Source organism: Caloenas nicobarica, chromosome 18, assembly GCF_036013445.1.
Source record: "Caloenas nicobarica isolate bCalNic1 chromosome 18, bCalNic1.hap1, whole genome shotgun sequence".
Lineage (NCBI taxonomy): Eukaryota > Metazoa > Chordata > Aves > Columbiformes > Columbidae > Caloenas > Caloenas nicobarica.
In genome coordinates, this window is record NC_088262.1 from 9,685,461 (window position 1) to 9,755,586 (window position 70,126).

The following is a 70,126-nucleotide window of genomic DNA, read 5'->3' on the forward strand; positions in this document are numbered from 1 at the left end:
GCCCTCAGGGCCAACAATTTCTTCCTCATGTCCAGCCTGAATCTCCTCTCCTTTAGTTTAAACCATCACCCCTTGTCCTATCACAGCAGGCCCTGCTGAAAAGTCTGCGCCCATCTTTCTTATCGGCCCCTTAAGGAGGGAAAGGCCGCAATAAGGTCTCCCCGGAGCTTCTCTTCTCCAGGCTGAACACCCCCAGCTCTCTCAGCCTGTGCTCCCAGCAGCGGCTGAGGCTTGTTGCTATTCTGACCATGGATTTATCTGACCGAGGTTGGGAAGGGAAGGACCAGCAGTCCCTGGAGGCCACCGCTGTGCAAGACAGGCCGGGGACTCAGATGGCAGATGTCTCCCTGGCTCACACAGGCCTTGTCCTTCTCTGCCTTTATTTTGTCTCTGCTATCAACCCAGCCAGAAGCTGTGGCCGGCCGTGCTGCTGCTCAGAAGAGAATTCCAGATTTCATTCATTCAAGCCAAATCTCAACCTGGCTAAGAAAACACAGAGCAATGCCTATCAATCACTTGCATTGGCTTTCACGTTTCATGTAAGCAGCAAAAGCTTTAATAAATATAAACTGCTGGAGACTTCTGACACTGCTGGAGAAGTTTTCCAGGTTGTTGGTGGAGCAGAAGTTAACTAGAACCTGGTGCATATGCTGGAGCCCCAAGGCTGAGGAACAGAGAGGACCACAGGGATCTGAGCTGCAGCCAAATGTGCATAAACCACCCAGAGGCTTCTGGTGTGCAGGAAGGGAGAGGAAGGCAAATAGCTGAAAAGGCTGGAAAAAGCAGCCCAAGGAACTGCATGGTGGAACTGGAGGACAATAAAACCCCAAATGTGCTGTTCAGCTTCAAGTTAACTCTTCATTGCAAAGGAGATGGAATCAAACTTCTCCTTCCTTCAAGAGGAATTTGTCCCTTAACCCTGAGCCTCTGAATGGTGAATTTAAGCTTCTGCAAGCAGTGAACCACCCCAGAAGCAGCTCAGTGGACTCATGCACAGACCCAAAGCACACATCTATGTGCTTGGCCACAACAGATTTTATGGCAAGATGGTTCAATCTGAAGCACGTTGGCTGAAAACCAAGTGGGACCTCAGGTACACCTGTAATGTTGCCAAAACTCAAAGACATGCATGGCCAAGAGCTGTGCCCAGAAAATCGGGGCTGGAAGAGCTTCTGCTGAAGTAGCCCCCTGCCACCTCTAGCATCTCCCTCCTCTTGGTTCACACACACGTCGTAACACGGCTGTGTGTGCCCAGATATTTCCTTTAGCATTACCAGGCAGGAAATCTGCCTATATTAGTGACGCAAGCTCATGTTGCAGACCTTTGCCCCGACGGTGTGAACATTGCACTTTCCTCGTCGCTAGCTCCGCTCCGTATGTGAGTCGGTGCAAGACGCTTATTCTTTTCTGGCTTGTTTCAGACCAAGACTCATTTGCAAGAGCCCAACTGTCATCACATTTATTTTTCTTCCTCGTGCTTTTCTTGGCCTGGCGTGCTGGGCAGTGATGGTATGTGGACCCAAGGGACCCCAGATGTGCTATGAAATGACGCAGAAGCATCAATATTTTCACTTTGAACGGATGGGGTTTTCTGCCGATCGCCAACTTGTTGCAGTCAAGGTTGTTTAAGGGCTTGGGTGAGAAGAAAAGCACTGATGGAAACAAAGGAGGGAAGAAATGCTTGAGTGCAATGGTCTGGAGGAGATGACTTGTTTTTAACAGGGCTGATTATGATGCAGAAATGGAGTTGCTGAAAACCAGCTCCCCTGACTTCACTGCTGATAAATCTCTGTGCTTCACTATGAATGACTCAGGCAGGAAATCTGACAGAGGCACATTCTTTGCAGCTTTATTTTAAAGGCATTGTTCCTACAAAGTGCACTCTGAAGGCTCCGAGAAGATGGGGCCTGATCCTGCCAAAACAGATTCCTGTGCCTGGTCCCACGGGGGATGCAGAGGAGTGTTTTCTGGTACAGAGCCAGAGGATGTACATTAAAGTGGAGAGAAGGGTGGGAGGCTCGAGGACAGATTTGGAGCTCAGGTAGCCCAGTGGTGCAAAGACCGATGGCAGCAGCTGCTCAGACTTTATAAAGAAGATAAAAATCATTCCCTCTCACAATATTGATGGATTGACCAGAATAAAAGCAGAGTAAGCAAGTCCTGAAAGTCCCTCAGTTACAGTCACGCTAACCGCCTTGTTTATGAGAAGACCAGCTTGGTTCAGCTAAGGTAACCTCAGCCATGATAGGTCCTGTGCAGACACCCCAACACCCATCCTGCCCCAGACAGTTTATACCATCAAGACAAAAACAAGGTGGGAGAGGAGCACACTTACCCTCCCAGATGACTCAGAGGCATCCCAAGTCTTTCCCATGCCTCAGTTTCCCATTTCGAAAATGAAGAGAGCAATACCCACCATTATTTTAGCAGATGCCAAAAAGCACTGTGTCATATTCCTGTGTTTTAATCGTTAATGCAATATTAGCATACGCTGGTTCAAACTGCAGGAAAATAGCTATGTAATAATTAATTATAGCAAACCCTTGTGATCAAATATACCTTTCATATTGCCATATAAGATATAGACATTCTTGAAAGAGGAATTGATGTTCATGTAACGTAGCCTTGATCTTCCAGGAGCTCTCAGCAGTGCAGGGCACCTCAGAGCCAGCCAGGTGATTGTTTCCATCTCCAGCATCCCTGGATTTTAAACCGAACACCCTTGGTGTGACTTCTTTTGATTTACTTCTTATAGAAGTCTTTTTTAAAAGCATCTGATCGTCTGGATTTTGTATATTGTGTGACACTGGAGAAGAGAAATTGGGGCTGTGCAGCCTGCTTCTAGTGCAGTTCCAGGATACATTAACAGCAGAGGCGGGAAAGCATTCCTAAGTAGTAATAATCATTAAATAAAAAGGAGAGAAATGCACGCCAGAAAGTGGAGAAACAGAAAGCTATCAAAAATGTCATTAATAAAGGAGAACAAATACACCAAACAGACTCTCTCAAATGGAAAACCACCGACACTGTAGGGCGCTTTGCCTGCTCGCAATAAATGGGAGGTATCAGGAATTGCTACATGCCATCAAGGGGAGAAGGGCAGCATGAAACCACCGGAGTACACTGAAAGAAGGCTTATGCCCAGAGCCAGGTGCTTTTGGCAAACCTTTATAATTTCTTATTCATCGTCAAACTTTGCCATTTCTTGCTGCGCTGGCGGACTCAAACAGCTATAGGAAGGGACCAGACTTCACCCACTTCACAGATGGTCTCTGAAGGAAATTTCCCCTTCCCAATCAGGAGCTTTAAAAAAAAAAAAAAAATAAAATACAACATTCTCGTTGAGAAGAAAAAGGTGTTTTAAGATTCCTCCCGCAGACAGGAGACCTGCAGTCCTGCAAACAGCAGAGTGAACATACTCTGTTTTCCTACGGATACGTGTCTCTCTCTCAACTGATTTCATAACTGAATTAGGCTGAGATTGCTGTCATCTCTGCCCATGCCTATAAAATTCCTTGTACAACCCCCCTCCCAGGAAAGCTTGGCCGGGACACGTCAGCTGCGGGAACGGGGCCAAAGTGATCAGAGCAAACTTGAGGCTGCCCAAACCTCAGAGGGGTTTGGGGCTTTTCCCCCGCTTCAGCAGCCAGTTTCCCATATAGGTACACAAATTCGTTATTTAGATATTTACGTTCCTGTCAAACTCCGCTGAACTCAGGCAGCATGTTCCAGTGTGAGAAGGGACATGAGGACAGAGAATACACATCCCACAACCAGCTGGCTGCCCAGACGCCTTTTCCCTTCCCCAGGCAGACTCAAAACTTGATTTTCTCCTGATATGGGGAGAAAGGTTTGCAGGAAGATCTCTGGTCTCACAAACAAAGCTCTGACAACCGTACGCATCCCTCCTGGAGCTGCTAGGGCTGCTCTCTTGCTTCCCAGTGCCAGCAACATCCTCAAGCATTGAGGTAAAATGCTCTTTATCTGCAAACAGCATTGCCCAGAGCAGAGAGAGTTTCAAAAACCTTACTTTTTCCCCAGATGCTGAGAATTTGGAACTGGGACTGTTCAGCCTGGAGAACAGGAGCTGAGGGGAGACCTTCTGATCTCTGAACTGCCTGAAAGGAGCTTGGAGCCAGGGGGGTCGGGCTCTGCTCCCCAGGAACAAGCGCCGGGATGAGAGGAAACGGCCCCAAGTCGCCCCAGGGGAGGTTGAGGCTGGATCTGGGGAACAATTTCTTCAACTTAGGGATATTGTTCATCAAGCATTTTAAACCAAATGTTCATGTCACTTCTGTGAGAATAAAATAAACTATTGACCACTTGATGGCTCCTCTTTATAATCAACTCAGAATTAAACCTTGAATATTTCTTTGTTATTTCTGCTCCCCACATTTCCCTTGCTTGGATGGAAATGCTTAGAGAGCATTTCTGTGTTGATTTGCAATCCCTTCACACAGCACCTCCTGAAACCCTATGATCAGCAGGTAACCAGGGATCACCAGACCAAACCAGTCTTTTCTCCCTGGTCCCAGTCCAGAATTGACTTAATGTAACCTTTTCCTGGGGAAAAAAAAAAAAAAAAAATTCCCCCAATGCCAGTTGCTGGTGGGTGTGTGAAACTTCTTGTTACCCAGCTGTTCATCCAAACATCCCTTTCTGTAGTCTCAGGCTGGAACATGTCCCGAGCAGCCAGTTTCTTCTTTTTGTGCGGCAAGAAGAACCATCATTTTTTATATCATGCAAATGAGGAACAAGATCCATGTCTAAAATAAACAGACAACCCGTTTTTCACCTATAACTTTTTCTTTGCCACATTAATAAAAATATGGTGTGTATTATGGCTAATGAATATGTAAATGAGAGGTGATTAATAACTCATTTGCAGAGAAATGGGAAGATTCATTTACCTTCTGTAATTCCTCTGTGCTTCACATCCTCTGTTCGATGTTCTTCCAGCTCCCGTCTCCTAAAGCCTGAACCATGTCCCTTTGACGCAAGAAACAGCAGAACCAATATTGCTCATATTAAACCCAAGATCATGCCCAAATCATCTGGGGTTTTTTTCCATCTCTTGAGGGCATCTATACCCTGCATGGAATAAATCTTCAGTCACCCAAAAGCACTTGGGCTAAATAACCTGGCCTGGACATAAGGGTTTAGGATCTGCATTCCAGCTGGATAAATAAACCCCCTTGCCAAGGTGTGCTCCCATGGGGGGACCATGGGCTGGGAAAAGGCTTTTCACTGAAAAGCTGCTTTGATAGGTGCCTTTTTCATCCTTTATGAGATCCACATCTATGAGCAATACCTCTTTTTGTGACAAGGTTATGGGATTTTGGCTTTAATCTGGAAGCTTTCTTTAGAAAATGTCTGATGGTGAAATATTTCTCTCTCCCCCACCCCATTTTTGTATAAAGTACCTCCTGTCTGTGCTGCCAGTCCTGCACAGACCCTTTCCATCCTTGTTCCACACCCTCTGGCACTGCAACCACAATATGGAACCCACCAAAATCCTCAGCCTTTTCCATGAAAACTCTAATTTCCTGAGAGCTGGGGTGAGATCTGTGTGACCCCCCCAGCACACAGGTTGCTTCCCTGCAGCAGCAAGTCACATTTATTGGGCAGCTGAAAGCTCAAAGGGGTGTCTAACTTGGGGAGACCCCTCTCCTGTCAATTATAATCTCATACATGAGGGTCTTTGGGCTGGAGTCCACTCACAGAGGGTGTCCCACATCCTCCCAGCATCGTTTCATTACCCTTTATTTCATAGACAAAAGTCCATTTACTTGCTCCGGCAAGAACAAACAAGGCAACTTGGCAGGGAAACCAGGCTCCTGAGTTTTCAGGAGGCATCTCTCATCAGCTGGTGGTCAGGAACACGATGTGGTCACATCTGCTCCCAGAACATCTTCAAGCCAGCGAGGCTGTGCAAGAGGAGGCCCCTGGAGCCCGTGCAATGGAAAAAATGCAAACCACTTTTCAGGGAAAACACTGGGGATTTTTTTAAAAGCCAAATGCTTCTTCTCTTTCTTCTTCCTAAATTTCCTTGCTTTCCAGGCTGCGTTTTAAAGGAAAAGTTGAATGATCAGGAAAAAGTGCTGCTTGCTGCTCAGAGGAGCGCTTGCAGCTCGTGACCATGCACGACATGCAGGGCAACTTCCAGGACTGCAGCAGCTCACCTACCCCAGGAAACGTCCCTTCTCTCTGCATTTAAACAGAGCTATTATGAAAAGCCACTAGTCTTCCTTGTCCCCTGAATTACTAGGATTACACCTGAGCTGTAGATTAGCCCCGAGGTTTTACCAGGTCAGGGTGTGCTGGGTCCATTGCAGCCCACCCAGGTTTTGACTCTGGAGCCATCAGTGAGCTGGAATCACACAAACCCGTGCCTCCCAACAAAGGCTGGTTTTTGGGCCATGATGTTGAGTTGGGATGTAGCAGAAGTGGGCGCGGGCCTGTTTGCAAAGCCCTTTAGCAATGCCCAAGGTCGGCACAGAGAAGCCGAACCCCTCTGAGCACCAGCACATGCTACGAGTTTGCCGTTCTCAGTGGGTCTCGTGCACCAGCGCACGTCCCGCAGTGCCACGCGGGGTGGAAGTAACAGCCCCTCCACACTGTGGCAGGACAGGACTTTCTACCCCAGCATTCCTGCCTATTCAGTATTTGCATCATTTAGCAGCAGGTGCCACTCACTGCATTAACATGTTTATTTTTTGCAATAAAATATCCACAGACTCCTGTGAACTGCTTGGTACACACCACTCAAGTACAGGTGCTGGGGACAAAGAATTTTTCCTTTGCTTTCACTACAGTTTGGGGGGTTAAACTGGGCTGAAACCAGCACTTGGCAGGGATTTTTTTTTTTTTTTTTTTTTTTTTTTGCACATTAACTGACTGACTCTGCAGAGTGCCAAGAGGCAGCAGAGCTTTAATTTCCCCCAGCCCCTCAGGACACGGACCTGGCCGTGCTGCATTTCCGAGGAGCTGGCACTAATTCCTTTGAGCTCAATTTCTGTACCCTGTAGCTCAACTACAAGGACACATGCACCCTCTCGTGGTTGCATTTTAACCTTCAGAGTCCAGGCTCTGCTGCTGCACTGGCTTCGGTGTCCCCTTGATGCTACAATTCCAAGTGAGGAGAGGGACCAGCATGGGACAGACCTGCTGCATCTGTCACACCCACCCTCCCTGGTGACCCCACAGACCCTTTGCAAAATTAGGAAAGGTTTCCTGCAGCTTTAGGTTTATTCTGTATCAGTCCACAGAGTTATTTTGGAAATAAACCTTGCAGTATGTGTTTGCTTCTACCCCTCTCCTAATGCCAAGACAGTTGTTCCTCCCTACAGAGCCTTCAGCCTTTCCCCAGCCTTCTCCCGCTTCTCCTATATCCAACACTTATCACAGCATTTTGTTCAGCTTCCAGAAACAGGTAACTCTGCGAACCTCAGCTTTCCAGAAACACAAAACTCACGTTTAGCCTCCCCAGTTATTGGAAAACACAATCCAAAAGGAAGGTCCCAAATGTCACTGGGATAACTGCTGTTTGCCCGCGCACAGGTGATGAAGCCAGCCCTCCCTGCAGCTCCTGGGCTTGCTGTGGTGTCCCCAGCCTGGGGACAGCAGGACATGCCTGAGGTGACAGGGGAAGACTCAAAATGTCAACCTCAAGCTCTCACAGGGCACTTGTTCCTCTGTCCCATCACCCTTCCCCGCTGACACATCCCCCTTTGCCCCTGGGAGGGCAGGAGGTGGGACCGTCACCCCACTATTGCAACCAAAGGGTCCCCGAAAAAAGAAAAAAAAGTGACAGGAGACAAAAAGCATAAGACTTCCCATCGCATCTATTTATCTGAAACTTGATTTAAGGTTCTCAGAGATACACACAGATACAGACCCACATCAGGGCTTGTTCACAGAGCTTTTGCCCATTCTCTTTCCAGGGGGTTTCCCTTTAAGGAGAAAAAAAAATATAATTATAATAAATGAGTAAATGGATTTCTCAGTTGCAGCCTGGTTCAGCACTGTGCTGACTCGTCCGCATGTGCTTTCCCCAGCAAGCTGGCTGGAGCACGCTGCACGGGATGGCCAGGGATATTTAATTGGAGCAAGCAGGAGCAGGCTCTCCCCTGTGTAATTGCTTCCACCCCACCGAGCTGAGCAACCTGCAGCATCACAGATTGAACCCAGATACTGCCCAATTTCCTGGGTGAGCCCAGGCAGGCAGAAACTCAGCGGCAGAGCTGGCTGCACGCTCACCCTCAAAATGGAAATTTGGCTGGAGACCTGTCACTGGAAATTAAAATTTTTGCAGGGGGGAAAAAAAAAAAAAAAAAAAAAGAGAAAAACCATGATTCATCATTTGTTCCAATTTTTCATTAAAAGCAAGAATTTTCCTTGAAGTAAATGTTGGTTACAGAAAAGCAGCTGTTTGTTTTGTTTTCTGTAACCAAAACCAGAAGATTGGTCCTGAAGAACTTTTTGAAAAGCAGCTGCTTTGGTCAGTAAAGCAAAAACAAAAGGAAACCGTTGCAATGACTAAAATAAATGTTTTTCTCTGAACTTCCAAGAACATAAAGAAGAGACATGATTCAATGGGTTGTAGTCAGTATTTGAGTCCCCTGACACTGCTGCAGACGATGAGTATTTGCTGCCCACAGCATCCCAGACCCCGCAGCCTCTTCCCGCTCCGGCTGTGCTGGGCTCTCAGCAGGACAGGATCACAGCTCTTCATTCGCAAAAAAACATTCCTGTGCCCAGGCTCTCAAGGATCAAACCTACTTTGAACAAGGCTCTGTATTCCCAAGGCTGATGGAGTTCAGCAGATCACTCCGGTAGACTTGTCTCTGGCTTACTCGGAGCATTTCAGCCACTAGGAAAAGAAAATATAATAATTAAAAAAAAAAAAAAAATAAAGGTCTCTCTTTGGATCTTAGGTTATTCATTGATTTTTCAATTTGAACAACCAAACTGTAATTCAAATCCAAACTCTTCCTCATTAATGCACCTTTTGTGAACAGAGTTCTATAGCAATCACTTAACACGTAAATAATTAAAACAACATTTTAGAATAAAATGTTCTGTCCATAAAAAGGCCTGCAATGTGTGAATTACAGGGCATTAATTCAAACCTAGTTTTCTTAATGGACCTTGACCTTCGGCCTCATGTCTAGCAACAATGAAGTGGGAATTAATCCATCGTATTTCATGCGCTGTCAACTCATCCCATTTAAATGGAGTGCAGCCCCCGAAAAGGTCACCCGAATCTGTGGGGAGAGCAGATGTGGATGGTGTTGGATTTACTGCAGCCCTTGGAAGGGCTCAGGGTTGCCCACATGGAGCACCCCCAGGCTCTGGTGGCACCAGGCACAGCCAGGACCATCTCCCCTGCACAGCCCTGGGCATTATTTAACCCAACGCTGGGAAAAATGAGCTTGGGGTCACCTTGCAGGGTAAAAATGTCACCAACCCAACTTGGCCTGGCCTCTCCGAAGCCCAGCAGGATCCAGGCACAGGCTGCTCCTTGGAGGTCCCCACCCCACGCCAGCCCCACCAACCCGGGCTTCACAGCCTGGAGGGACAGGTGAGAATCATAGAATCATTTGTTTGGAAAAGACTCTCAAGGTCATCAAGTCCAACCATCAACCCACCCCTGGCACTACCCCATGTCCCTGAGAACCTCATCTCTGCATCTTTCAAACCCCTCCAGGGATGGGGACTCCACCACTGCCCTGGGCAGCCTGTTCCAGTGCCCCACAGCCCTTTGGGGAAGAAATTGTTCCCCAGATCCAGCCTCAACCTCCCCTGCCGCAACTTGGGGCCGTTTCCTCTGGTCCTGGCGCTTGTTCCTGGGGAGCAGAGCCCGACCCCCCTGGCTCCAAGCTCCTTTCGGGCAGTTCAGAGATCAGAAGGTCTCCCCTCAGCTCCCTCAGCCACTCCCATCACACTTGTGCTCAAAGCAGGGACCCTTCTGCTCTGCACCCCATGTGCTGGGTCCATGGCCATCGCAGGAGGCCCAGAGCTCAGACCTCCAGGCCCTACAAAGCTGACGCCTCAGAGGACACTGGCCCCATGGTCCTCTCCAGGCAGTAGGTTCACTTGGACTTGTCGGAGAGATGCTTCAAAGGAAAGGATGCAAATTCTATTACCCACCCTTCAAGGTTTCCTCTGTTAAAATCAAATCTGGGCTGGGAACATGTCTGTGCTCCTGCACTTGGAGAGATGAGCTTTAATTAAGAGCTAAAATTATTAAAGCTGCAAGTTATTATAGCCTCAGGACCTCAGCCCAGTGATATGAAGCAGATGGTCCAGGGGCAAGCAAAAGCCCTTTAATAAAGAAGCGTTTGCAATTCATGAGCATTAATTATGTCCACTTCTCTCGTTTTTAAAATGTTATGCTTGTCAGCCCTGGTATTGTGTGGAAAGCAAGCATGATGAATTAGGCAAACCCCTTCTGGTTCAGGACATATTCTTTGTGTGACGAAAATTAAAAGTATTATCTCCCAGAAGATAGAGCCATTAGAATATTTAAGCAGCCAGGGTTCCCCACCCTTCCTCAGGCTTTCTCCCCACTGCCTTAACATCCCTCTTCGGGTTTCAGAAGGCACTGCTGGGACCTGGACATGCCCAGGAAGCAGCAAAGGATGCACCACCCTGGTCCCTGGGATGCTGACCAAGGACACCAGGATGCTCCAAACAGAAGTTTAATGAGGAGCCGGTGCCACCCTGGGCAAGTCATTTATCCCCTGGCCTTGCCCTCCTGCCTGCCCCATCTATTAGCATGGAGGGTGTTAATCTCTTCTCCCAAGGAACAAGCAACAGGATGAGAAGAAACAGCCTCAAGTTGCACCAGGGGAGGTTGAGGTTGGATCTTGGGAACAATTTCTTCCCCAAAGGACTGTCGGGCACTGGAACAGGCTGCCCAGGGCAGTGGTGGAGTCACCATCCCTGGAGGGGTTGAATAGACGCGGAGATGAGGTTCTCAGGGACATGAGTTAGTGCCAGGGCTGGGTTAATGGTTGGACTTGATCTTGAGGGTCTCTTCCAACCAAAATGATTCTATTATTCTATTATTTATAAGAAGGCTGTAGTCCATAAAACAAAGAACAAGTGAGAGGGCTGATCCTGCTGAACTCCCCGTTCTGCTGTAGTTTGCCATCATCACCAACATGCTTCCTTACCCAAATTCCACACTATGATACCTGCTTGCTGGATGCTCTGTCCTGCCACCACATCCCTGGCCAGAGCTGCAGTGTTTGGACCGTGCCCAGCTGGGGAGAGCCCTGTCTGCCCAGACAGTGCTGGGCTGGGGAAACAGAGGTGACAGCACAAGGTAGAGCAGAGATGAGGCTGAGATCCCAGCCTTGCCCTCCTAAATCCCCACCCACCCAGGTGCTACAACAACCCCAGGGCTCCAGGCAAAGCACCTAGGGGCTGGTAGGAGGGGGCAGCACCCAGGATCCACATGCATGGGCAACCCTGGGGAAGAGCAGCTCTGCAGCAATTGCGGTCACTCTGCTTTTTCCAGTGAGAGCCATACCTTACGCTTGTGCTGGTCCAGGGGCAGGACATGCTCTAACATCCCAGCAACAGCATCAGAGTCTCCAGATCCCACCATGGGAGAGGAGGGCAGAGGTTTGCACAGTGCTGCCTGGGGCAGCTCAACTCCCTTTTGCTGCCAGCACGGCCTCCAGAGATTGCATAATCCCAGACTTTGCCTCTCCAAAAGGGAAGAAATATTTAATCTTCACTGCTCTTTTCAGAGAACAGTCATGGCTGTTTGGGTTCAGGTAAATGCATACATGAGACTCCCATTGGGGATGTAATGGGTAGAAGAATCTTGCTGTCTTGGTGGGATGGAGCTCTGGCTGAATGCCTGGACCTGGGCTAGGTGGGCTCTGGTTGCTCATCACAGTTATTGATAGACTGAAAAAGTTGAATCTACTTGTCTTGGTGGTAGGAGGTGAGTTTGAGAGTGGTTTGTGCTGGAAGAGATGGATCGGGAAGGTGTGGGAAGCACAAGGAGAGCTTTGGAAAAACAAGGACGATGCTCAGCCACCACCAGCACTGCCCATCCGCACGTGAAGCTTGAGAGCATGACATGAATAAGTGGTTACGCTGGACATCGGAAACCCCGCAAAGCACATGAAAATAATGGTCTTCCCTATTCTTGTCCTTGGCTTTCTCCCCTCACCTCTTTTTCCTCTGAGCACTTGAAGCATTCAGACCACTTAAAACATAACAGCAAATCATTCCTCCTGCCACTCCCAGCAATAAGAATTTCCTTTTCATTGCTCTGATTCATAGGAGAGAGAGAAAAAAAAGCGCCACTTCTTGTGTTTCCCCAGGTACAAACTCAGGTTTTCTGTGTGGGGGAGGTCTCACATCATGCCTGATGTTACAAGGCTGGTAAGAAAGGACAAGGGACATGAACTTGCTCCAACTGCTCCCCAGCCCCAGAGGGCACCAGACAACCCAGCCTGACCTTACAGCGTGAAGCCACTTGCCCTCCCCATAACAGCATCACCCTCTACACAGCCTCATTTAAAGATGACATCGTTTACATTCATAGAGATTTATTGGCTCTTCTTTTTGCCCTGAATTAAGCCCCATTGTGCAACCATTTGATTTTTCCTGGCACTAGTCAGAGAAGCCCAGGACTGGAAGAAATCGCCTGTGCAATTCCCCCACATAGCACCAACAAGAGCTGAGCACCAGGTTTTTGGGAGGGCACAAATCCAATCTGAAAATGGACCAATTCAGCCCAAAACAACAGTCCCGCACCCTGTGCTGACCACTGCTAAACGCCAGTCTGAGCTGGTCTGTGTTAAAGTGAATCCACAGCTGGGAAGTTGTTGCTTCAAAGTAAAATTGGTCCTGTCTATAAATCCTTACACATAATAAGCAAAACCAAATGCTTGAGCTTGGCTTTGTTCAGCCAGCCCAGAGGAGGAGGATGCCATGGGTGCTTGCTCAATGCAGTGACGGCGCAATGCAAAGGGTGACTTGTACCTCGGTGCCTCTGCACGGTGCCAGAGCCCAGATCATGACACAATTTGCATCCCTCCATGCAGAGATCCTGGAGGACAGTCCCAGTCTCCCACGTACAACGCAGGCTGGCAGGGACACACTGCTCCTACCTGTGCTTTGCAGGTGGGGAAACTGAGGCAGCACTGGCTTGCCCACAGAACTGCATTGCACAGCCCTGTTTTTGCTATGACTTAGTCAAACCAATCCACAAGACCATGGGGCTCAGCTCCACTCCAGGATGAGCTCCACAGGACCCTGAACCCAGCAGCTGCTGCAGGTGCTGTAGGAACTTGCTGCCCTCTCCTGCATGTTTCCAGGAATCACGGATTTTGTCTGTTTGCCTGTCAGCTTCACGAGGTTTTATTTTTGCTTCATGATTTAATTTGGCTGTGATTTATTTATGGCCATGCTTATAAAATATGCAACCTCTTCTGAGACCTCTGTCCACATGAATGCTTGCAGGGACTGAAATAATTGCCAGATACTCTGCCAGGCAAGAACAGCCCCAGTGGTAATGCTCCCAGGCTGCTGCAGGACTGGGAAGCATCTTCTCCTAGACCAAGACATTCAGTCTTGCAGCCCATTGGTATTAACATAAAATTTCATGCTTGTGTTCCTATCCCTTCACTGGCCATGTCCAGGCACTTCTGGTCACTTCCCGCTAAAAGAAACAACTGGTGCTACCATCTGAGCTCAAAACTCTCTGAAGCAATGATCATTGTCCCAAGGTTTGCTCTGAGACCTCTCAGGAAAAGGGTTGGTTGGCCCTGCTGATGGTTTATCTAGTGAACCCCAAAACCTAGTCAGTGGCTCAGGAACATCCAAACAGGCCCTTGGGGTGAGTATGGGCAGCACCTAACACAGTGAAACCTCCTCTCTGGCACAGATCCTGCCCAAAAGACCATGAGCATTTTTGGAGTAGCACATGAAGGTCCCGGGGTGGCTGGAGCCAGCCCACAACACATTTCCAACACCAAACCTCTTCAGCTGCTGAAGGATAAATCAAACATATAGATACCTCCTGCCACCGGTGGGTTATTTGCATATGCAATGCTTTCCTTGCACATGCACGTATATAGTTTGCATATGCAATTATCCCTTGACACAGGTATCTCTCCATTGCCTTGCTGTGAGCCTGCCCAGCTTTCGAGGCAGGACACACAGGCCAAAGGAGGCTCAAATCTATCCCCCAGCACTAATTTTCCCCTTCACACATGCAAAACAACAAACACACACACCCCCCACCACCACCAAACCACCACACCTTTTTTTGACTAAGTTCAACACCAGCATACCTCATCCCAGTTCATGGCCAAATTCAATGGGTTCCTCCCAGGTCAGGCACACAAAGGGCTGCGTGGGGCATGGGGACAGCAAACCCTGCAGAGCTGTGACAACCACCGGGGCTCAGGATCCTCCTGCTCCACCTGCTCCTCAGCTGCAAAGGGCCAGGTGCAGCCACACCTCCACATCTGGGGGCACCAGGGCAATGCTGGGGTGCCCCTGGGCTCAGGGGGTGTCTCATTAGAGGGGAATAATAGAGGAGAAAAAAAAAATCAGATACAGAACACAGGGATAGAGAAGTAGAATGCATTATCCCAGCTTGCTCCCAGGCCTATTAAATACTCCCCATCCCCTTGGTGTGGGCGGTAGGAAATCCTGCCTGGCACGGGGGCAGCTGGAATCGCCTCCAAATCACCCCCAGGTGCTTCACGGTCAATTAGAGGCGAGTGGGGAGCAAGGGAGAGGGGTTAAAGATTACACAAAGGGCCAAGCCAGTGACACAGCAGGGAGCTCCTCTGCTCATCTATATCATAGACACTAATTTGGTTTAATTTACTTCAAAGACTTTCCTGTAGGCTGTGGGGTAGGCAGGGTTGGGATGTATTTCTCTCAAAAGAGGTTTAAAAGGGGGTGGGGGCCTTTCTCTTGAGAGCATCCCAGGGAGAGTGCTTTGGGTTTTGATTTTCTTTCTTTTTTTATTTTTTTTTTTTTTTTTTACAAGGGCTGTCTCCAAAGGCAGATAAGAGGGAGCCCTGGGAAACAAAAACCAAAAAAAGTATATATAAAAGGAAACACAACTGACAAAGAGTGAAGTGAAGTAGTTAAAGCACTTTAAAATAAAGCCTCTCCCCACCCAGTGCCTGCAGAGGGGCAATAAAACCATCTTGCAAAGTGCTAGCGTAGGATTCCCCCAGGAAAGTGTGCCCTTTGGGGAAAGTTAAAGATCTTGAATTATCCCCCAAGCAGAGCATAAACCAGGGACAACTGGGTGCTTTTATCCTTTCATCATTCAGGGAGAAGTGGCTTGTTAATGCTGGGAGGCTTAAGGAGAATGTAAACCCAAGGTAACAGACACAGGGAGCAGGAGGAGAGGAAAGTGGGGGACAGGGTCCCAGACTGCAGCCCTGGACCTGAGCCTTTTGTGTCGTGGATGGGGCAGAGATCAGAGCCCGGGAGCTCCACCAGCTCCCAGCCCAGCTCTGAGCATCTTGCTGCAGCTTTGGGCAATTATAGAATCACAGAATCATTTTGGGGGCAAGATCACTGAGTCCAACCATTAACCCACCCCTGGCACTGCCCCATGTCCCTGAGAACCTCATCTCTGCATCTTTCAAACCCCTCCAGGGATGGTGACTCCAGCACTGCCCTGGGCAGCCTGTTCCAGTGCCCCACAGCCCTTTGGGGAAGAAATTGTTCCCCAGATCCAACCTCAAGCTCCCCTGCCGCAACTTGGGGCCGTTTCCTCTCATCCCGGCGCTTGTTCCTGGGGAGCAGAGCCCGACCCCCCTGGCTCCAAGCTCCTTTCAGGCAGGTCAGAGATCAGAAGGTCTCCCCTCAGCTCCTGTTCTCCAGCTGAACCCCCAGCTCCCTCAGCCGCTCCCATCACACTTGTGCTCCAGCCCCTCACCAGCTCCGTTCCCTTCTCTCAACTCGCTCCAGCACCTCAAGGCCTTTCTTGGCGTGAGGGGCCCCAAACTGACCCCAGGATTTGACATGCGGCCTCACCAGTGCCCAGGACAGGGGGACGGTCATCACCCTGGTCCTGCTGGCCACACCGGAGCTGGTACAATTGCAGTTGCCCCTTCTGCTCCTGGGAAGGGGCAGCACCTCCTTGGATGGAGGCAATGCCAGGCCCGGTGAGGGCTAAAGGTGCAAAACCACGCCAGGGCGCAGCCCCCGAGCCGTCCACTTTCAGCCCCAGCACAGATCGCCCTTGGCTGCAATCAGGGTTAGACCCACTAAACGCACTCTGGGTTTCTCTGCAACATCTCAGACACCTCCTGACTCCAAAGCAGGGGACATCAGTGCTTGGACACACCAACTCGGTGCTCAGCACCTGGGCTAAAGCGGCACCTCCCACCTGCAGCCCCTGATCAGCCGGTCCCTGCGGGGGGACAGGGGAGCTGCGGCAGAGGAAGCGCTCCATAAATCACTGCACAAAGAGGCTGTGTTCAGGGAAGCATCAATAATCATGTTAAATAATTACAGGGAAAAAAGTTGACCGAGTGAGAATAGGAGGGCTGCGGGGTCAGCGCCGGAGGGCAGGGCCGGGAGGGAGAGGTCTGAGGGCGGGCTGGAGGATGAGCATGGCGGAGGGACGGGAGGGCTCAGGGGATGGGGAATGGATGCAAAAGAAAAAGTCTTGGTAGATTCTGAAAGCAGGCTGAGACTGCTCCAGCCGAGTCCTGAATGGATCTAAACACGCGTTCACTAACCATATCTCAGCTCCAATACTTTTGGGGAAAATCCAACCCTCAGCACTTCCGTGCTTTGGACAATTTGGCAGGAGAGGTCTGTAGTGGATGGTTTTATTCAAAGCCCTGTGGTGGTGATGGTGGTATTAAAACATTTGTTTTAACTAACCTGATTACAAGGTGGTGATAAAACCTGCCCAAATCACTTATGATTTATCTTCTGCTAGTCCTGAAGAGGGTTGCAGTGGGCAGCACGAGTGCCCTCCCATCCAGGACAGGTTTTCCGACATTATTCATGCCACATAAACACAATGGAAAAGAAATGACCACCCATCTCAGCTCTTGCTGAATGGCAGCAATAAAATGAACGTGGATGCCATTATTTATTAATGAACATGGATCTTATTTAGTTCATAAAAACAGACTAAGCAGCCGAGGTGGAAGAGAAAATTAAAATGATGATTTGTGTAAGGGTTGTTTGATTTACAGTGCCAGGGTCACTGGCCTGTACTGCTTCCCCCTCACAGATTGTGTAGGATAATTAATTGCATGTTGCTAACAAACTTTGCCACTTTGCTAATTGCCTTCAGTTTGTTGTCAGGACGTCTGACACTCTCTGCAAGATATCCTATAACTTGTTACCTGGGAGAAGAGACCAACCCTCTCCATGCTCCAAGCTCCTTTCGGGCAGGTCAGAGATCAGAAGGTCTCCCCTCAGCTCCTGTTCTCCAGCTGAACCCCCAGCTCCCTCAGCCGCTCCCATCACCCTTGTGCTCCAGCCCCTCACCAGCTCCGTTCCCTTCTCTCAACTCGCTCCAGCACCCCAAGGCCTTTCTTGCAGCATGCCAGCACCTGCCCTATCTATATGTGCAAAGATCATGTTGGTGCCAGAAGAAAGAAGGTTTCAGAGCTGCAGCCAAAGAGCAGCGATGGCCAACGTGCCCCAGGGGATGCCCGGGAGGGGAGCACGGCTCCAAGCTTTGTAAGGAGACCTGGCTGACACCCCGGCCAGGGAAAGCTTGGTCACCACCAAGGACAGCTGGTTGACACCCCAGCCATTCCCACCTGATCTTCAGCCCAGTCCGAACCCTTTCTGGCTGCTCAGGGAACCCCAGCAGCTCCGGGAAACGCGGGTCGGAGCTGCCACCGCCCGGCTGTGGTGGGAGCCACAGCGGGGAAAGGGGCTGCAAATGAAACAGCTGCTCCCGAGCACCGGGCAGGGGTTATTCTACCATAATTTTTCAATTTACAAGGCAGTGAATGCAAGAGGAAGATGAGATTTGCTCAGCACATTTTTTCAAAAGTACTAGGTGCTGAAAGCACTAAAAAACCATTTAAACAATTGCTTTTATGATACAACACACATTAAAGAAACTTCCCTAATATTTTTTTCACCCCTTTGTCACTTCCTACCACACTGCTGCTGTTTTGTTCAGCTAGCTGCTTTATGGGCTGCCTTGATTGTAATTGGGTTGTAGCCCCAGGGGGCACTAAAATTTTTGAGTTTGATTTAGCTCAAAGTGTGCTTACAGCTGATGGCACAGAAATGCTGCATCCTGCATTAATGTCTTAATGCAAGTTGGAAGAGCCGAGTGTGGGGAACGGAGCGGCTGATGTGGGTGATGTCCCTGCAGCCCAAGTGCTGGTGGCGCCCACATCCCTGGTGGAGCTGGGTGTCTTGGCTGGGGTTTGGAGGACAGTCACTGCGGCTGTTTGATGTAACAAGGAGCAGACTGAGGCCTGAGATGTTCAGGCTGGTGTTTAGGGAAGGCTTTTTCACTAGGAAGGGAGTGTCAGGGATTATCCACACCTGGAGGTTTTCAAGGCTTGCCTAAACAAAGTCTGGCGCTGGTGATGGTCCCACTCCAAGCAGGAGACAGGACTTGAGACCTCTGGAGCTCTCTGCTTTTGTAATGTTAATTATTTGCACCTTAACCCAGCCCTTCCCAGTGGGAGGGGGGGGTGGGGACAGCTGTCCGTACTGCTAAGGTAAGTGATAGCAGCTGTGTCCCATCACCCACTGGCCACACAAGGGGATGGATGATGCCGCCACCTCAGGGGCATCACTTCAGCCCTGTCCCAAATCGCAGCCCCCCCTCAGGCGGGGAGCGGACCAGGGCTGCCGGGGTGCCCAGGGGTGCTCAGAGGCGGCTGCCCCGCCCGTGTCCCGCCGCGTCCCCGCCCGGTCCCGCGTGTCCTGCGATGCCACCGGCGGCCACCAGGCGGCGGGCGCGGAGCGCGATCGGGCCGGAGCCGCAGCCCGGCCCCCCCCCGCCTCCCGTGGGCATCGCAGAGACCCGGGTTCAACGAATTAAGGCAAAAAAAGGTCACAGAACCACAGAACTACAGACTGGCTGGGGCTGAAGGGCCCTCTGGAGATCCCCCAGCCCAGCCCCCCTGCTCACGCAGGGTCACCAGAGCAGATCACACAGGTCGGTCCAGGCGGGTTTGAATGTCTCCAGAGAAGGAGACTCCACACCCGCTCTGGGCAGCCTGGTCCAGGCTCTGGCACCTCCCAGCAAAGAAGTTTCTCCTCATGTTCAGCTGGAACCTCCTGTGTTTCAGTCTGTGCCCGTTGCCCCTCACCCTGGCGTTGGGCACCACTGAACAGAGTCTGGTCCATCCTCTGACACCCACCCTGAGATATTGATCACATTGATCAGATCCCTCTCAGCTTTTCTGCTCCAGCTCAACAGCCCCAGCTCTCTCAGCCTTTCCTCACAAGAAAGATGCTCCAGACCCCTCAGCATCTGTGTAGCCCAGTGCTGGACTCTCTCCAGTAATTCCCTGTCCTTCCTAATCTGGGAAGCCCAGAACTGGACACAGAACTCCGAAAGGGCCTGTTCAAAGCCAGCATGGTGCTGCGAAAGGGACCTTGGCAGCGGAACCAGAGGCAGCTGACAGGTCTTGCCCAGCAGCTACCGTCCCCAAGGGCCACTGAGGTGTGGGACACATCTGCAACCACGGTTGAGAGCCGGAGTAACAGGATTTGGCATTTTCCAACCTAGATGAGAGAGTTTGGTGGGGAGGGGACATCACCTCTGGTGCACATTGGTGGCAGTTCCCCTTTGGACCCTTTCCGAAAGGGATTCAAACCTTCGCGCTGTTTTCACTTCAAAAGTCATCTTGCTCTACCTGCTTCCAAAAATGCATCCTTGAGATGTCGTAGCCATGCAACACTGGCCTGTTGATATGACTTGGTGCTGCTCACTTGTTTACACCTTGAACAGAGAGCACCGCACAGAGATGTAAAACAAAGCAGTCAGCTTTTTTTGTGCCTTCCGAGCACTGAGCCAAAGTGAAAAAGAACATCTTTAATTTTCCAGTCTGCGGGGGGGACTACCTGTGTTCCTACCTGCTTGTCAGAAGGGAATTTTGTGTTCCCTTTGCCAGGCAGGACCAAGGATGATGACGTGTCCCAGCTCTGCAACTTGCAGGGACACAAATGCTGCCTCAGCAAGTGAGCTACCCTCCTGGGCTTAGTCGGAGCTCAATAAAATGAGCACCCAGGGAAGCTCTCCCAGCTGGAAGAGCACGACCAGGAGCCTCAGGCATCAAGCAGAACGCTGGGATGGTCCCACTGCTGCTCAGGCTCTGCACTGAGCGGCCGAGGAGGTGCAGGGCAGCTCCTGCCCTTTGGGATGTGGCTGGGCCGAGGGACTTCGGGATCTGGCCTGATGTTAATAACTGGCATCAACTGGCCTTGCAAGAGCCATTGTTTTTCTGCCAGCACCAGTTGCTACCTCAGCTCGGATATTTGATAGCGGAATGAACGAGTGAACGGAAGTGTGAGCGCTTCCATGCCAGCCATTAATGCTGCACACACTGCGCACAATGTGCTAATTCCCCCGGCCATCATTGCACCCCCAGGCTCTGGGTGTTTTGGTGCAGGAGACTGAAAGGTTCTGCTGTTTGTGGCGGGTGGCAGAGCCAGCTGGATTCCCTGGGGCAGCCGATGCTGACCCAAACCATCCCTGCTCAGGAGACCGGGAGCGGACAAGTGCGGTCCTGCCAGCTGCTGTCTTTGGGACTTGGTCACATCACAGGAGCATCTTAGGAGCCAGGCAGACAGACAAGCACACACCAGCACTATGACACAGGGCTATAACCTCCGTTCATGGCCCCAGCACTAAGTCTGGTGCAGCCTTACCCCTCCACGCAGACAGCCCAGCGAGCTCAGAGCTTCTCTCAGCAGCATGAATTAGCCCACAGATCTGCTACACAGCATCACGGAGACCTCCCGTGGGATGGCCGTGCAAGCAGCCCACCTGCAACCTGCAAAAACGCCAAAAAGCAGAAGCAACGGAGTTATTCTGACTTTTATTTCATTGCTTCTTAGTCCACACAGTCGGTATAAAATCAGAAAAGCAAAGCAAAAAAAAAAAAAAAAAAAAAGAAACAAAAAAAACCAACCCAAAATGAAACAAAACCAACAAAAGCAACACAGTGTCTGGAGTCGTCGGAAGGCAGCCTGGGCTCTGTACAGGTGCCTGCTCAATTCATGGCCAGACACATCGCGGACACACAGACAGAGGACAGACATCATGCTCCGGCACCAAAGACCAACAGGGCTCCACCCAGAGCTGTTTCTGTTCCTCTTGACCACGAGAGGGGAAAAAAGGAACCTCGGTTATAAATGCTTTATTAAAAATAATAGTAAGAGCAAGTCTAAGTACAAAAGCTGTTATAGCTCATTTATATTACACAGAATTATTTCTCATTTCTAGCTTTGTCGTTTACCTCAAATCGTTAACTGAATTTCCAGTGAAGAAGGTTAAATGGCTAGCAATATAAGGAATGGTAAATAGATAGCACCATTTCATATATCTGGTATTTGATTTCATAGATATACTGGGTTTGCTTCTTTCTCATCGGTAGTTTAGCTCCACGGCAAAGATAAAGCACGTTTCACGGTCAGGAGCATCAGTGCCCCGGCAGCGATTCAACCTAAGTGATTTAAAAGCCCAAATTCCCAGCGGGTGTGGTGGCAAGGCCATGGGACTCAGGCACATAAGTCATTTAGGCACTTGGGGCAATCAACAAGCCTTTGCTCCCAAATCCTTCAAACCTTTCGGACGAGGCTCCCGTCAGATCTGGATGTGCACTTCAGTCACCAGGATCACAGCATGTGGCAGGAGTGGGGACCAACCCTCCAGCTGGCGTAAAGAGGTGTAACTCTGATTTACACCAGCCTAAAACCAGTCAGACCTGGGGGTTTCTGATGGTTTGACACGGGCTGGGGAAGGAGAGTTCAGGTCAAAGAGGATTTTGCAGGAGAGAAAAATCACCACGCTCTTGTTACACTATTAGGAGCAATAGTTCCTTAGGCACTTGCTTTAGGCTTTAAAACATAGCGTATGTCAACAAAAGCAAACAATACTATGTACATATATGTAAAAAGTGTTATAAATAGGTTTTTTAAACCATAGATACTATATACATCTTCAATTAACAAGTAACCCTTTGAGTGTTTCCTTTTGGGGTCGGTTGGGTTTGATTTTGGTGGGAGGGTTTATTCCTTTTTTTGTTTTCTCCTTTTTTTTTTTTTTTTTTTTTAATTTTTTGGTTAATTTTCTTTTCCGTTTTCTCGTCTATTTTCCCCCGCCTCCGTCTCCTCCGTGGACATCATGAGTGCCCTTGTCACACCACGCCGCCTCCCGCGGCATCACTCGCGCTTCCGTAAGATGACGTAGATGATGCTGCTGGCGAGGGCCAGGGGGAAGGCCAGCCACGCCAGGATATAGGCGAAGCCGTAGGAGGTGTTTTCCGAGGTTTCGTGCCAGTCCGTGTGCCGCACTGTGAAGATGGCAGCACCGCTCATCACGCAGAGCCCTGTGGGGAAGCGCACGTGGGAGAGGGTTAGTGACACCAGACACAGAGCAGTTAGAATCAGAGAATCATTTTGGTTGGAAAAGACCCTCAAGATCATCAAGTCCAACTGTTAACCCACCCCTGGCACAACCCCATGTCCCTGAGAACCTCATCTCTGTCTGTTCATCCCCCCCAGGGATGGTGACTCCAGCACTGCCCTGGGCAGCCTGTTCCAGTGCCCCACAGCCCTTTGGGGAAGAAATTGTTCCCCAGATCCAGCCTCAACCTCCCCTGGCGCAACTTGGGGCCGTTTCCTCTCATCCCGGCGCTTGTTCCTGGGGAGCAGAGCCCGACCCCCCCTGGCTCCAAGCTCCTTTCAGGCAGGTCAGAGATCAGAAGGTCTCCCCTCAGCTCCTGTTCTCCAGCTGAACCCCCAGCTCCCTCAGCCGCTCCCATCATCCTTGTGCTCCAGCCCCTCACCAGCTCCGTTCCCTTCTCTCAACTCGCTCCAGCGCCTCAAGGCCTTTCTTGGCGTGAGGGGCCCAAAACTGACCCCAGGATTCGAGGTGCAGCCTCACCAGTGCCAGAGAGGATAATGCCACCATGGAAAACTCGTTTTGTCCTTGCCCTCTTGTACCCTGCCTCCTGGAAAACTGTGGTATGATTTGGAGGGAGGGGGTGTGTGATGCTGTGGGGTTTGCCCTGGCTGCAGGTGAGTGGGGAGATCTGCACCAGGCTCTGAACAAGAAAAGCAGAAACCCCTGGACCAAGCAAAGCTGGAGCATTGCCTGGACTAAAACATCCCTCAGGCAAGCATCAAGCATCTCCCAGCTCCAGTTGCTGCTCCAGACCAGCCTCACTTCCTTGGGGAGCTTATTTAAAACCCAGACTATAGCCTGCACCACCCTGCCAGAGCTGCTGCATGAGGTCAGACACAAACCCCATTTCTTTTAAAGCACAAAAGTTTCTTTATCACTTGCCCAGGCAAACACTGCTGGGGGCCAAGGATGCTCTGGCCGGGCAGGTATGTGTCCCATAATCCCCCGTCCTGCTCCAGGGCTGCAAGAGCAGCTCAACTGCAAAGCCCGCTCCCTGCAAACCTGCTGCACCCGCAGCTCGTCCCCCTTCCCTGGCTCCAGCATCCGCCCTCACCAGCCCCTGGGCCGTGTGGGTCCCCGAGGGCTGCCTGGCCAGGCCCAGCTCCGGTGGGCAGTGTTTTAGCTTTGTTGCAAAAACAACCCCTCAGCTTTGGGGACTGCCCAGAGCTAAGACAAAGCCACCTCTATTTCTGCCCAAAAAACAAGCTCTTTCAGTCAGTCCCAGCAGTTCTATTATACAGTCGCAGGGCTGTTGTCAGAGCCGAGTTCCAAATCCCCTGCACAGACCTCGGGACCACCTACATTTAACCACCGTGATATTTGGGCTGTAATTCCACTTGACACTGCCCCTTTGTTCTGGGAAAGTGCAGAAGTGGGAATACGTTTCACTAACACGCTGCTGGTGCAGTTTCCATTCTCTGAGCGCAAGAGCCAACTCCCACCGCCCGGCCCATGCAGAGAGCACAACCATTGTCCGTGAGGCTGGTGGGACAGAGAACAGGCGTGCGGCCACGCCGGTCACCTACAGACGGCAGAAAATACAGCGGCAATTGTCCATGTGAGGAATTGGGCAAAATGGAGGCGATGGTTGTGACTGTGCTTCTGCAGCATCTGCACTGGTTTTGGCCCAAAACATGAAGGACAGCTGCAGTCAGCTGCTTATAGAATCAAGATGATAGAGTCCAACTGTTAACCCAACACTGGCACTAAACCATGCTGCTGAGAACTTCACCTCTGCGACGCCAAGCTGCATCCCCCCAGGAGGAGGCGCAGGGTGATGGAGAGCTTGAGGAAGAGCCTTCGCATCCCTTCCCAGAAAGAGAGGGGTCCCCTCCAGCTCTGCTGGAGGTGAGGACAAAGCACTCAAGTGGGTCAGACCCCATCCCTGGCAGACCTGCAGCAGGGCTCTGCAAGGCATGGCCGAACACCTGCGAAGCCCGAAGGCCATAGGAATTTCCTCGGTTGGCTTTAGACAGCACTGACCTTTCACAGCAAGCTGCAGGAGACCACGTCAGGCTCAGCTCCTTTGACCGGAGCCATCCACACCTCCGGGTGGGCTCTCCTGGCAGCACCGCCATGGCCATGTCCTGCTTCCTACCAACAATTAGGGCCACAAAGACCACAGCCATCCCCAGTCCTCTCCTCCAGCCTGGCTGGGGAGCACTGCAGGGACAGCCACCAGCACCCGCCTCCGCATGGTCCATCCAGACCCAGAGCTCTGCCCACTAGCCTCGCAGGCCATGGGGAAGCTTCATGGGGATCAGTTCACACTTTTCTCATCCTTTCTCACTCCTCCACTTCTCATCCTTCATATGACCCACGCCTCAGACTCAGCAAAATAAAATCCAGCAGGTCTATAGCCCGACCCTGCACCCCCTTAGGACAACCAGCGCAGCATGGACAGGAGGGTTGTAATTCCATTTTCTCCTCCTCTGAGGATTCACCAGCAATCACTCAGGAGAGAGAAGCCTTCTGCTCTCAGATCTATTAGACAAGCTCTCAGGCAGATAATTGCATTATTAATGCCCATCTCCCCTTCTTGTCTCCATGGCTCTAATGGGTTTGTACTCATCCATCTTTCCAGAGACACTGAACTGATCTGAACTCACCACCTGCATTATGGCCAAGCAGATATACTAGATTTCATGCCACACTTGCTTATAAAGGTTAGTTCTAAACTTCTCCAGGGTTTGCAAAGGCCAGCCGCTTAGAGGATGCTCAGAAACTTTGTCTAAAGTTCAGTGAATGAATTTTTCCACTGATTTAGTAGCAGGACCTAGGGTAGATTTTAGTTTCACATCTAAAGCCTTTGCAAATGATTAGTCTGTTTCCCAGACAGTCTGTCATAATTTAGCCAGAACCTCATTGCATAATTTAATTTTTCTAGTCTGAACACTTGAAAATCCTCTCCAGTGGTTTCATACATGGAAATGCAAACACAGCCAGTGGGTTACAGCATCTATATTTGGAGAACTGCAATGCAGGACATGAACTGTGGCTCGTTTCCAGCAATGAGTTCTTTAAGAGTTAAAAATAGTAGCTGACAGTTCAAACTCAGCTGGCTCACCCTGCACGCTCCAGCAGATCTTTGCTGATGTAGAAAGCACCAGGCCCCCTTATGGCAAGTTTATAAATAATCATTAGATCCTCTTTCACCAAAAGGAGATCGTCACTACTTCCCCCACCCCACCAGCAGTTGCTGAAAATTCACCCAGCCCAGCGAAGGTGGGTTCCAGTTCTGGTGAGGGGCTGGAGCACAAGGGTGATGGGAGCGGCCGAGGGAGCTGGGGGTTCAGCTGGAGAACAGGAGCTGAGGGGAGACCTGATCTCTGAACTGCCCGAAAGGAGCTTGGAGCCAGGGGGGGTCGGGCTCTGCTCCCCAGGAACAAGCGCCGGGATGAGAGGAAACGGCCCCAAGTTGTGCCAGGGGAGGTTGAGGCTGGATCTGGGGAACAATTTCTTCCCCAAAGGGCTGTGGGGCACTGGAACAGGCTGCCCAGGGCAGTGCTGGAGTCACCATCCCTGGAGGGGTTTGAAAGATGCAGAGATGAGGTTCTCAGGGACATGGGGTAGTGCCAGGGGTGGGTTAACAGTTGGACTTGATGATCTTGAGGGTCTTTTCCAACCAAAATGATTCTGTGATTCTATAACATGCCCTGACAGCCAGACCCCATCCTGCAGCAGGCAAGACCTCAACAGACCCACATTATTCACCCCCTTTTCCTTTCACTGAGCCACACAGGAGCCAGCTCAGTGGCCCTCCTGCTTCTGTACCCACGAGCGTGCTCGTTTCCACCATCACCCCTGCTCTGCCCACCTGTGACAGCCCCATCGATCAGCTCCCACTTACCAGCAAGGATTTGGAAGACTCCAGTAATGTAAAACCGCCCGCCTTTGGTGAGCGTGAACAGCTGGCAAAAGAACAGGAACAGGGACAAGACGCTGAAGATGATGGAGAGGATCATCATCGCCTGGACAGACTGCAGCCATTCTGGGAAAGAAAGACAGACAGAAACCTCAGCACAGGCACCACAGATAGCGAACCCCCAGCAAAGCCCGTGGCCTCAGCATCATCCCCCATGCCACCATCCCACCCTTGGTCCCCATTAAGTTCCTTAACAGCTGGGGGACATGGCCGCATCCAGCGCTGCACCAGCTGGTGATGTCCCCAGCACCGGCACGATGCTGCCTGGGATGTGGGATGATGTGCATGGACCAGCACGCTGGGGTTAAAAACAAAACAAAACAAAACAAAATCACAGGTCTGCACACTTTCTCAAGGAGCATTTATAATAAAACACCTGTAAGATATTAGCTCCGATCTGAAACCTGCAGAAATCAAGACAAAGCCTCTCCCCAAGCTTCATGTCAGGTCCTGGGAGTTCAGCTGTACTAGAAACACAAAAGCCATGTGCAATAAGCCGAGAGGCACCGAACTGGCCAAGCTCAGAGGTAAAATAAATACGCAGCAAGTGAAAACACCCTCTGCCCTTGTGGAGTCAAAGCTTTTGGAAAGAGCTTTCCCCAGCTGCCAAGCACAGCTGCCTCCCAGAGCAGACCAGTTAAACCAGCCCCTGCGTGAGTCACTGCCCAGCTATTTCCAAGCTTCGTGGGTGTGTAACTCCCCATGTAAAAAAAATATAAATAAACAAGCAAAATGCGGCTCCATCCCACGAGCTGCTGCAAAAAGAGGCAGTGCCTCGCGGCACTGGGATGGAGCCCTGCTCACAAATACCTCTGCCTCTCCCTTTCTTTGTGACGTTTAAGATCAAAATGAGTATTCACAGCCTTCCTGGAGAGGTCTTAAAGGATGCAACATTGATTAATTCATCACGAAAGCTGGGCAGGGCTCGGTATGGGTAAACTGAGGCACAAACAACTCAGTGAAAGGCTTTGGGCTGGATCCTCAGACAGATAATTAGGCAGCACCGAAGCCTCAGTCCCAGGGCCATGTCCCCACCACGGTTTTACTCCCACCTTCGCTCCCCAGCCGCATGCTGCAAGAAACGGCTTTCTGCAGGAAACAGCTGAAACGTAGCAAAACTTCCAAATAAAGCTCCACTGCAGCTCAGCAACCTTCAATACTTGGTGCAGCACATGAGACCATTTGGGACTGTCTAGAGCAGCATCTGCTTCTAGAGAAGTGATCATGCTTCCCCACCAAATCTTTGCAAGCTGCACTCACAGGGTTAAGAGCGGGATTTGAACGGGAGAGAGAGGCACGGCCTTCAGCTGGGATGGCAATGACATCCACGCCTGAGCCCTGCCAGCAAATCCCTGCCTGCAGGGAACATCCTCTGCGATTTAGTAACGTCTGGCGTGCTTGACTTGGGACCATCAATTCTACCTCTTGTCTTTGCATCTTGCCTTCTGGCGCTCAAGCGATGGAGCAAATTCAGGCCCTGCTCAGCAGGGCAGACAGAAACCACCCCGAGCGGCCCCTGCTCAGTGCAGACAGCTTTTTCCTTCCCCTCCTTTTCATGCTGCCCGTGCCAAATTCACGGGCCCTGCAATAGAGCTGCTGCGCTTCACTCCTTTCAATGCCGCTGGGTTTATGTCCACATGCACCGGTGCCTGCCGTTACTTGGGAAGGAGCAGTTATCTCTGCTGTCACCTCCAGGAAATCCCAGTGTGGTTTTCACACTGATATGCACACAAAATGGCCTATGTATTTCATTTATCTCAGCTGGCGGGGCAGGGAAACCCCCCTGCCTTGTCCACACCTGACCCTGCAGCTCTGGCCATGCTAAACCAGTGGGTAATAGAGGGGACGAAGCTGCTTGAGCAGTGCTAAAAATCAAGTTATAAATCACTGCTCAGATGGGGTCAGAAAAGCACGGTTAGAGGGTATCCAGCTGCTGAACTGCAATTTCCTTTCACTCTTCAGCACAGAAGGGGCTTCCATTCCAGGTCTGAGAAGCTGAGCTCATCTCACCCTTTCCCAAGCCCTAAAGCTGGGTTTAGCTCCATGCACCAGCTAAGCCAAAGCCTGCCCAGCCTCAAGCCCTGCAGTTTGGTCCAGGATCCAGGAAGCCAAGTCTTTTGTGATTTCAAAGGCCACAGGATCCGGGCCGGAGAGCAGCCCGTGCTGCTCGGAGGTGGATGCTCCAACTGCCGGTTATTTTAGGAGAAGGCTGTCTAGACAGAAAGCTGAGCCGGGCTGCCCTTTTAATTGCATCCGCCTCCCTGTGCCTCTTTTTTGGTTCTGAATGTGAATGATTTAGATGGGCTTTTCAAAATCCCATTGTAATACCGAGCCATGTCAGAGGAATATAAAGGCAGGCACTGATGGGAGGGAAGGCCACCGTGGCCAGGGGGTTTCAGCAGCCAGAGAGCAGCAGTCGCACGAGCTTGAGAACAGGGAAATCAAGAGATGATCACACAGACCAGAGCTCACATGCAGCCCTTTGCCGGCTTTTATTGGCCTCTTTTATAAAAACAAGGGGCAGGATCCCCAGCTCATGACTCAGAACAAGCTGCTCTACTCCCATTAAATCCAAGCCCAGTTGCCCACAGACTTCAGCTGTATTAGGCTAGCTAATTGCCTTTAATTCACTTGAAAACACCACTACGGTTGCAGATAGAATTGCTATAATATCTCCTCAATGCCATATGCTTTCAACCCCTTTGCTATTAGTGCTGTGTCCTACCTATAGGCTTTTAAAAATAAAGTGAGTTTCCCACAGGTCTGGGCCCCACGAGTTGTACCGCGGGGCTGTCAGCACTGTTTACTCCCAGCCTGTTATTTGTGGTTTCCCCTGGACAGCCAGTCGACTATTCCATTTTTCTCCTGCATCCCTTCAGCTCTGTGTTTATATCTTTGTTCTTCAGGAGGAGGAAGAAAAGGAAACAGAGTGGAAAGGACAGATAACAACCCTGCCCGCCGCTTCCGGCGAAGACCCATCGGGAGCATTTTTAGAGCACTTTCAGGCAGTCAGAAACAAAGTAAGAAGTTTTTAAAAGCCAAATTTTAAAATTTCGCTAAGCTCTGCAAGCCCTGATGCATTCATTTCACCACTTATAACAGCAGGGAAAAGACTTCACCCCCACGATGCCAGAGACCACATTTCACTGCCCTAAAGTGTAAGGTGAAAGAAAGAAAACCATAGCAGAAATTGAAACTTCGAGCAGAAATTGAAACCTAGAGCAAAAATTGCAGCTGAATCCCCAGGAAGACAGCAGCTAACCCACCCCCTTCCAGCAAAGCACGTGGATGGGGCAGGCAGAAATATGCCCTTGGCCAGGAGCAGAAGGTCTCCCCAGGGTTTGATCCACTGCTCTGTCATAGAGACCCTATCCTCTTTTGACCCAGCCAAGGAGAAAGAATAAAGTGCAAACCAAAAAGAAACTTATTTGAGCAATCAGCATATCCACTTGCTGTCAGACACAGCTAAATTAGGGCTATGCATTAAAAACACCTCTGTGCTGTGACCTGCAGCTGATGGTAGTATTTTGCACATATAGCTTTCTGTTTGCAAACTGCAGATGCACCGTACACTTCAAAAGCAAACACTTCTGGGGAAGAAAACACCCACTAAGGAGGTAACTAGCATATAATATGTATAAAACTAGAGGGAGAGGAAATTCATGACCACATCTGCATAGTAAAACCCACTCCTTCAGTGCTACAAACCAAATATCACCAGGGTCAGGAACAGCACACGCAGCTACCGGCACAAAGGTACGAGCCCAGGGCTGCCAGGAAAAGATGTGTTTTGTGAGCAGAGGTTTTCCAAAGCAGATTCTTGGGCTTCAAGGTCTGATCAAGAACCTGAACCCAACATGCATCCTCGCCTATGAAGCAGACAGGTCACATTGCTGGGGCTTGCAACAGTTTTAAACCTTGATATTCAAACACCCCTTAGCTAGAAAGGAGTGAACTGAAGATGCAGAAATATTAACACAATTGTATCCTTCTTCTGGGGCTGAACTTTAAACTGCTGTCCCTTGGTAATTTGCTGTAGTAACCCAGAAAGGCAGAAAAGCTCAGCTGCTTGCAGGGCTTTTCCTGAGCAGCACAGACCGCCCCACTGCTCGAAGAACATCTCTCTCGTTGGGGAGAACAGCATCACAGTTCATGGGCCACATCCAGCAGAGGCACTAAGATGTCTTAGGGAAAAAAAAAATAAAGCTCCCTAATACTGCCATTTTCTTCTGCTTTGGTCCCAGACATCCTTCCAGCACAAAGTCAAACCTTCCCAGCCATGCTCTGGGCTGCCTCGAGCTGGGGAAAGCAGGTTTTGCACCCAACAGTTACTCTTTTCCTCCTATGTCCACTCTGCAGGGTGCTGGATCAACATACTCCTGGAAATCCCAACAGAAAAAGAGGATTTTAAGGAGCTTCCAAGGTGCTTTAAGGGCCGGGGAAGAGCAGGTGGGAAACGCCAGGACTGCAGGGAGGCAGCGACTGAACACGGTGCTGCAATTCCTGCCCAAGGCTTCCTGGTCCTCTTCTGTAGCTCCTTCAGAAGGAGACGACACCCCCAAAGCCCTCTGTTCTCCTCTTGTCCTCTTTGCTGTCCTCCCTTTCGCCTTCTCCTCAAAGCTCCATCCAAGAGGTCCCTGAGGCCAGGAGGTCCGTAGCTCTCCAGAGCTGCCACGTTCAGACGTCCCATCAGACCATCAAAGCTCACATCTCAAAAACAACCTCTGATGCTGCCGAGGCAGCAGAAAGCTGCTGGCACCGTGAAAAACACCTTCCAACAGCTCCACAGTGCCCAAGCCGGCTCCTCTCCAAGACCCTTGGTGTGGTGGCTTGTGTGTGACAGCAACCTGAGGTGGCAGATCCATCGCTGCAGGCTCAGGTCCTCCAAAGGACTCAGGTACCACCTCCCACCGATTTCCAGTCCAGGCACCAGGAGCAGGGATGGGAGCGGTGGTGCCCTGACCCACAGGCACGTTGCAGGGGTACACACAGCCTGTGGCCACAGGGACATCCAAGAGTGTCATTAAGGCCAAAAAGAAATGTTGGTTGAAGGGCTTTCCAGTACTGCACTTGGCAGTGGACTCTGTCACCCATTCTTCAGGTTTTGCAGTCATCGTTTGCCCACGTTCTGCCTTCTTCTTGCCTTTTGTTCCTCTTCTATGGGCCAAAACAGCGAAGGTTGTCTGACCGCGCTTATGCAGAAAAATGGGAGTCAAAGAGCTCCGGAGCAGCTGAGAAGAAAGCAGCCCTGGTTCCCTACCTTTCCTTAGCAGATGATCTTTGTAAGAACAAGAAGCAACAATAAAAACCTGGTTTTAAGCAGAGGAAATCCCTCTCATATGGCAGGCAACACGGTTATGGGAAAAACCTAGCTGAAATACAGAATATTCTCCTGGAATACCCCAAAGTTTATTTTAGATAACTGAAGGGCAAGCTACAGTCCCCTACAAACTGGCAGAGGGGGGTTCAACCCTGCCTGAGATAGGCCAATGTTATCTATCAGTAATTTATCTGTCATTAATGGCAAAGCAGGTGTCCTGGACCCACAAATTGTTGAGGTTAAAAGCTGGCTCTTTGCTCCTCTGCTGCAAACTGCAAAGACTTTGGAGGATCGGAGATGTCCCCAAATCAAGATATCTGTTCATGTGGTCCATAAGCTGAATGGGGCCAGCTGATGGCTAGAAACTCGAATACAAAGGCTACGCGCCATCACATAAACAAACTATAAACTTTTTACCGCAGGTCTTCATTATAACAGACCCAGCATCCTCGAATATGGGTCATTTCTCGCACGTTTGCAGCTGCCCAGCAGAAATAAAGCAAAAGGCTGCAACAGCGCTGTGCCCGCAGACTCAGCAAGACACACAGCACAGGGACAGAAGGCCACTTTAGCATTCAATAAAAAGCTGAAAACATGTTTTAAATCTTTGTATCTTTACATCTTTGAACTTCTAACTGGCAGAGCTGGACTGTCACCTCACCCTCCTGCGTTAGGAGGTGTCCCCTCACCAGGGACAAGTTCTCCAAGTCTCGATCCAGCTGGTGCAGTCTCAGCTCTTCTAGTGGGCTGGAGAGGAATTTGCTCCCATCTCTTTGTGTTCAGATATTTCATACTCGCTATCAATAATGGAATTAAACACTGAGAAATAATTTTGCTCAGTGGAAGCCGTCATTGAAGCCTTGCAACGTCGTTTTCAGCCACAAAAAGTATCACAGTGAATTAAATGGCACCTGCATCTCTCCAAACCTTTTCCACTGTTGCTGGAAGAAAGAGTTTGATAGAATAAGGGCAGCAAAGCCACTCGGGGGGGGGCTGACAGAGCAAAAGCACCAGGTCCAGATGTTTCAGTTATGTATTTTAAAGTGGAGAAGCAGCAGAGCAATTCCTCCTGGGAACAGCTGATGCCTCTGCCACCTGCCTGGGACAAAGATCTCCTCAAAAAAGCCAAAAAACCACCAGCCTGCCTGTGAACAAGCAAGTCATGTGAAAGCCACAGAGCAGTGACTGCAGAAATGGTAAGATGACAACAGGAAAAATGTCTCCTGACGTTACAGAGGGATGTAGAGATCTCCAGGGAGGTTCCTGTTGCTTCCCCGCATTTGGCATTCCCACCAAAATCAGAGCAGTAGAAAGCAGTAGGGAAAAAAAAAAAAAAATCTTGCCTGCATAAGAAAAACTCTGTTGTGGAAAGAAAAGGCCAGTTTTTTGAGGAAAAAAATATCACCGTCTGGAAATTTGGGGTGGAATCTACTTAAGAGCACTCGAGCGGCTCGGGTCCGGCCGCGAGCCCCGTGTCTGAGCGGGACCGCACAGCCGGGGGCTGGCGCACGGCCGTGCCGACGCACAATTCTGGGATTCAGAGCCGAATTCTTGAGATAAGTCTTTTCCAGGAATGTCTGACAGCGCTAACGAAGCGAAGATTGCAACATTTTTTCCATAGTTCTCGGCCTCTTGAATTAAAAAAAAAAAAAAAAAAAGGCATTATCTAAGAAGCAAATGCAGAAATCAAAGCAACAAGCAGGCGGTTGCAAAAGGCGATGAAATGGGCATCTGCCCTCGAGCCGGCGTTTCCTCCTCGCTCCCATCGGGACCGCTCAGCCCTCGCGTACAGGCGGGGCTCAGGTCCTGCTGGGGGGAATGTGGGAGCTCATCCTCCACCCAGGGGCAACTCCATCCCGCACCCAAGATCTGCTGATGTCCCCAGGAGCCGCGGTCTGACGGTTCTCCTGCGGTCAACCTTTGGGTTGTTTTGCTGCTTATTTAATCCCCAAAGGATAATCTATACAGTCAGAAGCACGGTCCCAAAGCTGCCCCAGGGTTAAACGCCAACAATCTTGTTGGCAGTTGGTTTTAGCAAGGTCAGCTTCTTGTTGGGCACCCAAATAATGGTTGCCTAAACAAAAGGGTCCCTGTGCAGTACGGTGGGCGAGAGGCTTCATCCATCCTCACTGTGCAGAGACCAAGAGGAGCATCACAGCACAGCAAACCCCCCCGAGCCCCCATCCACAATGAATGCACGAGACCCAGCCCTACCTAATTCCACATATCCCCAGCACCACTAATAACTGCAATACAGCGGCCACCGTGATGGCCAGGAGAAAAACTGCATCTACGTAAAGACCAAGTTCTGCCCAAGTTCCCGAACGAGGATTTCTTGCTCTTAGCCCAGAGCAGACCTTGGCATCCCGCGACTAACCGTTAAACACTGTCTTTGGCACAGGCACACAGAAACAAATTCTTAAGGCTTTCTATAGCCCAGTGTAGCACGCACAGCCTGTGTTTTGAAAGAGACTTAAATGAGAACGGTTTGTGGTATGTGGTATAGGATCTTTCATAGGGGTTGAAACTGGATGATTTTTAAGGTTGCTTCCAACCCAAACCATTCTCTGATTCTATATTTTTGAAAGTAAGCATATTCCTAGCAAAAAGAGTACGAGGAGCGTAAAAGGACCAGGCAGGGGGTGAGCACGAGCCTCAGAGGTGGCCGTGCCACAGCATCCTTGTCCCCGCTGTCACCCCAATACGTGGCTGACCGCAGCTGCCCTGGCAAGCACAGGGATGTGGGACCGAGGGGCTTGGGGACAGGCAGTGGGGAGGGTGTGGGGATCCCCTGGAAAGGATGCTGAGTGGTATTTTCATTCATTTTTACAAACAGATTTTCAGAGCCTTGCATAAGCCTAGGAAAAATCTTTTGATTTTGTGTTCCTACAGCAATGGTGAGCTCTGGAGCCCCAGGGTCCCACCAGATGAAGTCTGGTCCTCAGCAGCTCTGCTCCCACACTCCTGCTGCGGGGTGCAGGGGGCAGAAGTTTTTGCCCAAGCAAGACACCTTTTTCCTGATATCAGAGCAGAGACTTTATATAAATAAGAGCTGTCAGAGAGCTCTTGAAGACTTGAGCACAATGCACCTGTACTCAACCAGCAGCCCGCTGGGGCACCTTATCACAGAGTCACAGGATCCCCGCCTGGTGGGGGCTGAAGGGCCCTCTGGAGATCCCCCAGCCCAGCCCCCCTGCTCACGCAGGGTCACCAGAGCAGATCACACAGGTCGGTCCAGGCGGGTTTGAATGTCTCCAGAGAAGGAGACTCCACACCCGCTCTGGGCAGCCTGGTCCAGGCTCTGGCACCTCCCAGCAAAGAAGTTTCTCCTCATGTTCAGCTGGACCCTCCTGTGTTTCAGTCTGTGCCCGTTGCCCCTCACCCTGGCGTTGGGCACCACTGAACAGAGTCTGGTCCATCCTCTGACACCCACCCTGAGATATTGATCACATTGATCAGGTCCCTCTCAGCTTCTCTTCTCCAGCTCAACAGCCCCAGCTCTCTCAGCCTTTCCTCACAAGAAAGATGCTCCAGACCCCTCAGCATCTGTGTAGCCCAGCGCTGGACTCTCTCCAGTAATTCCTTGTCCTTCTTAAACTGGGGAGCCCAGAACTGGGCGCACGACTCAGATGGGGCCTCACCAGGGCAGAGCAGAGGGGGAGGATTCGCCTCCCTCGACCTGCTGGCCACGCTCCTCCTCATGCACGCCGGGTACCATCGACCTTCTTGGCCACAGGGCGCGTTGCTGGCTCATGGTCAACCTGTTGTCCACCAGAACTCCCAGGTCCTTCTCTGCAGAGCTGCTTTCCAGCAGGTCCACACCAGCCTGTACTGGTGCCTGGGGTTGTTCCTCCCCACGTGCAGGACCCCACACTTGCCCTTGTTGAATTTCATCAGGTCCTTCTCTGCCCAGTCCTCCAGCCTGTCCAGGTCTCGCTGGATGGCAGCACAGACTTCTGCTGTATCAAGCCTTCCTCCCAGTTTCATATCATCAGCAAACTTGCTGAGAGTGCACTCAGTCTCTTCATCATCATCATTAAACAGGACTGGACCTAACACTGACCCCGGGGAACCCCACGAACTACAGGCCTCCAACCAGACTCTGCATCGTTGATCACAACCCTCTGAGCTCTGCCATCCAGTTAGTTCTCAATCCATCAAACCATCCACTGCCAACCAAACTCAGCCACTTGACTACGTTTTTAGCAGGGCTATCTTGAATATAGCCCCTCTAATGAGAAAAATTAATCACTGAGAGGATCCAGAGGGAAGCCCCTCTTGGAGCATCTTCTGGGAACAGGGCACTATAGACTGACAACACGCAGCAGGACAGTCAGACGTGGTGGAAACCATCCCAACCACATTTTGGAGAAGCCCCTCTCAACACTGACAACTCCTCGACACGCAGCATCCTGCAAACACCCAGAAAAAGCGGTGCAGGTTTGAAACGCAAAAAGATTTCAGGAAGCTTTGGGACTCGGGGCGGGGAGACGGACAATCGCTGCCTTTCATTTCCAAGCGCAGGGTCAGCAGTTTGGGAGCACGCGTGACTGGCCGTGGAGCCGCCTGCCTACGCTGCAGCCAGCGCCAGCCAACTGCTGATGAAGGCCGTGGCTCCAGAAGGCTCCTCGCCTGGGACGGGGTCCAACCGCTTCCCGGCCGGCCCGGACACCACCAGGCGTCAGCAGAGACCCGCGGCGGCTTCGCTCTCACCCAAACCAGAGCCTGAGCCCACGGAGGGAAACGCCACTGCGTTCTGCCCGGGGAAGATAAGAGGGAGAGTGAGCATCAGCATCCACCTCCCCCCGGGGAGGAACACACGAGGGTTTTGCTCCCAGTAAGCTGGGGATCAGGGTGACCTGATTCTCCAAAAACCTCCGGCGGGGTCCCGTCACCACGAGACCCTTTGAAAGCATTAAGTTCTCTCCACTGCCGCCGTTCCTGCCTTTCCAGCACCATGTGGCACCGGTTTGCTCCTGCGCCAGAACCGTGTTTCCAGCATAGTGTGACCATGCTCCCAGTGACACCGGTATGATTCACAACTGGTTTCACTTGGAGAATCCGTTTCCAGGGGGAAGCAAAAACAAGGCTAACTGAAAACAAACGCTGGACACAGCACCCCTGGCATTAGTCCTGTCTTCTGGGGAAACTGAGGCACAGGTTTTCCTGACTCCCTGAGCTCAGACTTCGTGTTACTGGTACCAGTGAGTGCCTTGGAAACTCTGCATCACAGCATCTTCGCAAGCACTCCTGCTGACCTCAGCAATAGGCTCGCTGGGTGATGTCACCCTGTGTGACATCAGCCCTCAGCTTAGTGCAGAGGTGGCTGCTTGGCCACCCCAGATGTGCAGGTGCCACAGGGGCCACGAGGCAGCGCCTGAGGGCTCAGGTGTCACACGTGGTGCTCAGCAGCAAACAACGGGGTGAGGAGCATGCCCAAAGACTCAGCCTGTCACAGCAGCAAAAAGCAGGGCAGCTTTCTAAAGAGGGGACAGGGTGTCCTTGGGGCACCACATACATCTTTAAAACATCCTCACAATGGGAGCAAGAGGAAGATGTGCCAAAAATGGCTCCTCTGCTCCCAGCACTGCAACGGCTGCACAAAACCCACTCTGAGGGCTGTCCTGTGTTTGTACATCCAAGTGCAACCAAAACAGGCTAATAATGAACCCACCAAAAAGCGCTTGAGCTGGTCACCTCCATGGCATCTGAGTGTGCTGAACATGCTGCCAGGACCTGCCCCAGAGCTCGAGGGCAACAGGGCAGAGCCATGGGCAGTGGGTGGTACCCAGGCTGAGCCCATTGCAGCTTCAGGGACAGATAAAGGCGGGGGGGGGGGGCAGTGATCTCCCCCCCAGGACACCAGGAACGCAGTGGAACAGCCCCCTCCATCTGGGACAGAGCAGAGGAGGCGAGGGGAAGGGGTGGGAAGGAGCAACTTCAGAGAGTGCAGGGAAAAGCAAGAGAGAACCACAAAAACCTGCAAAAGCAAATCCTCCTTGATTTCACGAGCCCAGGGAGGAGAACGAAAGCGAGGGGCAGCAGCAGCCCTGGTTGCCAGGGAGCACTCACCATTTGTGGACGACGTCAGGCAGTGGAAGACGCTACCGGAGGTGCAGTTCTGCCAGAGGTCTGCCGTGTGCTCGCCGTTCACCAGCCATTGCTGCAAGAGAGACGCAGCCCATGAGCAGAGCCCTGGCAGGAGCCACAGGCCCTCCCTTCACCCCCCAAGAATTCGGCACCGAGCAGCCCCGGTGCGTACTGGCACACGTGTACCTGGCCGGGCGCTTCCAGGCACATGCTTTTCTTTAGAAAGGGGTTTGGAAAGGAAATACTGATATATTTGCTTTTAGCTGCTTTGGCCTCAACGGCAGAAAAACAGAAGCTCTTTATTCACTTTAAATATGGACCAAGTCCCATGGGGGATGCGATGCGCACTTCCCTCGGCCAACCTCGCCCGGTGCTTGGCCGGGCTATTTGAATGTTTCCACGTGATTTCTAATGACTCGGAAGATTTTGTAACGTCTTCTAGTATTATTACCACCCCCCCAAAAAAAAGGAAAGAAGAACCCGATGAACAAGCCTGGAACTCACCAGCTCCACAAAATTGCTGCCTTAAAACTAAGTCAAACCTCTTCCTAAGCAGATGACATGTTAACTGGATTCTGGACTAAGAATGGTGCTGGGAATACACTGTGCAGCATCCAGCCCTCTATCTTCCCACTGCCTGCAAAGCTTAAGCCTTGAATATCACCCATCTGGATTAGAAAACAGGGGCTGTGCCTAAATCACAGCCCCAAATAAGCAGAGCTGGAGAGCAAAACTGCTGGTGCTGAGGAGCCAGTGCCCAAACCAGTCCAGTTTCATGGGGTTTCGGAGGAGCCAGTGCCCAAACCAGTCCCATTCACAGGGTTTTGCTCAGACTGGCTGTACTGGTCCTGCAGGCTGAAGCCCGTTAGCAGGCGGAGCTCCTTTATGAAAAGGAAGAGCAGTGTCACTCCATGGAGTTTGGGTGCTCGGAGGCTGCTTCATGATGTGAACCAGCCCAAGGATGATGAGATGGGTTTCCACAGTTTCCTCTGTACTAACAGGGATGCCCCGAGCAGCTGCTGTGCCACACAACCAAGTAACCCACCGGTTGCACCTGACAGCACAAATACAGAACGAGCTTTCTGTGCACAATGCTCCAAAATGCCCCTGCTAGTTGAGACCAGCAATCAACAAGTAAAAGTTTCATGCTAAGAGCCAGGCTGGAAAATAAATCATTAATAAAAATAACCGCTTCTGGTCTTGCCATACCATAACTTCCACGCCAGTCACTCCCTGCCTTGCCGGTATCTTGGTGCCGGAGAAAACTCCATACTTACGCTAACGATGGTGGAAACGAAGAGGAGCACCAGCACGGTGACATGGAGCACGATGATCCCCAGCAGCAAAAGCAGCATCTTGGCGGTGGGTGCGGGCAGAACTGGAGTGGGACAGGGATGCTGATGAGCGTGTGTGTGAGTGTGTGTGTGCGTGTGCCCGGTGAGGCCGGCCCCGGGGGCAGCAGGAGGCGCTCCGCCCGCGGCGGGACCCGCCCGGCTCCGGGGGATGCTCGGACGGCCCCCGGGTTTCTTCCCTCAGGCCCCGCGACGGAGCGGGGGTCCGAGCCCTCTGCCCGGACCCACTCCTGGATACCCCCAGGGGACTCTCCAAGCCCTCCCCTTCAGCCTGTTCCCTCAAGCCCTCTCACTGAGGGGGCTTCCCCAGCATCCCCTCCCCTAGGGACCCCCAGGGGGGAATTCCCCGAGGGGGGCCCCCAGCCCTTCTTCTCCGAGGGAGGCTCCGAGCCCTCTCCCCAAGGGGAGTGTGCTCCTCAGCACCCCCAGGAGAGAGGGGGTCTATTTCGGCGCATCTCCCCGACGGTGCTACCTCCGTCCCTCTTCTGGGGTTCTCCTCAGCCCATCTCCCCTCGGTACGTTCAACAAGGGCTCTCTTTGCCCCTCTCTCCTAGGGAGGTGGGGGTCTTTCCCTAGCCCATTTCTTCTCGGGACCCTTGGAGAGCAGCTGGAGGGCTTCCCCAACCCCCTTCTCTAGAGGACCACCGGAACGGGGGTGGGCTCCCCCTGTCCCTCTCCCCCATAACCCCCGGACGGTCTCTCCAGCCCCTTTCCCCGCCCGGGGGAAGCGCAGCAGCCGCGCCCCCCGGCCCCCTCCCCAGCGCGGCCGGACTCACCTCGCGGCGGAGCCGAGGGGCGGCGGGAGCGGAGCGGGCGGCGGGCGCGGGGAACGGGCAGCGGGCGGCGGCGCTGTCAAGTTTCCCCTTTAACCGGGGCCACCGCCCCGCTTGCGTCTGTGGGACAGGGAGGGCCCTGCCGCGCCGCCCGGCCGCTCCTCCTATAAAGGCGGCAGCGCCCCGGCCCCCACCCCCCCGAGCCCCCGGTGGGGACTCACCCGCTGCCCCGGCCCCACGCACGGCCCCGCCCGTCGGGTAGCGGGGAGATTTTTTGGGGGGTGGGGATGCACACCCAGGGAGGACTCACGGGTGCGGGTATCGCAGGTCTCACGGGTGCGGGTATCGCAGGTCTCACGGGTGCGGGTATCCCCGGGCTGCTCACGCACCCGCGAGGGGGGAAATACCGGGGGGCGCTCTGCCCGGCGCCGCTTTCCGGAGCGGCCGCGGGGAGCGGAGCGGAGCGGAGCGGAGCGGGGAGGACACGGCGGAACGTGGGGCCGCAGGAACCCGGGGCGCGGCCCGGGCTGGATCCGGCCGGGGCCCCCGGGGCAGCGCTGGCAGCTGCGCGTTTTCCTGAGCGGAGAAGGGACTCCCGGGGCGGGGCTGGCAGCGAGATGGGCTTTTCCAGGGATGCGTGGGGACGGGGCAGCGTCAGCCAGCGGGTGACATGGGTGCACAGGGAGCTTCGCTGCATCAGGTGGGTCCCCTCACCACAGTGGAGGCGGCTTATGTAGCCCCGGACTGCGATCCGTGGGACAGGATTTGGGGAAGGATTGTGTGGCTGTGGTGGAGTCGAGGGGAACGTCACCTCCAGGGAAGCGTCACCTTTGCAATTTGCTCCTGCGGTGGCAATGTGATTCTGGCTCTCGGGCTGGAGTTTTTTAGCGCTTGAAAGCCAAACCCTGTGGGACCGAGCAACTTTTCACTAAATGGAAGGTGAGATTTTCCAAAATGCTTGAGGACTTAGGTGCTCGGAGAGGAAGAGGTGGCTGCACTGCAGTACGGCAGCCTTCACTCATTCCTCAGCCCCAGCTAAGCTGTTGAAATAAACCTTCACCCCCCAATAGTCCCTGCAAATGACCTGTGCCACCCCCAGGAGTCCGGAGCACCAGCCTCCCCATCACCTCTCCCCTCTTCACGCACCAGCTCCAAACTAGTCCTGCTTTCTTGCAGAGATGAGGGAATTTGGCATCCAGCCACTGAAACTGCAAATCTTGGGAGAAAGAGGGAGAGAAGCGTGCTTGGCTCCTTCCTGCTGGCAAGTGCAGGCGTGTTCCCTGCAGCATGGGCTCAGGCTCCTCCATGCTGCTGTAAATAGTCCCATCACGCATGTTAGCCAGCAAGTGGGAGTTCAGAGCCCTCCGTGGGGGCAGGGGAGGAGAGATGACCCCCCGCCTCACACCCTGCTCGAGCCCGATTCAGTACATGCCTGCACACCCCACCACGATGCCACTGAGCCAAACTGTGCTCCAGCAGCGCCGGCTCTGCCTTGGGCAGGTTTGCCCAGCCTGGTTTCAACAGATGCAATTTGCCCTCCCCTCTGAAAAATACCCACCCATTTCCCTGCTGCTGCCACCCCCTGCGCCCTGTGACGCTGCTGCCTGTCAGCGGCCAGTGCCACCCCCGCCTGAGCCCCAGAGGAGTCCAACATCTGGACCTTCACCAGGACATTCCTCGCTAATGAGGCTATTTTGGGCTGTCTTGCCTCTGTGGGTTGGGAGAACGCGCTGCTTGCAGAGCAGAAGGAGCCACCGCGCTCGGGGCTGTGCAAACAGAGCGAGAAGGGGTTTGTCCCCAAGGACTGCGATCTAGCCTGCCATTAAAGACTCTCTTCTGACTGTAGGTCTGAGATCTCAGCTGCTATGTCCTTGGATGAACTGTCTGACCCATTGCCCAAAAGCAGAGCTGGGGGGATGCGCCATGGTGAAAGGCAGCTGGGAGGTGTCGGGGTCTGAACCCGAACTCCGCTGTGAATGTGGGAGAGCAAAACGGTGCCAAAAGCAGCTTTTTAAGCATGGGAGAAATATCTGAAACTCAAATCAGGGAAAAGAGTAGCCTGAGGGTAATAAAGCCTATTTTGGCTGAGAGTTACACATTAGAAATAGTGGAGGAAACCCAGAGAGAAAAGCATATCACTCCCCTGCTCCTCGGATACTTCTCTTCTTGGAAAGGTGCATCGTTCAAACAGAGCGGGGCTTTGGAGAAACATCTGCTGAGCACGTGCTATCACAGCAGCTCTGGTGCTGGGGACCGGGCTGCTGCAGGGAGGGCGGTGGGTGCACATGGAAGCTCTGGAGGTGCCGGATGGCCAGAAAAGGAGGTGAGAAAATGAGGATACTCACAGCAGAGCCCTTGGGGGTTTGCTGGAGAGACGGCATTGCTGCCCGACCCAGCAGAGAGCAGGGAATTGCACAGTGCTCCCCATCAAGGGTCTCGAAAGCTGCCCGGCTTCCCCAGCTCAGGCTCCATCCGAGTGTGGCTAGTAGTGGTCACTGCCTAAATAAAAGCAGGCGCCACAATAAATTTGAAAAATGTTTTGTGTACAAACAAGATTCGCCCACAGGCTGTGCTGGGAATACTGGAAAATTGATGGGTTGTATAAACGGGGAAAAAAAAGTGGATTTCTCACTTGGAATCTTTTCAATGGGATCACTTAAAATTCTTACAATGCTTCAGCTTGGATAATCAGAATTTAAGAAGGAAATTGGGTTTTATATCACTTTAAGGGGCTCATATGTGAATCTGACAAGGCAGCAATGGACTTTGCTGGAAAGAGTCTAAAGCCCATTTAATTGTGTCTGTGGCATCACCTGAGCCAGCACATGATGGGCTCTGCTGCCACGGGTCCAGCGTACACGCACCCCGTCCCCTGCCTCGCGTTCATCAGGGGAACAAAACCACTCTCAAAACAGGCATTTTCAAACTACACAAAACCCCAAACTTTTCTCTGTATGTCTTCTTGCAGATGAACTTGTTTAACCCCAAGACTTTGCTCTGTCATCACAATTTTAGGGACTCGCTTCCTCTTCCCTACCCTGGTGATTAAGACAATTAGCAACGGAGGATTTGAAATGCCAAGGGGAAGGGGCAGAAATCGGCACCGCCACCAGAACAGAACAACAGGGGAAAAAAATCCTGGTTTCGAACAACTGTGCAAGTAGGGAAAGAAGCAGAGCAATGTATGTTTTGACTTGCATTTTATGGAGAACCTATAGTGCTCCTCCAAACGACGCACATGCATATTTTTATATATGTATATATATATATATATATAAAAATACACATACACAGAGAGAAATAACTATCTGAATAAGCATTTCCAGCTGGGGGAAGGCTCTCCGCCCTGAGGACAGTCCCCAGCTGGCTGCGGGGCTCAGGGCGCTGCCGGGATCTCGCCCTTTCCCCACACACGTGTCGAGCGCCGCTGGGTCTCGGCCAGGCTGCCGAGCCGCACGGCTGCCCCACGGCAGGGCTGCGGGAGGAACGGGCCTTTCTTCCAGCGTAAAACACCGCTTGGATCAAAATACACTGCGAAATAAGGGGTTTTACCTTTTCCGATAAAACTGGTGGAGCGGCTGTTTGAAAAGCCATTTCAAGCAGAAGAGAATGGAAGGGGAGATGTTTAAATTCAGCAGACTTCTAAAACAAGAGGTCTAATACATCTTGGAGACATTTACTTACTTTTCCTGATGTTCGTTTTCCACCAAACCAAAAAGAATTTATAAAATACTTTAGTCCTGTCTGTGTTCATGCCCAAAAACCAACTTCATCCAAGTTTTTACTTTCAAGTCCAAGCCAGTTGTCATCACAGATAGAGTCAGGCTGAAATCACTGGAGAAAGTCCCACTGGCTTCAATGAAACCAAAATTTACCCACTGACTCCAGAAATCAAAGAAACCAGCTGAACTTCCCAGCTGGGATATGACTCTGTGTCAGAACATACTCAGACACTTTCAGAAATTGTGATTTGTGCTCATCGCCTGCATCCTGCCAGCATATAAAAGAAGTTAATCTGCTGTGAGAACACAAGAACCTCCAGAGGATACGGATCTAAAACAGCTTCAAGCCACCTTTTTGCCCAGGCTGTTGAGTTTTATATATATTTTTGGCTTCAGCGGTCCTGGATCTGGCCCCTTTTTCAGCCTCTTCCAGCATCCCAAGTGTGGCCGCCGATGCTCTGAGCGTGATGCTGAGGGACACAGTGGATGCTGTAATTCTGCACGGGCTCGAGGAACAACTGGAACACGATCATGTGAAACAAATCCATTGGGGGATATTAAATTCAAGGACAGCCCTGTGAGCTCAGGAAGTCTTGGAGGTACTAATTGCTGGAAGCTGGGAAAGGAGACTGGGAAGTGTCACAGGGTGCTTGTCTTGTTCTGGTGCTTTTATCTGAGCATCTCCTGTTGGCTCTGTCAGAGGCTGAATCTGGGGCTCGCTGGACTTCGGTCTGGGCCAGCACAGCCATTCCTATGATCCTACACTGCCCAAATTCCCCTTAACATTTTGACAAAGTTTTGTCCCTTTTTTTTTCCCATAATAGCAACGAGTTTGGGTTTTTTTTTTTCTGATTGCTGATGCTGTTTTGGGAATTCTCTCCCCCTCGAGCATAAAGATCTGCATTAGTTACACAATATATTAACATGTTTTTTGGCAAGCTTTCGCTTCACCCAAATTCATATCAGACTCCTCCAGGACATTCAATGAATTTGTTTTTCAAGAACACCCAAGCCTCCTTTCCGATTAGCTTCTTGATAGACTGGCCTTGACTGCTCGACTGGATCCTGGACTGACACAAAGCTTGGCTTTGCATGAAGCAACGCTGTCCCGGTTTTATTAATTTATTTTCTTTCCTCCAGTCAGTAAGTAAATGATTAGTTTGCAAACCTGTCTCTGTAGGGTTTATGAGAATGATGCAGGAGGGTGGGAATATGGCTGTGGGATGCAAAGGAATTTCCACCAACTAACTTTCTCAGCAGCTTGGCTGATAAAGAGAGCAATAAACCAGCAATAAGCAGCAATAAAAGCAGGCATGTCCTTTCCTTAAAGAAAGGAAACCACGTCAGTGCAGAAAGGCAGAGGGGGATACTATCTAAGAGTGAATTATGAAAGCAAACCATTTAATGGTACGAAAGCAAAAGCATCTTGCACATCAGAAACAGGAAGGTGGGACAGTTGTTTAATGCACCTGGAATATATCAAAGATAGAGGCTGCAACCCCAAAATAACCCTGCAGGGATGGAACCGAGCAGCTTTACACACCAGCAGCTCAGTCGTGGGAGGCAAAACCATCCCATTGCAGGAGACCCTGCCACGAGCCATGTGTCTATTGGAATTTCACCCAAACCCTGCTCCCTAGAGACCCATTTTACAGGAGTTTTGTGGCTCCTGTCGTGGGATGCGCATAGGAGACACTATGAGAGGGAAAAAAAAAAATACTCAAACTGAAACACACGGGATTAGATTATCAAAGTGCTTGGGGAGGATTTTAGAGTATCTGCTACCAGAAGAAGTAACATCAATATTGTCAATTTATGAAAAACTGGCATAGAGAGAATGAAACCCCAAAGGGACCTGGGAATTCTCTAACGTCTGGGAAATCTGCTGCAGGAAAGCGGAAAGTATTTGTGCATGAAATTAGAGAAGCTGCAACTGGAATTCCTCTGGTCATGGCTCAAATGGAGGAGAGAAACGCGTTGCCAATATTGTGTAAAGAAGCATCAAGAGGGGAGGACGGCAGAAGAAATTTAGAGCAGATATTTACAACAATGCTGTAAATAAGGACAAAGCCTTAAAGGAGTTGGGCTAGTGGGAAAAATGAGTGTTTGGGCTCCTCTGAGAGCAAAATTGGAGAAGATAGGAGCTGACTGTCATCTGTGTGCCCTAGTAGTAAACCAGGGCTCAGATATTTTGTTATGTGACCCAAGAATGAAGGTGGAAATTAAATGAATGTAAAGCTGTCGCTGATGCCAGGATTTCACTCAAGTTACTTAAAAACCTTTCAGAAAGGGACTGCGGGTGCCTCCGCTTCCCAGCGCTCAGCAGAGGACAAATTCATGGGGCCCATTTCTCAAAAAAAGAGAACAGGCAGCTCTGCCTGAAAACCTCCCACCTGGAGCGGGGCATCAAAACAAGGGAGCAGCCAAAATCACCAGGGTTTGTGGGAGTGTTTGGTAAAGGAGCATGGGAAGAGTAACAGCACAAAGTAGCACGAAGGTGAGAGAGGACGTGAACAGAAACTGGAGTCCCTGTGAGTTCAGCATCAGGTTATTTCGGGGAGGGAGATAAGTGGAGAAAGGGAAGGTGCGATGAGTTGGACAGTTTATCCTGGTTACAGTCCTATCTTCTCTTTAGAATGGACAGTTTCTGGCTCCAAGATACGCACAAAGTAGAGGAAACCTACTTTTAGTCTCCAGGAGACAAAAGCGCTATTAAAGAAAAAGGTTAAAAAGAAAATTGCTTCCTGCGTAGGGCTGCTGATGTGAAAAGAGATGCTGCCAAGATGCTGAGATGGGAGAGCAGAGCAACCACCACCGGGAGCTGCAGGGACCGCAAACCTGGACCTGTGGGATGGGTCATCTGGGGATGCAGGACCAGAAGAGATGCTTTTGGCTCCTGAGAAACCCCACGCTGGGCCAGGAGGTCCATGTGCTGGATTCCCAAGGGAGAAGAAGGGACTTGAGCTTCTGCTCCTTTGGGATTTCTTGGTGCCTACAGGCTTTAAGCTGAGCTCAACTCCACTTAGGTTAAAAGTTCAAGAGTGTTGAAGTGATACGTGAGTCTAAGGAGACAATTTGCAAAGTGACTTTCACACTGAACCTCAGATTGAATAAAGATTTATCCCTCTGAAAGCTCAAATACTGGGTAAAATAAGTCTGATTTCCAGCAAGAGAGCAGGTGCCATGGCAGTCAGGGTGCCTGACTTAAGAACTGGCTCACTTCTTTATCTTAAAATTGCTTTGGTGCTTCCACAAACTACATGCAAGAGGTTAAATTAGGAACCAATCCACACTCACCAGCATTAAAACCACAGCGTTTTTTTCAATTAGCCCGTTGAAAGTACATCCTCATTTGAAGACCTCAGCATCGACATTTTAGATGACATTTAAAATTTTTCAAAAGCAAGGGAATTATCTTTAGAATAAAATCAGCTTAAAATGCAGGTTTTTATATTTAGGAACAGAACATACTGCAACGCTCGACGGAATAGTTTGTGTTTCTCCTGCTGCACCATTAAAAATACATTAGAATGTCAACAGCTAATTACTCTGACAACGAGTTTTACTTCCCCTTGTGCTTTTTCCATATCAGACAGACTCCAAAGGAGGGAGACTCAACAGTTTTTCTCCTAAAATCGCAGACTGAAAGGGTAGGAATGAATCCCCATGGATGAATTTACTCTTAGTCGCATACAGGGTATTTTCAGCTACTTTCTGGCACACTGTGAAAGAGCAGAGGAAAGAGAAAAACCAAAAGGAAAAAAAAGTCCTGGTAGACCGTGTAACACACAAAGTGATCATTTAATTTCTACTCACGGTTTCCATCAGAAAGTGAAAGTCTAATCATGTATTTTCAAAGTATCTTAGCAAAAATGGGAATGTATCCTAGCAAAACTGGAAATACATCCTGCAACAGATAGCCTGAGTTCAGCTAAGCCCAACCTAAACATAACCCACCAGCCGGGCAGTGCTGGGAAAGGTCTTGCGCATCCCCATGCACTTCTCCTGGTCAATGAAGAGCGAGTTGGCTTTGACGGCCAGGTCATGCTCCAAGATCGATTTGGCATGAACCAGCATTTGCAACATGTCCTCAGCGTCTCTCAGCCGCTGCTGATGGCCCTGGATCGTCTCGTCAAGCTCATGGACCTCGTTGACAAGGCTGGAAAACAGCAAAAATCCCCGTTACGAGTCCCATCATGGGGGCGGGGTGGTGTGTTCCCCCCCTGCCCCAACTTGGCCTTTTCTCATAACTCTGCTCAAGCGATAACCCCCTGTGGTGGTGGTGATGGACGTGTCTGGTTGTGATGGATGCATCTGGCTCAAAGTGCATTTGGGGGAGACCAATAACAACACGAGAGCCAAGGGGCAATTTATGGCAAGGCACCCACCGAACCACAGTGCTGGGCAATCTCCAACTCAAGCCAAATTTGGAAGAAACCAACATTTGCACAGTGTGCAAATATGAGTCAATCATCATAGTCCATAAACAGTGGACAGCGCAGAGCCAGCTGAGCTCTCCTGCACGGCAGCGCGGTGTAAAACAGGATCTCCCTGAGCAGGGGCACCTCTCGAGGTTACTCCTCGAGGCTGAGAGATTCATACCCCGTCAGATCCTTGGTAAGTAATAGCATGCTAAACTTTGAAATCCTAGCTAAGTGATCTAAAGGCTTGATTGTGCATATATAATCCTTTAGACATAAACCATTGATCAAGTCTCAGACTAAGTCTGGATCCAGCACTTAGACTTCTCTCTGAGAAGGAGTTAAGAACACAAACGTGTCTTCTCTGAACCTCATGACTCAAGGGACTCATGTCGTCTATGCAGTAAATAATCAAGTGTACCTTGCCATCAAATCTTGTTAAACCACTGTCACATTTATCACTGAACTTTGTTACCCCACCGTTTTATATCAATAAAGCGTATTGTTGCTTTTCACTTATGAACAAAGTGCATCCCTCTCACTCCATCCATGACGCGGGGAGCTTTCCAGCACCCTTGGGCACAGGATTTCCCCCTCCAGCATGCTCAGACTAACTTGGACCCCCCGGTTTTGGCAGATGCATGGGAAAGCCTAGGGCAGAGCTTGCCCAGACCTCAGCAGGGAGGCAGGGTTAAATTTGCTCTCAGGCTTTGGCAAAGTGCAGCTGTGTCTCCCGGAGCACCTTGTGCCACCAAGAAGAGGGACAAGCAGCTGTGGGTTCCTGTTGCTGCTCGGTTTTGTGGGTTTTTTGTTCACCCTTCTGGAGCTGCCTGTGCAGAGGGGTCCTCCTCACACCCAGGGGTGCACACACAGCAAAACGGGACAGCTGGGAGAGGCTAAAAGTGAATGTGGAACAAGTGAAAGATGGAAAAAAAATCAGCATGTGAGATGCTAAACAGGCTCTGGGGCTGGATTTAAATTGCTTTTAAAAGGCTTCACGTGGAGTCATGCCCAGAGGGCTCCCAGGAGGAGGTGTGAGATTTGGGGTGCATGGCACTCAGCCTGCTTCTCCCATCCCAAAGAGCTCACTGTGTCCTCAAAAGGATTTCCAGTGTCCCCAGGGGAGGGGACAAGAGCCCTTACTACTTCTCCCTTTCTTGCAGTTACCCAAAAGGAAGGAGCTAAGTGCTCTCAACACAAGCGTGTTGGAGATTAAAGGACTTATCCTTCAAAACTGAGCATATCCAGCCACCGGGAAGCAGGCAGAAGGGAGAATGAGGTCTACCCAAGCAGGAAAAATCCAGCTGCTCATGGGGCACAGCAGCTTCCATGGGTGCAGAGCTCTCCCAACACCCAAAGGCTGCAATACCTGCTCGTTACTTTTGATTACATGACTGCACCTATGGAAGGACTATTTAGGGGGAAAAAGATAATTTTGTCATCCAGTGATGCTCCCAAGTGCCACCACCAGTGACTCCTCAAGGGCCCTGCAGACCCCGCGCTCCTGCCTTACCGGATCTGGGGAGGGTCCCGGCACAGCTCCACATCTGGTCTCCGTGTCCGCTCATCCAGACGGGTCTGAGCCACTTTTAATGGAGGCCCTTTGTCCCTAATGGCTTTTCGGAGGGCTTCTATGTTCATCTCCATCTCGAAGATTTCCTTCAGCGTCTGGTGTGAAAAAGAAACATACGTATAAATTCAAAAATACATTCTCAAGTGACCACACAATTTCCCTTTTTTCCTGTCTGTCTGAAGAAAAAACCAAGTTCAATAAACAGAGCCTGGGCTCAGACCACTGTCACTCAGCCACACATTGAGGCGCAGATCCAGCAGCAATTTCTCTTCAGGGAAAAGCTTCTCTTTGCTGTTGCTGTCACATCAGAGGAGGTTTGGAAGCAGCAATGGATCTATTGAATTACCAGCTTCCCAAAATCACTGTTTGCAGGAACTGATCATCCATCAATAGCAACTAATAGAGGAAAAGTTTTTAATGGATCCTCATTGCAGGATGTGGCATCTGCCTGCAATGCTGCAAGCCCAGGCTGCACTCGGTTAACAAATCACAGAATCATTTTGGCTGGAAAAGACCCTCAAGATCATCGAGTCCAACTGTTACTCAACCCTGGCACTGCCCCATGTCCCTGAGAACCTCATCTACAGGTCTGTTCAACCCCTCCAGGGATGGTGACTCCAGCACTGCCCTGGGCAGCCTGTTCCAGTGCCCCACAGCCCTTTGGGGAAGAAATTGTTCCCCAGATCCAGCCTCAACCTCCCCTGGCGCAACTTGGGGCCGTTTCCTCTCATCCTATCGCTTGTTCCTTGGGAGAAGAGACCAACACCCTCCATGCTACAACCTGCTTTCAGGTAGGCTCTACAACTACCTTAGCCAGGTGGGTCTGAAGCTTGCTCTTGGCATCGGCTGTCTCGGCGATGCGGTTGGTAAAGGCGACGTTCACCGTGTTAAACTGGCGCCACATCTCGTTGGCCGTCACCACCAGCAGGTTCTCGATGTCATCCCGCAGCTTGGCCGAGGCCGCCCGTTCGCTCTGGGAGCGGAGGATGTTGTCATCTGTGAACTTGGCCCACGACTCTGGCACTGAGATCCTGCGGGGGGGAAAGGAGAGGCCCCCGGTAAGGCCGTGCTGCTGAAGCTGGAGGTGCATGAACCCTGCCAGGATCAGCGTGGATTAAACATCGGTTAAATGCAGCCTTTCTGTACTTAAAAGCGGCTGATAAAGAAAGATGGGCACAGAGTTTTTAGCAGGGTCTGTTGCAACAGGGCAAGGGCTGATGGTTTTAAACTAAAGGAAGGAGACTCAGGCTGGACATGAGGAAGAAATTTTTTATTAATACAGTGAGGGTGGTGAGAGCCTGGCCCAGGTTGGCCAGAGAGGTGGTGGCTGAACCATCCCTGGAGACATCCCAGGCCAGGCTGGACGGGGCTCTGAGCAACCTGAGCTGGTGCAGATGTCCCTGCTCATGGCAGGGGGGGCACTGGGGGAGCTGGGGAGGGCCCTGCAACCCAAACCATTCTGTAAGTTTGTGATTCTAAATCCTACGCTCTTAATTTGACCACATGGAAGTGAAACATCTGGACACCATTTGGTCAATCACGCTTATCAAATGATGACATGTTCATGAAGACAACTGTGATACTTAGGAAAGCTCAGACAAACAAAAGATTTCCCCAGAAAAATGGAGATTTTAATCAGACCCCATATTTACATGTTCGAAGCATTTAAGTGGCAAGTGATTCACAGCCTCACGACAAGGCACAGATTGCAGTCAATTTGTTCTGCTCATAACTTATCCTAGTTTCATATTCAAATGAGCATTCGATAATGTTTGATTCTCTGTGTGTGCATTCAGGATGAAGTTCACGCCTGTGCAATAGTCCAGAACAAGGTCAACAAAAGCCTTAAATACCACATAAGCTTCATTTAAAACATGCTGATCCTTGGCACAATTTACCCCCCTCTAAATTTTAGCGTCAGTCCTTTGCAATTCGTTTGCCTGTCTAAATATGTCTGAGCTTTACTGCGAATAATTATTCTTACATTAGAAAAACTGAATCAATCTATGCCCCCCATAAACTGCGTGCATCTAATTTATTCCCTCAGCCCTTTGCCACTTCGAGCACGTCTCTGCAAGTGCTGGTTTAGGTCACCATGCATTTACTGCAGAGCCAAAGCCGAATTCCTGGCAGCCAAAAGCAGCTGAACTCTATCCCGGGACCATGCTCTCTATTTCTTTATCTTCTGTGTCACTTCGGCTCCCTGCCAGGCCCTCTCCACGCTGGGGCGAACCCCCCAGACCTTACGTCAACGAAGAGCACTCAGGCAAGCACTGACACATCTTTGAAAATATGCATAAACTTAATGAGCTGTGCAGAGGTGCTGAACTGAATCCATTTGCAGGCTGATCTCTGAAACTGTATACAATGTTTAACTAAGTGGGACTCGCTCTTGCTCTCTGATTGTTAGGCATCCAGCTGGAAGCAGAGGGTTGTGCTCCCTTCGTGGCAAGCAGAGAGAAATGGCCCTTCCAAGGTGGGTGTCTCCGGGCGGGATGGACGTGCCATGCAGAGACACGTGCCTCTAGAGAGGGCTGGGACAACCAGCTCCTGCCAGGGAGAGGGACCGAGCATCCCGGCGTGCACTCACGTGGCGTCAAACCGCTCCACCCCTCGGTAGTAGCTGATGCCGTCGGAGCTGTTCCTCAGGTGGTGGCACTTGTCATCGATGCGGTGGGCCGTCTGCTTGTTGGCCAGGTCCCTCTCCACCTCGTGCTGGGCCGCCCTGTTGGACCTTCAACACACAAAGGGCAGCTGTCACTGGGGACGTACGGGTGGGACTGTTTCCTCCCCATCCCGTGTCCCCGCAGCTCCCAGCTGGGCAGCGATGTGCTCCCACGAGCATCGCCACTGACTTCCCATGGAGCCTGCATGGGTTTTATGCGTGTGGGGTGTGGGGAAAGGTTGGGGTCTGGTGGGGGGGTTACACTGCTCTGTGAGCCCCCCCTGCAGTGCTGGTCCAGCTCTGGGTCCTCAGCACAGGACACACACGGACCTGCTGGAGAGGGGCCAGAGGAGCCCCAGAAATGATCCGAGGCTGGAACAGCTCTGCTGGGAGGACAGGCTGAGAGAGCTGGGGGGTGCAGCTGGAGAAGAGAAGCTCTGGGGAAACCTTAGTGTGGCATTCCTGTACTTAGAAGGGGCCAATAAGAAAGATGGGGACAGACTTTTGAGCAGGGCCTGTTGCGATAGGACAAGGGGTGATGGTTTTAAACTAAAGGAGGGAGATTCAGGCCAGACACAAGGAAGAAATTGTCGGCCCTGAGGGCGGTGAGAGCCTGGCCCAGGTTGGCCAGAGAGGTGGTGGCTGAACCATCCCTGGAGACATCCCAGGCCAGGCTGGACGGGGCTCTGAGCAACCTGAGCTGGTGCAGATGTCCCTGCTCATGGCAGGGGTTGGACTAGATGAGCTTTGAAGTTTCCTTCCAACCCAAACCATTCTGTGATTCTTTGATTCCAGCTGCAAATGCACGTCAGCCCTGCAGCAGGAGATAAGCAGCTCCTCCTTACGCCAGCTGGGCTTTCGCCCTGTCCAGGTACCGCTGCATCCTCTCCTGGCAGGACCTGATGACATCGACTTCCTGGGCAAAGGCAAAGCATGACCCCGTCACTGTCCACACTCAACAGTCCTGGTCACACGTGTCCCCTCAGATCTCTTCAACCCTGCACACAGCCAGAACCCGCCTGCCTGTCCTTCTGCCCAAAGCAAACAGGCAGGGAGGGGAGAAGGTGCCTCCTAACCCCAGCACACTTCTGCAGCTGAGTCTGACCGAGCTCTCAGCTCTCTTGACTCCACCACAAATCCATTGCGTTTGTGAAGCCCCAGCTGCTGGAGGCAGGTGATTAGTGCTCCAAAATCAGTGATTTTTAAGCCCTCCTGTGTTCAGGAGCCAGCTGAATAGCACAGCCTAAATACATCCCAAACACTTCAAATCCAAAATCCCATTATGGAGATATCAGCTCCGATTATTTTCCCAAACCTTCATGACCTTTAATAATCTAATCTTTTAGGGCCTGACTCATACGAAAAGAAAAAAAAAATCGAATGGAGCAGTGGCTTCACAGTCCCAGGGGCTGCAATTTCCTTCCCAGTTTCACGATGCATTTGCAATGATTGTATTTCATTATACCCTGTGTTAGGATCCCATCTTCTGTGCCAACTCTTGCCATGTTTGCATTTATTCCTTTTATTTAAAGCAGACTATGTAAAGGCAGGCAGGAGTGCACCTTTTTATGATTTCTATAAAATACGTTGCCTAAGCACACACAGCAGCAGTCTCGCTGTGGCCACGCTGCTTTGAGCAATACAAAGCTGCGGGTAGATATATCTTTGTTAGACCAATTAATATAGTTGGGAAAACCAGACAAGCTGTCAGGCACACGCTGCCTTTTCCATATCTGCATGTGATACGTATAGATATGTGGATGTGATGTGGATATGTAGCTTTATCATATGTATGTGGTATAGATACACATAGATGCTGTTCCGACAGGGCTCTGAAAGGCAGGACAGTCTCACAAACTGCTTGAAGAGGGACAGAGGATCCAGGGGAGGTTGAGGTTGGATCTTGGGACCAATTTCTTCCCCAAAGGGCTGTGGGGCACTGGAACAGGCTGCTCAGGGCAGTGCTGGAGTCACCATCCCTGGAGGGGTTGGACAGACGGACATGAGGTTCTCAGGGACATGGAGCAGTGCCAGGGGTGGGTTAACGGTTGGACTCGATAATCTTGAGGGGCTTTTCCAACCAAAATGATTCTATGTCTCTATGATATGCTACACAAAGTCACAGCTGATGTTCAGCTATTCCTTCCTCTGTTAGGGCAAATCTCACGCACACCGCACGGACGTGCCGCTGCTGGGGAAACAACGTCCCCAGCCCAGCCGGTTTTGGGAGCTTGAAGAGTTTCGCACCTCACCAGCACTGAGAAGCCAGTTAGCGAACAAGGCTGCAAAACCTGTTTAGGGCAGCTTAGGTAAAAATAACTTTAACACATGATCCGAGTTGTCCAACTTACTGTGAAGAGCTGTTTCTCCACCTCGTCGTGGACTAAATCAACGCCCATCCTCTTCTCCCGGTGAAGCAAGCACTCCAGAGCAACCTGTTGGGGACATGCCATCACTGCTGGCTCCAGGGACAGCGGTCCCTATGGGGACAGTCCCCATCTCAAGTCATGTAAGAACATAAATTATAGGTGGGCACGGAGATGACAGCAGGGGGGAAAAGTGCCCTTGGCAGCTAATTTAGCTGACAACGAGCAGTCGAGCTGCAGCATCAGCATTAAATGAACATGAGGGAGCACACGTGTCCCCGGTGTGACCACAGCTGAACGCAGGGACCTGTGTCAGCCTTGACGCTGACCCTGCCAGAGCCTTGGAGTAAGACACGGGCTTTTGTCTCCCAAACACGGATTTTGGATATACCGCTTATAAAAATATTTGGTTAAGCAAATACTGTTCCGATGCACTCAGCATGCGCTGATAGGGGATGCAGCAGATGGCAAGGGGTTTGTTTATTACTAACTTAACTAATGGTCTCTTAATAAAAACTTTCTAGATGTTACAGAGCTGCAATGAAACTTAATGAGACGTCTGAACAGCTGCAGATGTTCCAGCAGGAGGGTTCAGCTTGCAGCCCCCTGGACACGGTCCTTACCTGGAGCGGGGCCTCCGTCTCAGCCAAGGCTCTCTCCAGTCGTTTCTTGACGTCTGTGAGCGCGTTGGTCTCCCCGATCATCTCATCCAGCTCATGGCGGAGCTCCGATTTCCAAAATTCAATATAATTGACACGTTCTCCCAGGTTTTTGGTGCTTTCTCCTTGGGTTTTCTTTGTCTGCTGATATTTATCCTGAATCAAGCGGGTGGTATCGACTCTCAGACATTCCGCGTTGCGTCGGGAAGTCTCCGAGTCTTTGTAGTTGGTCAGGTTGGACCTGTACCAGTCGTCGGGGGTGTACCGGGTGAAGAGGGTGGTTCTGTTGGAAACGAAAGGAAGCATCTTGCTGGGGGGTTCCCCCTGGGAGCTCTTGGAGAAGGGAGCCAAAGTTGGGTTGATGGCAGCTGTTTTATAGTAAGATTTGGGCATCCAGGGGAGGCTGAAGCTCTGAGGCAAGGGGTAGTAAGGAAAGCGGTTCTTGTAGCTTGAAGCCATGGTGCTGATGGCAGGCAGGAACTTGGAAGGTGTTGATCTTGGATGGGCAAATGTTGATGATAAGGGAGAGCCGACCAGCTCCATTCTGGAATGCTGCTATTTCAGAGACGGGTCCTGCACAAAGGAAACAGGAGACAACCTTGCTCAGGGAGCTCCTGCACTTGCGTTGCTTCTTACAGCAACACGTGCAACTTCTAACACAGACAGCAACACACGCAGCACCCACACATCACTGTGCAAGCCCAGGACTCTTGAAAGCAAATCCCTCTTGACAGCATCTCAAGCATTTGTGTATATAAGGATTTGACTTTGTTGTTAGTATCTAGCATAAGGTCTTGAAATGCGGAGAAAAACAAATCATGGCCGCTAAGGAGAATGGCAGATATTACGCCTTCATTTTCCTTCATTCTGTCAATCCAGTGAAACTCTAGTTGCTGATTCTGTGCTGTTCATTTGTTTCTTTTGGCTGGCGTGTCTGCTGATCTTATAGTACCCCAGATGTAATTTTCTCTTTAAGAGTTCCATCACCAGCCCTGATAGCTTTGGACACACAGCTGCTACCAATCCAGCTTGATTTTTGGGTGAGGGATTCCATCCTCATCACCTCTCTCTTCACTTGCATCAAATGCTCGAGTGAGGAGTCTGTTGGCGAGCTGAGCTTTGCAGGACTACATCCAAATTTGAAAACCCCCCACTTATTTCAGCCTCAAAAGAACAGCCACCTCTTGACTTGCAGAGGAAGAAAAAAGTCTATGGCTTACTTGATGTAAAATAAATGTGTTTTGAAATGAGATATCCCACAAAATCTTTTTATAGTGGCTTATAAACGCCAGCCTTGTAGTAACCCTGGGAGGAATGGCCACACGAGAAGATTTTGCCACCAATAACTACATAAGGCACTGTGGGTGCTATTGCTCTTTCCAGATTGAGGTTATCAATCAACTGTTATCAGAAATATAATGCAGAGGGCCACCAAATGTACCTAACACACCTAATCTGAGGACAAACCCTCAGGAGGGTATGTTGTGCTCGGTGTGAAGCTGTTGTGTGGTTACAGGCGTCACTCACTGGCAGAACAAACCCTGTGGCCATTCCTCCCCTGACACCGTCCTGTCCCCACTGCCCCCAGCCTGGCCCACAGCTCCAGGGGAAGATGAGGACACTGGTGGGATACTGGATGGGAGCGGGGTTTGACACAAAGCATGTGCTAGATCACATTCGTTACAGCACAAAATCAACTTTCTTCCTTTAAAAGGGGGGTGTTTGCATGAAATAAACTCACTTTTATTCTAGAACAAAGCATCCACACAAGCAACCAGGTGAACAGAAGTTTAAATGCTCCTCCTGGGCTACCCTGATCAATTTGCACGTGCAGGCAAGCTGAGAGAGGCTGGCTTAGTTTTTAAATCATAAAAACCATTGGGAAAGGAAGTTTCTTTCATTTCAGTCACCTCTGCAACAAGGAACATCTCTCTCCACACAAGGGCAGGACCAAGGAGTCACGGTTCCCTCCTGGAAAGCTTAAAAGGTGATAGACGGGAGAGACACAGAGCCAGGCAAGCTCTGCCCGTGTTACCGTACCCCCGGTAACCCCCTGCAATGCCAGATGCCCACAGTATGTTGACTTTCCTGGAGCCGTGCCCGTTCACACCAGGTGATGAGCAGACAACACAACTCATTAAACCGCACATTTTCCAACATCTAGCTATGTGGGCAGGTGATTTAAGAGACTTTTTACGTCACTGGTGCCTGTTATTCATGCATTCAGGTGAACAGTGTCTCAAAATGCAGCTATTAAATAAGTGAATGGCAAATGCAGGAGAATCACAGGTCCTTTAGCTCAGGCAAACTGGAGAAAAATAGGGATGAGTCAGAGGGGAAAAGTGCACAGCCTGCAGCTGGGAAATGATTGAACTTTGAATGCTGTATTTTCAAGCCTTGCCCAATTTTGGCCGTGCTGGCACTGGCTGTCCCAGTACCTGACTTGGGAGCAGCATCACTGGGGGAACCGAGTCTGTGGGATGGGCAGCAGGAAAATCACACCCTCGTATTTAGCAAAAAAAAAAAAAAAAAGAAAAGAACTTTCGTAAACACGACCCTCTGAGCCAGTTTGGCAGAACCGAGGACGAAATGTCTGTGCTCAGGTCCAACAAAAACCACTGTGTGTGCCGGTTCCCACAAACCAGTCACTTCAGCCCTTTTGTCCCTGTTAGGGATAAATGCACTTTCCTGAGCTCCCAGCCGCTTATTTATACCTGAGAAACTGCATTCAGTGAGTAGGAGATGGCTTCCCTGGCTCCCACCCCTGCAAATAAATTATTCGCTTTTGGATGCTGACAGACACACATTTAAGAAAGGGAGGAAAAAACCTTGGGAATGGACCGGAGTTAATTTTTCCTGCATTTCCAGCTGAAACAAATGCCCTTATATCTCTCTCTCAGGATACGTCATCCCAGGGTGACGTTTTCTACCACTCCTGAACACAGACACATATCGGGAGTCACTGACCACCTAGTTTGGGGGACATCTGGGTGACATAAGAGACATCGTGAGGGATTAGGAGAAATACCTGCTTTTTCAGTCCTCCTCTCCCAGTTAAAGCACACGCTCACTCTCGGCTGCCTGGGTGTGGGGTACACTCTGGGGTTTTTGGGGTGCCTGGGGGGGCTGATACTCACCGCTGTGCTGTTGGGCTTGGTGGCAGCTGTGCCAGGCACTGCGGTGTCCCCGGGCAGTGACACAGGACCAGGGAGCGTTGTCACGGGCACAGGTTGCTCAGTGACCGGGTTCTGCCCCGCAGCTCCCTGCAGCCGCTATGGCAACGTGATGCAGCTCAGTGCTCTCCATGGGCAACAAAGTGACACCCCTGGGCAAGCAAACACCTTCATGTGGCTTCCTAGTTCCTGCCCTGGACAACCTGCTGCCCTCACTGGGCAAATTTCAGTGCTGAAAAGGGGCTGAAAGATGGGGACAGACTTTTGAGCAGGGCCTGTTGTGACAGGACAAGGGGTGATGGTTTTAAACTAAAGGAGGGAGATCCAGGCTGGACATGAGGAAGAAATTGTTGGCCCTGAGGGCGGTGAGAGCCTGGCCCAGGTTGGCCAGAGAGGTGGTGGCTGAACCATCCCTGCAGACATCCCAGGCCAGGCTGGACGGGGCTCTGAGCAACCTGAGCTGGTGCAGATGTCCCTGCCCATGGCAGGGGGGGCACTGGGGGAGCTGGGGAGGGCCCTGCAACCCAAACCATCCTGTGATTCTCACTTGGTGCAGCTATTAGGCAACCTGGTGCCCTTGGTGAGCAACCCAGGGCCACTCCAGGCAACCTGGTGCAGCCTCTTGGCAACTTAGTGCCTTCCCTGGGGAACCTGATCCCACCCCTGGGCAATCCCCAGTGCCCAGTACAGCCCTTGGGCATTCTAGTGCCACCCATGGGAAAACCAGTGCTTCTGACAGGCAAACCAGTGTCCTCACTGGGCAACACAGTGCCAGCACTGGTGCTCCCAGGCCAGCTTATGGCCAAGCGGTGGCCTCACTGGGGAGGACAGTCACACCAGGGTGGGAGTGCTGGCATGGGGAGGAGGTGCACGGTGTCCCCAGAAGCCCCAGCACAGCCTCGCGCAGCACCAGTCCCACAGTGACAGGGGGAATGTTTGCTGGGAGAGGGCCCTTCCCTGGTTATTTCAGGCTTTAGCCTGAGAAAAGGCACTGAAACAGGAGGAGCCCGTGGTGGTGGCACAGCTGCTGCTGTTAACCCACAGGGGTTTCTCTCCAACTTTTGAAAACACCCATCAGATCTGCTGGGAGCACCTCTGTGTCCCACGTTATCCAGAGGAAACATTTTCCCTTTGCTTTATTTTACTGCTTTAGCTTAACTGCGAGCTATGTGGATGGCTCATCAAATGCTCAGGCTGATACATCTGTTTTCTCACAGCCTTTTCCAGTTTCCTCCCATTTTCCCAGCTACTAGATCTGCAGACATAGACCGTACCCAAATGTTTTACAGCATCTTGTGAGTGCAGTGACAGCCTGGCCCACGGCTCCCGCTTTCTGTGCACTCACACGCACGGAGTTGGCCTCCACTGCCAAAGATCTGACGTAAAAAATAATTCAAACTGTTTCATGTATACAAAGTGTAGCACACTTCGATTTCGCTTTAAACACACGTCTTTGCTTTAGCTGGGTGAAGAACCAACTTAGTCAAACTGAAATAAAAGGTTCAGTTCACAAGTTGCTTTTCTATGGCTAAACCAGATAAAATATAGCTAAACCAAATAAAATAATAAATCGTTTCTGCGGCAGGACACGCAGACACCCTCGGAGCAGCCCTGCTCAGATCCTCCATCAACTCCCGCTCCCACTCCCTGCCCGGAGCTAATTTTGTTCAGATGAATCACTGCACAATGAGGGACACCACTAATTGTTGTAGGCAACCAGCCGGCTTTCGAAGTATTGGTTAAATTAAGCAATAATAATTAGATAATATTGTAAACGGCCCACGGGTGTTCTGCAAAGGAGACAGACCGGGACATTCTGGGGAAGCACCGCGATGCAGAGGGACATCAAAATGCATAAATTTGGTCCCACCATAGCCTCTGGAGTGGCTTTTCAAGCAATGGGCTAATGAACGTACCTAAAAGCTACAAAGACAAGGAGAACTGGCACAGGTAAAACAGTCAAATTCACAAACTAAGTGACTCTCAAGCAAGAAGTTATCAGCTGCTCACACTAAGTGGTCCCCAGATCCCTCATGTTCTGGGTAACACACCAAATTATGTACACTATTCACATCACCTCCATTTATTCAAGTAATTAAACTATGTCCCTTAATTGTGACTACAACTGCAATAGCATCAAACTCACTAAAATTACGAAACTACCAGTCCCGGTTCTGGTGGGGCATATCCAGTTTTGATGGACACATGAGAACATAGCTTGTCCCAAAGACGCAACCATTTTAGCTCTGAATCAAAAAAAGAAAAACAAGGGTGAAAACATGAGGCTGATGTCAAACAGAGGTGCCAATTTTCAGCATGTCAGCCCAGGTTTGTCTAGTTGACCAAACTGGAATTTCACAGGATACATTTAGATACCTAAGTACAAAATCTACTGCCAAAAACTGTCAATCTTTCTGTCGCAGCTCTACATTCTCACTGTCTATTAATACAGCATTACGCTGGCTCATAAGCTGCCCTTCTGAAAATACCCAGATCCAGATCTTTTATAGCATCCGTCATGAGTCTACTGTACCCACAACATTGCCAGGTCCCAGTTTTACATCGCTTTTGAATACTCCTCTCTGTCCTATAAACACTGTACCTGCCTGAAAGGGATCAATTGTCTACTCAACAGCAGAATAATTTTCAAAAGTCACATTAATTCATGGAGCATTAAAAAAAAATTAAACCGTGTGTGTGCATCCCATGCTGTCACGCTGAAGGACAAGCATGCTCATGGGCAGCGCATGCATAAGCTTGAAGATTTTATCTATTTATGAAACCAAGGCTGGTTTTTAGGGACAAGCTGCATGTGTGGCTACAGCCATGGGCACAGTCCTGCAGCAGCTTCCACCTGGCCAGGAAACACATGAGACTTTCCAGGGTTTTACTGGGTTTCCCACATTCTGGTGAAAATTATGAGTTGACCATAAGCCACAGAGGGCCAAGGACTCTTGAGGTGAAGCCTGGGCTGCTTTGATTCTGCATGTGGCCAGTGGAAACAGAAGGTTATGGCCATCGCTGAGCCCCCAGTGCCACATCGGAGGCTGGAACTGGCAGGAGAAGGGCTGGGGGGTTGGACACCCAACCCAGAGGAGAAGAAGAGGAGGTTGAGCAGGTTGGCAAGGAGAAAGAACCAGTTTTGGACGTGGACAGCCACTGGACACCAGCTGGGGCTCTCCCTTCCTCTGCCAACAACCCCTCAAAGAGCTTGTGTCCTTTTTCTATGGTTGGAGAAGCTCAAGTGCTGCTTCCTCCACAGCCCTGTGCAGCACCTGGAAGTGTCACCATCCTGCTGGTAGGACTTCATCAAAAATCCACCTCCTCAATCTGCTGCAGGCACATCTCTGCACTCTGCAGACGGACAGCTGAGTCCTAGCAGGACATATATCCACCTATAGAATCACAGAATGGTTTCGGTTAAAGGGCCCTTCCCAGCTCCCCCAGTGCCCCCCCTGCCATGAGCAGGGACATCTGCACCAGCTCAGGTTGCTCAGAGCCCCGTCCAGCCTGGCCTGGGATGTCTCCAGGGATGGTTCAGCCACCACCTCTCTGGCCAACCTGGGCCAGTAATTTACCACCCAATTGGGCAATGCCAAATTAAAATTAGTGGTTAATTCCAGCTCATTTGAGTCACTTCTTCAGCATCCTTAAATGGCTGCAAAAATGCGGTCCACCAACAGGTTGCCCCAGCAGGACCTGACTCCTCTCCCTTGCTCTGGTTTAAGGTGGGATGACCTCTGAGATGTCCATGAGCCTGTACCGGAGTAAATATAGCACAAGGTAGGGAAGAATCAGCCCCCAATTAATGCTGCAATGCAACCGGGACTGTCTGCACGTGTTGGCAAAGGCATGAGAAACGCCCTCGTGCTGTCAGCACATCAGTATGTGCAGTCCTGTCCTGCACCCAGTTCTGACACAGGAGCTATTCATAGAAAAACTTTAAAATGTGAGTTATGAAACCTCTTCCTTTCTCCAAGGTGGAGTGTGTTATCTGTATTCTGTTGCCCTGAAAGGGGCATGAGCAACAGCCCAAATATTTTACACAAATCAGTGACAGTTACCTAATTAAATCATTCCTTATCCATGTGATTCATGTGCCTTTTTTTTTTTAACATTCTTGAGGGGGCTAGAGACTCTTTTCCCAGAACCTGCATTTTCTGCCGAAGTTCACATCTCCTTTTCCACCCTGATTTTTCTATCAATAAACACAACTTCAAGCAGACAAGGGCAGGCTGCAGTAAGGGGAGGTAAATTCTCAAAGGCACTGGCAAAATGATGACACGAATGCCGTTTTACACTGACATGCCTGTGTTCTTACCCAAAATGATCCTGGAGCCCAGGGTGCTCAGGAGCTACACGTGACATGTTATAGGAGCCCACTTGCCCCAGTTTGGCCCATGGGCAACATGCTGAATGGGAGTCGCCTCACTGAAGTTTAGACATTGCAAGCTAAAATAATTTTCCTTTACAATCAGCAGGAAGAAATAAGCCTCTCCAGAGGCCATTATCTGAACTATCATATTTTTAGGATTAGGCAAATGGTGCAAGGGAAGGTGCATTTTTTTTTGTGTCCCGTAAGAGATGCACAGGGCGGTACCCAGAGTTGGACGTCTAACTGACCCACGACAGATGAACCCAGACTCCCTCAAAAAACGCTCTTAGTCCTTCAGCAAGGCCAGATCTTCTGAAGATCTACCGTTGAAGTTCGAGTTTCCAAAGATATCAAGCACAGAAAATTGCCTCTAGACTCAGGTGCTCTTCACCTCCAAACATGTGGCTCTTAAAGAAGAGAGAAACAAATAAAGTGATCAAAAATTAGACTGGCAGCTGAATTTTTCAGTCTAACCATAGTAGCATTTGATTGAGCTTTCCAAACAATAAATGTGGCATGAATAAATCATTACAAATCCCTCCTTGAGCTCTCGTGATGAGTCACAACCACCAAACCACAGATGCTCAGGGCAGGCTGCTCATCCACAAGGTTAAGACACAGATAACTCACATAATCACAGCAATACTGATCTCAGAAAATATAATAATTTACTGGTGATGGTCTCAGCAGTGTGCCCAAGGAACTACTGGAAATAAAAAACAGTGATTTTGGGAAGAGCCTCCCTGTAGCCACTTCAACACAAAGTGTCGTCTCTCTTTTGGATTTTTCTCTCTATACTGGCCTCATCGCAAAGTCCAAGGCCGTGGGGAAAATGTGCTTTAAATTGCATCCAACAAGCAAAGGGGTTGCTCACACCATGAAATTCAATCAACTACACAAACAGGCATAGAAGCAAGTAGGAGACAGCCCTGTGCACACCCACAGATCCACAGTCATATAAAAGGTGTAGACATCAGCACAAAAAAAAGCCGAACGTGTGCCCGGAGCAGAGGACACAGAGCATCCCACCACAGCTCTGCCTCCCCAGGACCCACCAGGAGCCTGATGGGCGTTTTGTTCTTCCAACCAAGTTCACACCAGGTCACATTTTGGGATCATCTCCTTAGCACACAGAAAAGGCCTTAGGAAACTGTCCCCACCAAGTTTTCCCTTATATGTCCCATCTTGCTGTAGCCTTTGATTTATCAAAGGTCCAACCTTCCAGCCGCCCCAGGGGCCGACTTCTTCCCAAGATAAAAACCATTCAGGCCTGACAGCACCATGGGCTGATAACTGATGGAGGGGGAAAAAGGGAAATGAAACCAGCTTCTCTATATTCGCCTTGAAATATCCCACCTGCGAAAGCATTTAACCATGTGCTGTTTATTAACATCACGACCGGCCCCATTATTTCAGTGCAATTTAAACACAAAACGGTGCCCCAGCATCTGAGATCTGCTGAGTAGAAATAGATGGCTCGCGTGATTGATGCTCCGCACATGCTTTTGTGCTTAGCTGAAGTGAGTTATTGGTGGCCTCTCCATGCTCGTATACACTCCCGATTGCCGAGCCAGATGTGAAAGCAATTAGCACAATGGGAAGACTGTCTTTAAGTCCGTGGGGCTTTTTATAGGTTCGTGTTTATTTTTGGACCTACTTTCTTGAGGTGAATTTTGGCAGGCCGCTCAAGGACTGGTTTATGTCATGACTGGCTATTGTTTAAAGTTTTTTATTGCTTTGGCAAGGGCCTGAGTTGGAAAGGAGAGGGGAGAGTCGCTGTATTTTTTTTCCTCTGTCATCATATTCAGGCTACTATTTCAGACAGCAAAAGGATCACAAAGTCTGTGGAGCCGATAGGAACGACCTCAGCTTCTGCTCCTCAGGAAATAGCAAGGGCTGAATGCAGTCCCGTTGTGGAGGTGCCCAGAAAGCTTGTCTGGAAAAAAAACAGCCTTCATGGAAATTTGCCTTAAAAGAAAAGAAAAAAACCCCTCTCCTTTTCAGCTCCCCTTGCAGCACTGCCAGGGTGCTCTTTCCATGGTCATATAAACACTGTTCTCTGTGGCAGTGAGCACAAGCCCTCACTGGCCTTTCATAGAATCACAGACTCATTTTGGTTGGAAGAGACCCTCAGGATCATCAAGTCCAGCCATAATCCACCTCTGGCACTGCCCCATGTCCCTGAGAACCTCATCTCTGCATCTTTCAAACCCCTCCAGGGATGGTGGCTCCACCACTGCCCTGGGCAGCCTGTTCCAGTGCCCCACAGCCCTTTGGGGAAGAAATTGTTCCCCAGATCCAGCCTCAACCTCCCCTGGCACAACTTGAGGTGATTTCCTTTTGTCCCGGCGCTTGTTCCTGGGGAGCAGAGCCCGACCCCCCTGGCTCCAAGCTCCTTTCAGGCAATTGCAGAGAAGGTCTCGCCTCAGCCTCTGTCTCCAGTATCCATATTTCAGTATCACTCCAGGTGTTATCTAACTCCAGACAAAATTTCCTTGTATCAGATTTGGCCACTGAGAGCTCTGACAAGCATAAAGTGCATATATTTAAGAGCCATTTCGATATGTGATATGAAATACTCCGACTACATCTAGTTGCCGGATAAGAGAACAAAGCAGTCTAACTCGCTTGGCTGGAATTGGAGCCTGAATCTGAACCGTCTTGTCCGTTCAGAAAATTTGGCTTTCTTACCACATTTGTGACTGTCCCTGATGCTGTCCCAGCCCAAGCCGGGATGCCAGGGATGGATCCGCCAGTGAAGTATGGGATGAATTTGGATCCAGTCCCGGCTGCCGCCTGTGACGCTCGGGGCCCTGGGGGGTTTAGGTCAGTGTCGCTCTCTGGTTTCCAGACATCAGCAGCCGCTGGGGTTTGAGGATTACAGAGGATGTTTACTTCTTCAAAACAAAGGGAAACCATTTCCATGTTAAGCTGACAAATAATTAAGAGACCTGCAAACACTTTAGATCCTGTAAATTACTTGATGTCATTTGGTAGAATATTTTTGCAGGTCAAATTTCCTAATAAATGCCCCTTTTTTCCTGCCCCTGCAAGTGTCTTTCCTTGTGCAACTGTCCCCCTGTGACAAGCCAGCAAGAGGAGTGTTTCTTTTCTGCCATGCCCTACCGCAGACCTTTAGAACTATCATTCAGATTTCATTACGTAAATATTTTGCCTGACACTTTATCTCATATTACATGTAATTTTTATCCTTGGAACACTGTGGTCCACTTAGCCAGATGGAGTATGTGGTGCCTGCTAAAGAAAATGGAAAAGCAGGGCTGAATTGATGCGTCTCTTCCCCTGCAAGTGGCAAATATTTTCAAGCAGTTTAAGCAAAAGGTGTTTTCTGATTGTAACCTGAGCAGCCTTCGGAAAAAAGGTTAATTCTGGTATGTTTTGGAGAGATGAATGTTGCTCAGACTAATAGGAAAGAGGGTGAAAGTCACTGGGGTCTCTGTACACTGAATCCATCATAAAGGTTTGCTCAAAAAGTCACCTAAGGGCCGTTTTGGTTCGGGGTTTGAGTCAACAGCTGGGATTTTCACCTGCATCCCCAAAAGTAATGTGCCAGCCTCTGAGTTATCCTCTAAATCATAGAATCACTTGGTCGGAAAAGCCACTCAAGGTCATAGAGTCCAACCATTAACCCACCCCTGGCACTGCCCCATGTCCCTGAGAACCTCATCTCCGCGTCTGTTCATCCCCTCCAGGGATGGTGACTCCACCACTGCCCTGGGCAGCCTGTTCCAGTGCCCCACAGCCCTTTGGGGAAGAAATTGTTCCCAAGATCCAACCTCAGCCTCCCCTGGGGCAACTTGAGGCCATTTCCTCTTATCCTGTCACTTGCCACCTCCCAAGCCACCTCTCTGTTGCTCTGTGGGTGCTCAGGAGGATTTTCTTTGCTGCAGGGAGCTCTGCAAAACCCATCCCTGGGGTAAATTCCTCCAGACAACCAGCTACAATGACCCCAAAATCACTTCCTCCAAGTGCCTCCCCAAGGCAGACGGGGTGAGCTGAGCCAGGGACCTGCACACCACGGGTCAGTCATGAGTGGCTCCTTGTGCAGACAGTTCTGGTGCTGGACCATCAGCGTTGTACCTGCTGCACAGGTCCTTCCGTCCCCACTGCCCAGCTAAACAGAGATTCGCAAGCTGGGACTTGTCCCCTACACAGCATAGATTGGCTGTACAGTAAACATCATCCATTCTGTATTTCAAACTTTTTTTTTTCCTAACCTATATTAAAAAAACTGCACATAAATGCTTTTTGCCTGATACCACACAGCACTAACAGAGACATAAGTCTCTCTGAGTAGCGAGACACCAATAACTGATGTTAACAAGAGCATCTTGCTGGTTTACCCCACCCCAGGGCAGCTTTTCCTGTGACCCGAGAGCCAGGCTGGGCTTTCCCGGTATCACCAACAGCGCTCAGAGAGAAAGAGCTGGACAGAAAGGTCCTGCGCTCAGAAACTCATCACACAAATGAACCGGAGGGTGGGCAAGAGGGATCTTGGTGCTGGGGAGACAGAGCCAGAACACGATCTGCCTTCACCTGTCAGCCATATGAAGCAAAACATCCTGATGTAACCAAAGAACAATGAAAATAGATAAAACCAGCTAAAGATGAAGCAAATAAAAACCCAAAGAGATTTGCAATGAAACATGAAAGCCAGAAAAGTATGTCAGGAAATTTGCATTTTCCCACCCTTTGCCGAGAAACAATTTCGTGATGTGCTTGCCCTGTCTGCAGTCACTTACACCTATAGAAGCCAGAGCACCTATAGAGACCAGTAACACTTGAGAAACCAGTAACAAAACTCAGTGCTTCCAGTGGGGCCACTGCTCATCTGAGTGCAGCGAGACCTGCGGAAAGTTTCAATAACTGCCAAGGCTGGAGCTATGGGCAGCGGCTACTTAAAAAGAGACTTCTAGGCTGCAGCAAAAAAAATATAAAAGTTTATCCTGAGCCAAGCAGCTATAAAAACCCAGCACAGAAGTGCATGGCCACGTACGTTGTTGTGGAGAGGCCCTTCGTGCCCATTTTCAGGGACAAAATATAAGGAAGAGAGGCACAAATACTGGGAAATAAATAATTTATCTGTTGTTTTGCAGGCTCTGCTTGCAGATGGGCTTGTGCGAGGCTGGAGACCATGAGCACCGCGTTATCCCACCTGGGGCAAGAGGAAGGATGTTTTCCATAAGCTCAGGAGAGCAGACAGGCTCCCAAGCACAACAGAGGCATCAGGGAATAAAACCTGGGCTCAGAGCAGGGGAAAAATAAATGGTGGGTGGTTTGGTGACAGTGAGAGATGTGCGCTGGCCGCCCCGCTGCCACCAGCTCTGCTCCTTCTGATCACGTCCTCTGGCCCTGGGGTTTTTATTTTATCTTCTGGGTGATCTGCAAAGGAGATGTATGGAGGTAAAAGTGACTGATCTCCTGGAGATTATTTTAAAAAAAAAAAAAAAAAAAAAAAAAGAGAGACAATCTGGTACTTTCATGTCCTTGTTTTCCCAAACACATTTTGGCAGCCGGGTCTGAAAACAAGGGCAGGAGCATCGCGTGGATCAAAAACCTTTGGCTGCATCATATTCCTTTGGCACAGCAAACTCCAGCTGGCATCACCCAGAGCAAAGATGCCCCAAAGAGCCACTTTTGTCACTAAAACAAGACCTTTACATCCGTGCAGAGCAGAGAGCAGCAGCCCCAGGACCTCCTCTCCGATGGGACGCGGTGCGTTTGAAGCCGTATCTCGGTGGAAATGTTTTTTCCCCTTATCTCTGCGGAGGGTTTATTCTCTGTGTGTGCCAGCAGCAGGAAGGAGGCAGCTCGGGCTGGACCAGCCCTTCCCGCAGCGGAAGTTTTGGCAGGAGCTCGGCTCTCTGGCTTGATCTTTCGCAAACAAGCACTGAAGGGTTTCAGGTTTGCAGCCTGGTGGAGCTCACATTTTTCCACCTTATTATTTTTCCCTCTCTTCAGAGCATGCGACTCAGCTCCTAGGGGCTTCTCAAGGTTTCGTGCAGGCTATCTTTCAGATTTGGGGTTTTGTGGTTTCGTTACACCCACCTTGAGTTTTATTTGAGAAGGGCCCAAAATACAAAGCGAGTAACTGGCCAAACCCCGTGGGTTTTGCCTGGTTTTAGGCCAACATTTTTCAAACCCACATGAATACATAAATCATCTCAGTTGTAAAGCTGGGCTATAAAAGCAGAAGCAGATCATGCACTTTCTTATACATTTCATACCGTTATGGCAGGGAGTGATTCTGCCCCAAAAATCGCCTGTTTCTGTCCACTGAGTGTCAAGGGAAGCTGCACAACCACGGAGACACCCTGTAGACATGAACCAGGATGAATTACACCCTCCGCCAGGCATGTGGCATCCCCCAAAATATTGCTTTTAAACTAAAGATGCAATTCTGTATAGCTGATATCGTTATATTTAAGGTCTGACAAGCGCCCCGGAAGAACTTGGGATTACACTATTTATTGTTGGGTATCACCTGTGTCCAGTTATTGACTTCTGGGGAAAAGCTGAATTCGAATGCAACACGAATGAGACGCGGAGAAAAGCTTCAAACGCAGCTCTGGGAGGGATGTACCGGGAACAGGTACGAGATATAGGAACTGGGAAGATGCAGATTGCACCTCCAGGAGATGTTAAGCTCTTGGCATCTGAGGTTGTTTGTAACTTGTGAGATTTAAATTCCGCTGCCAGCACTGAAAGAAAGGAAATGAGGGCGGAAGGACCTGCCTGTGCTGTCAGTTTTTATTGTTTCATTATAAGTGCCACGAAAATTAGTACTTTTCCTAAAGCCACGATTCTTGCAACTGTAAGGTTACATGAGAAAATCATATCTCACTCCAAGATTCCTTTCTAAAACTCATATTTGCATAGAAAATGTGATCCCAAAAGGGGAATATTAAAGTCAAAACTCTTCAAAAGATGCAAACCTGTATTGCCTAGGGAAAAGGAGTGGAACTGCAGACTCCATCCATCCAAGCTCTTGTTGAACTTTACAGGACCTGGGATACTTCAGCATTGCACTTTTTAAACCAAAAGAGACAGGAACA

General features: G+C 50.4%; 3 protein-coding genes across 4 annotated transcripts; 1 reads left to right on the forward strand and 2 right to left on the reverse strand.

Annotated features, from left to right (window-relative positions):
- Window positions 1–21,353: 21,353 nt before the first annotated feature.
- Window positions 21,354–40,572, reverse strand: PMP22 (peripheral myelin protein 22). Of its 2 annotated transcripts, none has more exons than XM_065647717.1 (5): window positions 40,407–40,572; window positions 39,249–39,349; window positions 37,954–38,044; window positions 26,487–26,627; window positions 21,354–22,559 (listed from the first exon to the last, which is right to left on the reverse strand). In XM_065647717.1, exons 2-5 carry the CDS (start codon window positions 39,324–39,326, stop codon window positions 22,393–22,395), a joined length of 477 nt encoding a protein of 158 aa, XP_065503789.1. In that variant the 5' UTR covers window positions 39,327–39,349; window positions 40,407–40,572; the 3' UTR covers window positions 21,354–22,392. The 2 variants fall into 2 exon arrangements, with proteins under 2 accessions (XP_065503789.1, XP_065503788.1); XM_065647716.1 differs by lacking the exon at window positions 40,407–40,572 and adding an exon at window positions 40,100–40,223.
- LOC135996285 (proline-rich protein HaeIII subfamily 1-like) lies at window positions 39,366–40,358 on the forward strand. The gene is made up of 2 exons (XM_065648106.1): window positions 39,366–39,838; window positions 40,085–40,358. Exons 1-2 carry the CDS (start codon window positions 39,366–39,368, stop codon window positions 40,356–40,358), a joined length of 747 nt encoding a protein of 248 aa, XP_065504178.1.
- A 7,188-nt stretch (window positions 40,573–47,760) lies between the features above and the next one.
- Window positions 47,761–56,045, reverse strand: TEKT3 (tektin 3). Its single transcript, XM_065647715.1, has 7 exons — window positions 55,467–56,045; window positions 54,829–54,912; window positions 53,323–53,393; window positions 52,403–52,546; window positions 50,621–50,843; window positions 49,753–49,907; window positions 47,761–47,977 (listed from the first exon to the last, which is right to left on the reverse strand). Exons 1-7 carry the CDS (start codon window positions 56,043–56,045, stop codon window positions 47,761–47,763), a joined length of 1,473 nt encoding a protein of 490 aa, XP_065503787.1.
- Between the last annotated feature and the right edge of the window lie 14,081 nt (window positions 56,046–70,126).

Bases quoted from the DNA above. Each gene is read 5' to 3' on its own strand.
- TEKT3 (XM_065647715.1), bottom strand. From the start codon at position 56,045: ATGGAGCTGGTCGGCTCTCCCTTATCATCAACATTTGCCCATCCAAGA. The intron at 50,844-52,402 runs GTGAGTGCACGC...TCCCCCCCGCAG, and splicing joins GTGGAGCGGTTTGACGCCAC to GATCTCAGTGCCAGAGTCGT. The intron at 47,978-49,752 runs GTAAGGCAGGAG...GCTGTTTTCCAG, and splicing joins CGGGACCCTCCCCAGATCCG to CCTTGTCAACGAGGTCCATG.
- LOC135996285 (XM_065648106.1), top strand. From the start codon at position 39,366: ATGCTGATGAGCGTGTGTGTGAGTGTGTGTGTGCGTGTGCCCGGTGAG. The intron at 39,839-40,084 runs GTACGTTCAACA...CCCCCTCCCCAG, and splicing joins CCTCAGCCCATCTCCCCTCG to CGCGGCCGGACTCACCTCGC.
- PMP22 (XM_065647717.1), bottom strand. From the start codon at position 39,326: ATGCTGCTTTTGCTGCTGGGGATCATCGTGCTCCATGTCACCGTGCTG. The intron at 38,045-39,248 runs GTAAGTATGGAG...TCTCTCTTGCAG, and splicing joins TCGTTTCCACCATCGTTAGC to CAATGGCTGGTGAACGGCGA. The intron at 22,560-26,486 runs GTAAGTGGGAGC...GCTTCCCCACAG, and splicing joins AGTCTTCCAAATCCTTGCTG to GGCTCTGCGTGATGAGCGGT.